At 38.8% G+C, this 72,089-nt stretch overlaps 1 protein-coding gene and 1 pseudogene across 5 annotated transcripts; one reads left to right on the forward strand and one right to left on the reverse strand.

The window, feature by feature from the left end:
• The first annotated feature begins 18,025 nt into the window (after nt 1–18,025).
• LOC127561016 (olfactory receptor 2H1-like) lies at nt 18,026–27,585 on the forward strand (annotated as a pseudogene).
• Nucleotides 27,307–55,298, reverse strand: GABBR1 (gamma-aminobutyric acid type B receptor subunit 1). Of its 5 annotated transcripts, none has more exons than XM_051996075.1 (23): nt 55,100–55,298; nt 54,417–54,495; nt 53,816–54,019; nt 52,518–52,703; nt 51,365–51,385; nt 49,796–49,968; nt 46,637–46,771; nt 45,997–46,167; nt 44,428–44,529; nt 44,139–44,204; nt 43,566–43,757; nt 39,848–40,102; nt 38,823–38,886; nt 37,554–37,631; nt 35,485–35,635; nt 34,768–34,900; nt 33,431–33,547; nt 33,130–33,237; nt 32,519–32,612; nt 31,582–31,709; nt 30,262–30,390; nt 29,600–29,743; nt 27,307–29,187 (listed from the first exon to the last, which is right to left on the reverse strand). In XM_051996075.1, exons 2-23 carry the CDS (start codon nt 54,493–54,495, stop codon nt 29,014–29,016), a joined length of 2,904 nt encoding a protein of 967 aa, XP_051852035.1. In that variant the 5' UTR covers nt 55,100–55,298; the 3' UTR covers nt 27,307–29,013. The 5 variants fall into 5 exon arrangements, with proteins under 5 accessions (XP_051852035.1, XP_051852034.1, XP_051852033.1 ...); XM_051996074.1 differs by having other exon boundaries at nt 54,417–54,609; XM_051996073.1 differs by having other exon boundaries at nt 54,417–54,612.
• Between the last annotated feature and the right edge of the window lie 16,791 nt (nt 55,299–72,089).

Raw genomic sequence — 72,089 nt, forward strand, 5'->3', positions numbered from 1 at the left:
CAGAAGTCCCTAAAAGCTCTTTTCATACCTTTCCTTATATCTGCCACAGAATCCAGACAATGTATTAGAATCATTCTTCTAAAATGATTATTGATATTATGTGGATAACAAAGCAGAATACTAATATTGATTATCTCTCCCTCTCATTATATTGCTAATCAATCCTTTTTTCCTGCCATGTGTGTTATATACTTGTATAAACAGAGAGATAGCGAGGTATATATATATGTATATATATATGTATATATATATATATGTATATACACATATATGTATATATAAAATGATATTTTATTGAGCTTTTACCAGAAAAAGAGCTATAATTATCTTTGTAAAAATAAATCTTTTTCCTCTTTCTTTGATTTCTTCATGGCATAGATTTAGTAGTAGGATCTAGATGAAAGAGAATAGAAAATTTAGTAGTTTGAGGGCATAGATAGAAATTATTTTCCAGATTGGCTAGGTAGACCAGTTTACAATTACATCAACAGGATATTAATCACCTGTGGCTTCTTTCCTCAATATGATATCTGTGAGGTAGAATCTGTCTTGTATTAATTTGCATTTTTCTAAATATTAGTGATTTAAAGCATTCTCATACAGCTATTGAGAATTTCTTCCTCTGAATATTGTCTATTCATATCCTTTAACCATTTTTCAATTGGAGATTCAGATTTATTGTCATAAATTTGAACCTGTTCCCTACATATTTTAGAAATAGAACTTTCATGAGAAATTTGTTTCAAAAGAAAAATGTTTTGCCATTTGTCAAAGTCTTTCTTAATTTGGGCTATAATTAATTTTGTTTGTACAAAACTTTTTAATTTTATGTAATCATGATGGCCTATCTTGCCTTAGGATCCTCTATCACTTAATTGGCCATGAACTCTCCTATCTATTGGTCTAAAAGGTAATTTATTTCTTCTTCCTCAATTTTGTTTATGCTGTCACATTTCGCATGTCATTTACTCATCTGGATCTTATATTGGTAGAGTGTAAGATGTTGGCCTATACCTCATTTCTGCCAGAAATTTTCTGGTTTTCCTTATTGTTTTTGTCAGATACCAGATTTTTGTCCTAGTATTTCCTTTCCTTCTTAGATATATTATTAATTCTGTTAAGATTTGGGGGTGGGGGTGTCTTCCAAGTGAATTTTGTAATTGTTTTTCTCTAACTCTACAAAAAACAATCGTTTAACAGATTTAAATAAGCCACTTAATTTAGGACAGTAATCTTGATTAAATTGGTTTGGTCAACCCATGAACAATTGATATTTCTCTAAATATTTAGATGCATCTTTATTTGTGTAAAGAGTATTTTGTAGAGCATCATATGTAATGGGGATAAACTGGAACTATTCCCAGTAAGATCAAGGATGAAACAAGGTTGCCCACTATCACCATTACTATTAAATATTGTATTGAAAATGCTAGCTTTGGCAATAAGAGAAGTAAAAGAGACTAAAGGAATTAGAATATATAATGAGGACACCAAATTATCACCCTTTGCAGATGATATGATGGTATATTTAGAGAACGCTAGAGAATCAACTAAAAAACTATTAGAAATAACTCACAACTTTAGCAAAGTTGCAAGATACAAAATAAATCCACATAAATCATCAGCATTTTTACAAATCACTAACAAAATCCAACAGCAAAAGATACAAAGAGAAATTCCATTTAAAATAACTATTGATAGTATAAAATATTTGGGAATCTATCTGCCAAGGGAAGGTCAGGAACTATATGAGCAAAACTATATAACACTTTTCACACAAATGAAGTCAGATCTAAGCAATTGGATAAATATCAAGTGCTCTTGGATAGGTCAAACAAATATAATAAAGATGACAATACTACCTAAACTAATCTACTTATTTAGTGCTATACCAATCAAACTCCCAAGAAACTATTTTACTCACCTAGAAAAAAATAACAATAAAATTCATCTGGAAGAACAAAAGATCAAGAATTTCAAGGGAACTAATGAAGAAAAAAAGTGAATGAAGGTGGCCTAGCTGTACCAGATCTAAAACTACATTATAAAGCAGCAGTCATCAAAACCATTTGGTACTGGCTAAGAAATAGACTAGTCAATCAGTTCGCAGGACTATCTAGTCAATGACTATAATAATCTAGTATTTGACAAACCCAAAAACCCCAGCTTTGGGGATAAGAATTCATTATTTGACAAAAACTGCTGGGAAAATTGAAAACTAGTATGGCAGAAACTAGGCATTGACTACACCTAACACTGTATTCCATGATAAGGTCAAAATGAGTTCATATCATGTTCATGATATAAAGAATGATATTATAAATAAATTAGAAGAATATAGGATAGTTTATTTGTCAGATCTGTGGAAAGGAAGGAATTTGTGACCAAAAAAGAACTAGAGATCATTATTGATCATAAAATAGATAATTTTGATTATATCAAGTTTAAAAGTTTTTGTACAAACAAAACTATTGCAGACAAGATTGGAATGGAAGTAATAAACCTGGAAAAACATTCTTACATTCAAAGGTTCTGATAAAAGCCCTATTTCTAAAATATTTAATAAAAATTTATAAGAATTCAAGCCATTCTCTAATTGATAAATGGTCAAAGGATATGAACAGACAATTATCAGATGAAGAAATTGAAACTATTTCTAGTCATATGAAAAGATGCTCCAAATTACTATTGATCAGAAAAATGCAAATTAACACAATTCTGAGATACCACTACACACCTGTCAAATTAGCTAACATGACAGGAAAAGATAATAGTGGATGTTGGAGGGAATGTGGGAAAACTGGGACACTAATACATTGTTGGTGGAACTGTGAATGGATCCAAGCATTCTGGAGAGCAATTTTGAACTATGCTCAGAAAGTTATCAAGCTGTATATACCCTTTGATCAAGCAGTATTTCTATTTTAAGATCCTGAAGAGATCTTAAAGGAGGGAAAGGGATTTACATATGCAAAAAATGTTTATGGCAGCCCTTTTTGTAGTGGCTAGAAACTGGAAACTGAAAGGATACCCATCAACTGGAGAATGGCTGAATAAATTATGGTATGTAAATGTTATGGAATAGTATTTTTGTGTAAGAAATCATCCAACAGGATGATTTCAGAGATGCCTAGAGAGATTTACATGAACTGATGCTAAGTGAAATGAGCAGAACCAGGAGATGCACAACAACAACAAGACTATATGATGATCCACTCTGATGGACGTGGCTCTCTTCAACAATGAAATGATTCAAACAAGTTCCAATTGTTCAGTCATGAAAAGAGCCATATACATCCAGAGAGAGGACTGTGGGTAACATTTTCACTCTTTCTGTTGATGTTTGCTTGCATTTTGTTTTTTCCTCGGGTTTTTTTTTTCCTTCTTGATCTGATTTTTCTTGTGCAGCAAGATAACTATAAATATGTACACATATATTGGATTTAGCATATATTTCAACATATTTAACATGTATTGGACTACCTGTTATCTAGAAGAGAGGGTGGAGTTGGAGGGAAGAAATTGAAACAGAAAGTTTTGCAAGTGTCAGTGTTGAAAATTACCCATGCATATGTTTTCTAAATAAAAAGCTTTAATAAAATTAAAGAAAAAAAAAAAAGAAATCCAGTTTGTTTAGCTCCCCATGCCTATACCCCTTTGCATGAAGGCAAAGAAATATTCAAGTTTCCTTTAAAGCCATTTTTGAGATGAAAAAGCAAAAAGCCTTGAGGAATTCTGAGCCTCTGACCCTGATTCAGCCCACAGCATGGTATTTAGATTGAAATGAACTGAAAAAAAAAAAATTAAAAAGGATGCTTTCCCTGATGTCTGCTGTCTGTTCACTGTCTGACCACATCTCTTACCACATTTGATCTCAGTCCATTATAAAATAAGGGGAGTGAACTCAGTAGTCTGCTGGCTATAACAGTGACATGGCAACTGCTGCCATTAACCAACCTAACATCTTGCTTTGACCTTGAACACTGTACTCTCCTGCTGTATGCATATCTCTCATCATAATTTGACAGCCAAATCCTTGAAGCTCGGAAGAGGGAAGGGAGGGAGGCAATTATAAACAAAGTGAGAGCATAAATGATTGCAAATATGGGAGGATTCTCAAAAAGAGTCAAGGCAAGAAGAAACAGGTACCAAGTAGGAAAAGGAGAAAATAAAGGAGGCAATTCATTAAATAAAAAAGGACTAGGTCCTCCTCCCCACCCCCACCCCCAGAAAAAATAAGTTTTTCTGGACAAAAACACACCAAGTTTTAAAAATGTAAGTCATACAAGTAACTGGGGTGATATATATTATCTCCCTCAAGAATCAAAAAGCCATCTAGGGAGGTTAGAGACACAGAAAAGTTATTCAACTTTTGACACCTGTATTCAGTCACCCTAAAAAGATTAATTTTTTCTATCAACCCAATAGAAAACCTTCAGAGTTTCAGACCTTAGTCCATTCATACCTCCTTTTTATAGATGTGTTATAGTCCAGAAAAACTTTTGTTGTTTCAAAGGAGAGAAGATTGAGTCTTTTCCTATTCAACAAACCACCCACTGCTTCTAAAGAAATACAAACACAATTCTTACATGACTACAAAGTGGCTTATCCTAGCCAGATTTAATAATTTTTTTCAATTTTTTAACACTTTTATTTAAAGTTTTGAGTTCTAAATTCTATCTCCCCCCTCCCTAAGATGGTAAGCAATCAAATATAGGTTATATATGTACAATGATGGAAAACATTTCCATATTAGTCATTTGTACAAGAAGACTCAAATAAAAAAATTAAAGAGTGTAAAATAGCATGCTTCAATCTATATTCAATCATCAGTTCTTTTTCTGGAGACAGGAAGTATTCTTCATCATTAATCTTTTTCTTCTTTTAGTGTCATAGGTAGCATTTCTAGTATAATATTAAATTATACAGGTGTTAATGGGCATCCTTGTTTCACACCAATCTTATTGGGAAAGCTTCCAGCTCATCCCCATTATACATAATGTTTGATAATGGTTTTAGAGAATTTTATTTATTTATTTATTATATTAAAGAAATATCATTTTAATGTAAACTCCATTTATTCCTATATTCTCTAGTGTTTTTATAGGAAAGGCTTTTATGCATCTATTAAGTTTTATCATATGATTTCTGTTGGCGTTGTTAATAATAAGTGACCATTATACTGATAGTTTCCTAATATTGAATCAACCCTGAATTCCTGATACTCATTCCACTTGGGCATGGTGTATAATATTTGTGATATATTACTATAATCTCTTTGATAGTATTTTATTTTAAAGTTTTGCATTAATGTGTATTAGGGAAATTGTCTATAATTTTCTTTCTCTTTTTTGGCTTTTCCTGGTTTAAGTTTTGGGACCATATTTATATTGTAAAAAGAATTTGATAGGTCTTCTCTTTTATCTATTTTCCCAAATACTTTATATAGTATTAGGATTAATTGTTCTTAAGATGTTTGGTAGAATTTGCTTATGAATCCATCTGGTCCAGGGGATTCCTTCTTTGAAAATCTGCTGATGAGTCATTCAATTTAATTTTTTTTAACTTTTTCTTCTGTTAATCTGGGTAATATATATTTTATAGATACTCATCCATTTCATTTAGATTGTCAAATTTATTGGGATATAACTGGACAATTGTCTTAATTTCCTCTTAACTGATGGTGAATTTACATCTTTCATTTTTAATACTATTAAAATTTGGTTTTCTTCTTTTCTTTTTTAAATAAAATTAACCAATAGTTTATCTGTTTTATTTATTTTGTCATAGTTTTATTTATTAATTCAATGGTTTTCTTATTTTCAATTTTAATAATCTCTTTTTTTTTATTTTCCCCAATTTTCCAATTGGGGATTTTTAATTTGTTCTTCTTCTAGGTTTTTTTTTTAATTGCATGCAATGAATGAATTCATTGATCTACTTTTTCTCTATTTTATTGATGTAAACAATTAGAGATATTGTTTCCCCTAAGTACCATGTTGGTATCCCATAAATTATGTTATCTCATTGTGGGCTTTTTATCTTTTCTTCTTTTTAAAAAGGTGTTGTTCTGTTCGGTTCTCAAATATGTATTGTATCTAGGATATACTGCAACGTATTTAACATATATAGGACTGCTTGCCATCTTGGGGGGGGGGTAAAGGGAGGGAAGGGAAAAAACAAAACATAAGCGAGTGCAAGGGATGATGTTGTAAAAAATTACCCTGGCATGGATTCTGTCAATACAAAGTTATTATTAAATAAAATAAAATTTAAATTAAAAAAAAAGGTGTTGTTAAGAAAAAGAGAGATTGACATGTCTGTAAACCATTTGTTATAAATGCTGTCAGTTTCTGTTGATTATTTCTATGATTTGTTCTTTGTTCCACTTGTTTTTTATGATTAGATTTTTTAACTTTCACTTAACTTTTTATCTCTCTCCCTTGTTCATTACTTGTACATTTTTGTCCATTTTTACTGCATTATGCTCTGAAGATGATACATTTGTGCTGTGAGGTTTTATGTCCTAATAAATGGTCAGTTTTTGTGTGGATAGCATGTACTGATGAGAAAAAGATATATTCCTTTCTATTCCCATTCAGTTTTCTCCAGAGATCTATTTTATCTGACTTTTCCAAAATTTTATTTACTTCCTTAACATCTTTCTTGTTTGTTTTTTCTTGGTTAGATTTATCTAGTTCTAACAGGGGAAAATTGAGATCCCTCACTAGCATAGCTTTATTATCTATTTCTGCCTATAACTCATAGGGAAGGAGAGAAGGAAGAAAGGAGGGAAGGAAGGAGGGTGGGAAAGAAGGAAGGAAGGAGGAAGGGAAAGAAGGAAGGGAGGGAGAAGAGAAGAAAGGGAGGGAGGAAGAGAAGGAAGAAAGGGAGGGAGGAAAAGAAGGAAGGAAGGAAGGAAGAAGAAAGAATGAATTACTATTGCAGAAATGAAAATACCTCTGAGATACTACATCATACTTATCAGAAATGACAAATGGTATAAAGGATGAAAGAAATTAGATTCACTAATGCACTTCTGGAGGAGATATGACCTAGTCCACCCATTCTGAAGAATAATTTCGAACTGTGCCCAAATGGCTATAAAAATGAATATCCTTTGACTTGGCAATATCTTACTGGGTCTATACCCCAAAGCAATCAAAGGAAAGGAAAAAGGACCTATATGTACAAAAATATTTATAATAGCTTTTTTCCATAGTGACAAACAATTGGAAATTTAAAGGATGTCCATCAATTGGAAAATGTTCAAATAAGTTGTGTTAATATATTTGTGATAGAAAATTATTGTGCTATTAGAAGCAACTGGGAAACCATAAGAAATGACAGACAACATAAAAACCTGTGAAGACATATAAATCAATGCAAAGTGAAATGAGTAGAATCAGGAGAACATCATACACAATAACAGCAATATTACCAGAATATTGTGAGTCTTATTGTGACAATTTTAGCTATTCTGATCAATGCAATGATCCAAGACCTTCCAAAAGATTCATGATGAAATATGCCATCCACCTGCAGAAGAAATACTGATGAATCTTGAGTGCAAATTGAAGTATACTTTTCTCATTTTCTTAATTTTTCCTTCTGTGATATAGTTAATGTGTAAATATGTTTTGCATAATTTCACATGTATAATTGCTAGGGTGTGGGACTCTGCCAAAAAGGAGTTCAGAGGCCACCTTGATCTTTGATGCATAATAAGTTTTCTTCCATATTGCAGAAATGCCCTTGTTGAGCAAGGAGCAGTGATGTGCTACATGGGAAAGAGGACAGTCTAAGAGTCACAGTGTAAGTTGCTTGTAAACAGGGATACCTTGAGGGCCTCTCACCTGTGAGCGAGTTGCTAGATTGCTGGATTGGCTCTCCTCCCATTGGCAGATGCCATGCATTCACAAAGCCCACGATCTGCTTCTCGAATGGTGATTGGGGTTACCTACTGTTCAGGTGCTGATCATGCTTGCAAAAATGTATGTCAACAAGGCTGTAAGGCATAATAAACTGGAGTTCTTTTCACACTCTATGAGTCTCCATTTCATTCATCTCACTTCTGAGATCAAAGGGCTCTTATCCTTTCAGCTCTCAATCAGGATGGTCTCAACAACTGGCGCCTGAGACCAAGGAATTGTAAAAGAAAGGTGCCAGAGCGATCACTGCAGGTCAAGCACTGCTACATGGTCAAGACAACCTCAAGTCGACTCCAGAGCCCACTGAGCTGCACTGTGTCTGGATCAGGCAGAGAGTGGTGGAGATGATAAGTAACTCAACGGGGCAGAAAGTAGGCACCCAACTCCCTTCAAACAGAAAAGCATATGTGAGGACTATATATAAATATATAGAAGAGGAGGGGAGCATAGTTCTATTAGGAGACATTAGGAAATTCCTGGATATTGCTTACGAAGTTTCTCCATGGTTACCCAAGGAAAGCTGTTATAATTGTGAGAGATGGATTGTTTTTGGTTATGATAAGCAAGGTGCAGGAGAAATACAAAAAAGCCATTTTACTATATATGATCTCATTAAACAAAGTCTAAAATCAGAACCAGAAAAAGAGGTCAGGAAATTTACAGTTGGAGCAGACAGACCCATCTTTTTTTAGCCTTAGAAGTCCCTTTCCTGAACCTGAGGAGGATGATATTGAATGCTCCCTCCCTGCTCCCATCCTCCAGCTTCCCCCTGCCCTACCCTTGTGATTATCTGTATTTACAACTTTTCAAAGGTTCTGCTAATGTAAAATCTAAGAATAAAATAAGAATTGAGGAAATGCAGAATCATACATACAAAACAAAGACAACAGTGACCTCTAGTGGACAAAAAGCCAAAGGCACTCAGTCTCCAAAATTTGACTACCACTGACCAGGTCAGCAATGAACTAAGAAATAGTCTATTCAGAATCAGACAGATTGGATGTGGTAGTTTTCTGAGGCAGACTCGAAAACCAAAAGATTTAGGATTTTCTGACATGGTTAGAACAGAAGCCCGCCTAAAATCAAGGGACCACAAAATTATCATATCATTTTCCTTCCTCAAGCAAAGGGATGCAGGTCACAGTGGGATTCAGACTGGGAGGGGAAGTGTGCAATTTGAAGATGGTAGCAGCAATATCTAGGGATGTTGAGTGTCCAAGTCAGTCAGTCCTTGATACTCAGATTGAATGGCTAGTTGGAAGTTCATAGCTTGGAGCCTGGAGGAAACAAACCTCACAAGTAGGTTAAAAATGCAGGGGCCAAATATGAGTTAAAAAAAAGAATAATTAAAAGTGGAGTTAGTATAGAGGTTAATAGAGATGAGATTTCCATGAATGTCTTGCATCCAGCCAGCTTTCTCTAAGATTCTCTCAGTACTGAAGCTCAACCTTCCCAGTTGTACATACAGCAGGAGGTTTTGACAAGGGCACAAACACTTCTGCTAGAGGCAAGAAGATAATTCAAGACCAAGTATTATCTTAAACCATGTTAGCAAACGAGTCCAGAGATTTTTGGATCTCCCGGAGAGAGTGTGCAGTTTCATTGGCCAGCTGGTTGATTGTGACAGTCAGGTTGGAGAGGATATTCTCATGTTCTAAGTATCCCAGGGAACATTGTTGTGCCCTTCCTTAAATACACGTTCTCAAAATCCCTACTTTTGTCTCCTTGAAGGGGTGGGGGTAGTGTTCAAAGCAGTGGCATTATACACAGTGAAAGGAGCATGCAAATGACCTAAAGTGCAAGTACCATAGTGTTTAAGAGGGGTTAAGCATCAGGTAGAGATCCCTTAGGTGCACAAATGGTACCTGAAATCAAATTTTGTAGTAGTTTAATATCAATAGGATGTTAGTTCTCAGGAGGTTATGAAGAAACTTCAAGGAAGATGATGTGGAAGCATTATGAGTGAGTTTGCCAGGATATTCCTGGAATGGATACCCTACAATTATTTCTCGGAATAGTCCATGGTCACAGGTACAACTAGCCCTTGACCCACCTGTACAACTAATACAGGTTGCCAAGGTGAAATTGTGGCAGATGTAGGAGGAGTTACACTCACTTGAACCAACAGTATTGGTGGTACAAGTCAGTGTCCCAATATCTGGGATGTAACTATGACCATGATGGGTCATGGTGACATCTACTGTTTCTGTAATATAGGTGTTGAGATACGTAGGTATGAGATCCTTTCCAGCAAGAAAACATGGGATAGTCAGGTTCCCCTAGGGGATAGCTAGTACAAATGGAGTGGCATCCAGGGTGGAGATGGCAACATTGGGGAATGGGATCTCTGCAAAAAGTGCTTTAAGTCGCACCTGTGGGCTGCCTCAGGGATGCTGAGGGCACACCCAACAATCCTGATTGCCCCCACTGCCCACAGAGTTCCCTAGCCTGACTAAGAAGTTATCTCCCCACTGGTGGGGTTCCACAGAGGAATACCAAGAAATCTACAGAGAAAATATTAGGAGTAAAGTTCTCATCCTCAGAGTGGAAAGTTACAAGAAGACTAGACTGAGAGAGAAAAGGACCAGTTTCACCCTTCTTTCTCTAGAGAGTTTTCAGGGGTGATGTGGAAGAGTAGCGTCAGGTCCTCTATGGGTTCACAGGAATATTCAGAAACATTTGAGGCAGAAGTAACAGAAGCAGCACTTTTAATCCTAGAAACATGAGTCCACCTGGGGAACCTTCCAGTTTGACTGATGTCAGAGTAGTCAGAATGACTTTATACGGTCCTTTCCACTTTATATCCAGAGGGTCAGCACCTTGAGCCTTCCAAGAGTTCAAGTATATCATGTCCCCGGGATTTATAGGGGAGACAATCTGAGTCTGAGTATCTGTAAGTTTAGGGAGATGTTCATTTGCATATAAAGAGCTTTCTGGACCTCACCAAGCTGTGTGGCAAACTGGGTGACCAGATGCTGTTCTGGATCTACAAGAATGTCAAAGGTAAAGAAGGGCCGCCCATACAGAAGGTCAAAGGGCTCAGCTTAATATTCTCCCGAGGTGCAAAGTGGACTCTAAGAAGCCCTAATGGGAGATTCTTCACCCAGTCCTCTCATAGAGTCTCCAGTCCTTTAATAAGGACTCACTTGAGGGTGTGATTCCTTTTCTCCACCTTCCCAGAAGCCTGAGGACGCCAGGCAGAGTGGAGGGGGTAAGTGATTTTGAGTGCCTCAGTCACATTTTGAGTTATTTGAGAAGTGAAGGTCAGGCCATTGTCACTCTGCAAGGAGTTAGGTAGACCAAAGAGAATTTTAGCAAAAACTTTGATACCTCCTGAGCTTTTTCAGTCCTGCAGGGAAAAGCTTCTACCCAATTAGTAAAGGTGTCAACAAAGACCAAAAGCAATTTGAAACCCCCTGCAAGAGGGGGCATGTAAAGTCTATTTGCCAATCTTCCCATGGGTATGTACCCTTCTCTGAACAGGGAGTGGGGGGAGGTTTAACAGCTCCTTTCAGCATTTACTTGGCCACAAACTGGGCAGACCTGGCAGACCTGTCTAACTGTTTCTCCCAGCTTGTGACCAGTAAAAATATGTTTCATAAGGGACTTAAGAACATTTCTTCCCAAGTGGGTAGCTTGGTGTAGGTCAAGAACAAGTTTCTACCAACTTGCCTCTGGGATTAAAACTTGGCCTGAGGGTGTTTGAAACCAGCCAGAAGGAGAAAGGGTATATTCCCTTTCTTCTGCCATGTTTTGTGAGTTATATAACGGGATGTAAAAATCAGAGGTCTGGGGAATTAAAGGTTCCATGGTCAGGGACAAAGAGGTAACAGCACAGGCAGCTGAATCTGTGAACCTGTTCCCCTTGACCTGAAGTGAATCTCCCTTCTGGTGTCCTTTACAAAATATGACAGAAACCTCTCTAGATTGGTGGACAGCTTGCAATAATTGTAGAATTTCCCTTCATATTTAATAGGAGAATTTTTTGCCGTCCAGAGTCCCCTTTTTTTCCATGTAGCATGCAAAATATGAAAAAACATATTTGGAGTCAGTATAGATATTCACTCTCATTCGCTTTCCCAGGACTAAAGCTCTAGTTAGGGTAATGAATTCAGCCTTCTGAGCAGAAGTTCCAGGGGGCAGTGGCTTAGCTTCCAGAGTGCTATTGAGGGTCACTACAGAATAGCCTGCTTTTCTTTCCCCATTTTCTTTTTCTTTTCTTTTTCCCTGACGCCATTAGGGTTAAGTGATTTGTCCAAGTTAAATGCCTGAGACCAAATTTGAAGTCAGGTTCTCCTGACTTCAGGACTAGTGCTCTATCTTCTGTGCTATCTTCTTTCCCCATTTTCAAGAAAACTGGATCCATCTGTAAACCATTCACCATCTGGGTTGTCAAGAGAAATGTCCCTCAAGTCAGGTTGATGGGAGTAGACAGAATCTAAAGTTTCCTCACATTATGAATGATGTCACACAACTGAGTGTTGTCAGGGAGCAGAGTGGCAGGATTAAGCGTACAACACACCGGGAGAGTCAGATCAGGGGTTGTCTAGCAGGAGAGCTTGAAATCTAGTAAGCCTCCCACTAGCAAGTCACTGATAGATAGCCTTGGGTTTCCAAAATGCTCTGAACTTGGTGGTAAACTCTGAACCTCCAATGGCTGACATAGGGTGAGTTTTGAGGCTTCTTCAATTAAAAGGGCCATAGCAGCCACTACTCTAAGGCAAGGGGCCATTTTAAGGACAATGAGCCCAGTTTCTTTGAGAAGTAGGCAACCAGTCTGGGATCAGGTCCAAGAACCTAAGTTAGAGCTAGGGCATGGGGCAGAGGTCAATTTAGCTTTCAGGGTCTTAAAAGCTTTGCCCAGATCAAGGCCCCAGCCAAGAAGAAGTGTGTCAGAGCTTTGAATAGGATCATAGAAGGGCTTGGCAATAATCCCAAAATTAGGTATACAGATTCTGTAGAAACCAACTATGCCCTGGAAAAATGTGTAGTTGTTTCTTTGGGTTAGGTTCAGGGAGAGAGAAAATTGTCTGCTTTCTCTCCTCTATGAGAGAACAGGAGGTGGGAATTAATTCATGGTCCCAATATTTGACAGACTGGCAGGTAATGTGGGCTTTGAATAAGGAAACCCTGTACCCCCTAGAGGCCAGAAAATTAAGAGTTTTTATGGCTGTTTGAAAGGAAGCCTCTCGAGTTGGTCTGCAGATCAAAATATCATCCATGTATTAGATGATTCTGCTGTTAAACAACTTCAAATCCCTTAAATCTTTAGTCAGTGCCTGTCCGAATATGTGTGGGCTATCTCAGAAGCCCTGGGGCAAAACTGTCCAAGTTAATTGGTGGGGCTGTTCCCTGGCTTTGCCCATTTGAAGACAAAAAGAAATTATGAGTCTTTGTGCAATGATATACAAAAGAAAGCATCTTAAAGACCTAGAGTGGAAAACCATTTTGTGTCTCCTGAGAGCTGAATGAGAATAGTATAGGGATTGAGCACAATGTGAATTGGAATAACTGCCTCATGACTCTGAGGTCATGTACCATATTGTAGAGGGCTGAAAGTCTTGAGTCGATACACTGAGGTCAGGATAGCTGAGCGCTTGAGGCTAATTACTGATTGGACAATACTCTAGGGGCATATGCTCGATGATTGGTGTATACAGAGAATTGTAGGAGGGACTAGGGGGTGGAGTAAGACTAGCCAAAGGCACTTTGGTGTTAGACGAGGGAGAAGGCGGTAGCAGAGATTCTGCTTCCATCCTGTTCACTTCTACCCCTAAAGACCAAGAATAAAGACTAAGGACTTTTGCTAATCCTGATTCCAGCTGATTCTAAGTTATCCAGGATGTTAGCGCAGTCTTCACACTTATGAAACTCCCCATTTGGTTTTCTAACAGGGAGAATTGGAGTATTGCAGGGAGACTCGAAAGGAACTAAAAGCTTGCGCTTAAGAAATTTCTCAATCAGGGGCTCTCCCTTTCCTCTGGCTTTATTGGGTATTGGCATTTATAGGGGAATACACTGGGGTCAAGCAATTGTATTAAAGCTGGGGTGTCATGAGTAGCTCACCCAGGGAATCCTTGGTTCCAGACAGAGGAATTTATTTCCTCCCAGATTTCAGAGGGAATATGAGAGGGCTCTGAGAGAAGCACAAAAAGTTCACCCAGAAGTCTGAAAAGGGAAAATTGGGCCCCCAATTTCACCATTAAATCATGCCCAATAAGGGAGCAGGGCAGGAGGAAATAATAAGAAAGGAGTGTTTATAAAACAAGTCACCAAACTGCAGGGCAGAGGGAAGGTCTCAAAACAATTCTTAAGTTTCCCTTCAATCCTATTATCCTATGGGGGGAGGAAGAATGAGATCAGAGTGCCAGAGCAAAACAGAAAATGAGGCTCCGCAGCAAAAAGGAATTCAATGATCTTACCTGCCACATCCAAAATTACCTTGGGTTAGGTCACTGTGATGGAGTAAAAGGGAGCCTGGCCAAATCCCAGTCTCATCACTCTAGATTCTAAGGAGATCAGAGGGCAGGGCATTGGGCGGTGGCAGCAGCTCTACCCCTCCTTGTGCAGTCTCTCCTCCAGTGCCCCTCCTGATTACACCTGGGGCAAGGGCGGGAGGTGGGGGAGGGGGAGAGGGGTTTCCTCAAAGGACAGTTGTGAGCCCAGTGGCCCTAACTATGACATCTGAAGCACAGATCCCCATGGTTCCCAGATATGCCAGCAGTTAAAATTTGAGCCTTCCCCCAGGAAAGATCACATTGGAGGGCAATGGCCTTAAACCCCTCAATACATTTAGTGGGGTCCTCAGAATAACAACCAAGTTTTTCCTTAATCTGGGAAAGGTCTGACATTGAAAAAGGCACTTAGGGGCAGCTAGGTGGCGCAGTGGATAGAGCTCCAGCCCTAAAGTCAGGAGGACCTGAGTTCAAATCTGATCTCAGACACTTAATACTTCCTGGCTATGTGACCTTGGGCAAGTCACTTAATCCCCATTGCTTCAGGGGAAAAAAAGGCAACTTAAGGTGTGTCCCTCCCTGGAGTCTGCTACTTCTTTTAGTGGGAAAGCTTAGAAGGGGTGGCTGAATTGGGATCCTGAGGAAGAGAAAAAGGGGTCCTACTCCTCGTATTAGGACTAAGCAGTGGGGGCTAGGAAGTCTCAGAAGCTGGTTCAGAAAGTGAGGGGGACTGAGCTGAAGAAATATTGTTGGACATAAGGTCCTGATTTTGATAAGGGGGTAGTTCTGGCAGGGATTCACGGGGCTCCTGATAAGAACTGCATGTGGAGTTGGAGAGCAGAGGAGGAATCCTGTATCCCTGGAGGAATGAAAAGGAGGGAGTCATCTAGGAGGTCAGTATCTCTTTTCAATTCCCCTCCAGTAAATTTTTACCAGCCTCTGTAGAGGGTCACAGACAGTGGGGAAACTCTGGGTGAGGTACAAAACCCTTCAGCCCCGAGGGAACCTGCTAACAATGTCTGGTTCTGCTCCCCTTCTCCCCTAAGGGCTCTCGGTCTTCTGAGAAGTCAGGAGGCAGTGACAAGCAGAGTGATACCAGACAGAAAAGTGATACTAGGTGGCAAACTGCATATAATAGCAAGTTGTTATGTGGTCTCACGTGTGCAGTATATGCTTAGCGCATGCCCAGTGTTGTTTTTGTTACATGAGGGTATAAAAAGGAGAAAGTCCTTGCTCCATTTTTCCACCATCCTTAGGAGTCCTGCCTCATCATTTCTCCACTAGGACGGTATATTTTAATCACCCCAGCATGGGGGCTCCAGAAAGCAGGGTACATTTTGTCACCCCAACTTGGGGGCTCTAGAAAACAGGACACAACAAGCAGCATTCTGCAGTGCTATCTTAATTTAGGATATTGAGAAAGGCCATAAAGGCTTGGACATAGGGAACTTGTTCACTTGTCTTGTCTATGGCAAAACAAGTGAAGCTGTTGGATAGTACCATAGTTAACTGATCCATTAATGGGTCATTTTTCCTGGTTCCCCAAGATATATTGAGGCCAGGCAGTATTGCAGAAGAAAATAGTTTCTTGGTTTTCAGATCTTTCAGGCCAAATTTGTCTGTTTTTAAAGAGAAAAACAAAGACAGTCTAAGGGAGAATTCTTAGGGATAGAGATAGAGGTGGATTGTCCCATCTTTGCCACAAATCTTAGATTTTCCTACTTCTATAGCGCCCTGTTCTCTTCAGGCAGCCCAGAGAGGATGATAGGTGACAGATGTTCCCTGGTTAAGGGTACTTCTGCCGAGAAGTGTAAGAATTTCCAAGTCTAAATGTCCCAAGCATCTGCTGAGTGTGAAGCTGACAGTCCCACAAGCCTTCCGAGGTGCCTTTGTTGTTCTAGCTATAGAATAGGGACAAAAAGGAGCTGATCTTAACAAGGAGAATGTAAAATTCGGGGGGATCCCCATATGGGCCACCAAATGTTGAGGGATAAGACACCCTAACATTTAGGGGTCCCCAAGTTGGTGTAGCAGGTGTGGTGAAAGAATTTGTAGACCCAGTCTCCAAGTTAAGTGGCAAAGGATTTATTGATGCTGAGAGCAGTGGGCTAGATTCTAGTCTGGAGTTTCTCCGAAAGGATTTATTGACACTGAGAACAATGAGCTAGATTCTAGACTGGAATAGCAGAATGCTGAGGGACAGAGAACATATTTATCCAGCTTTTGTGGCCCAAGGATAGGGCTAGAGAGTCTATCACTGGCATGTTAGTTCTATGGACCAAGGGTAGGGTTAGAGAGTCTATCATTGGCATGGGATATGACCCAAGGATAAGGCTAGGGAGTAGTGTTCAGATTGACTGGAGTCTCCAAATGGGTCTCCGAAATTTGATTCTCACTGACCACATCATTCATGAGGCAGCAATGAACTAAGAAATAATCTATTCAGAATCAGACAGAATGGGCATGGGAGTTTCCTGAGACTGACTCCAAAACCAAAAAATATACTTAAAACAGAAGCCCCCCTAAAATCAGAGGAAACAAAATCATATCATATCACAACTACCCAAGAAATCTACCATTACTTAAAATTTTGCCAAACCCTAACCCTTTGTTTTTACACCCAGACCAAGGAGATTTTGCTGAGTAAGAACTCCCTACCAAGATAAACTCCTGACTTTTTATGGTCTTACTGGTTTTACTTAAAGCATAGTCCCTAATGCCTATAAAACTGTAGTTTATAGCAATTTCCCCTTATTCTCTTTTCTTCTTGTCTTGATGAGTTAATTGGAGCTAGGCACTGGACTGAAAGACTCTTTGGACATCTAGATTTCTGTCACTGACTGACAGTGAGTAGAAAATTTGATACCTAGTTGTTCTGAGGATAAGTTTGGCAGTTAGCAAAAAGGAATTTTTGTCTCCTGTTTGTAGAATAAACAACATCTCTGTGTGAGATGATTTGAGGAGAATTGCACAGAGGTAGGAAAAAAAAGAGAAGAGAGATAAAATGAATCATATAAGACAGTGCACACTCAAGTACTATAGATAAGGTCTTCCTTGAAAGAGGCAGAAAAACAAGGGCAAAGAGAAGTCACAGAGACAAAGAGATAGCCTAAAGAGAGACAGAGAAAAACAGGTCAGAATAGAAAGACTATGAGAAATAAAGAAAAGAAAAAAAGTGAGGTAAGTATGCAAAGAGGTAATGATCTCTTTACTAGCCAGCTAGATAATGAAGATTCCTTCAACCATTAAATGAAAAGACAGATACCAAAAAAAAAAAAAAAAAAAAGTTTGCTAGATCCCACAAGGAAAGGACCTTCAAACACATAATGGATGGCCATTAAGCAATCCTAACTAGAAGCAAGACCATGAACAAAAATTGTGGTATATGAATATTATGGAATATTATTGTTCTGTAAGAAATGACCAGCAGGATGAAGACAGAGAGGCTTGGAGAGACTTACATGAACTGATGCTGAGTGAAATGAGCAGAACCAGATCATTATATACTTCAACAACGATACTGTATGAGGATGTATTCTTTTTTTTTAATAACTTTTTATTGATGGAAGCCATGCCAGGGTAATTTTTTACAGCATTATCCCTTGCACTCACTTCTGTTCCGATTTTTCCCCTCCCTCCCTTCACCCCCTCCCCCAGATGGCAAGCAGTCCTTTACATGTTGAATAGGTTGCAAGATATCCTAAATACAATATATCTGTGCAGAACCAAACAATTCTCTTGTTGCACAGGGAGAATTGAATTCAGAAGGTATAAATAACCCAGGAAGAAAAATAAAAATGCAAGCAGTTTATATTCATTTCCCAGTGTTCTTTCTTTGGGTGTAGCTGCTTCTGTCAATCATTGATCAATTGAAACTGAGTTAGTTCTCTTTGTCGAAGAAATCTACTTCCATCAGAAAACATCCTCATGTTAATCTGACCAATGGCCTGAGGTTTGACCTAAGCAGCCTTTCTTCTGCTTCTGCCATATTTCAACTCTTTCCTTCTTTATTCCAAAGACCAAGGCCTCCTTCCCAATAACTTTCTGATTCATGTGACTTTAATCTTCATGAACCTGTACTCTTCATTGAATTTATTTGTATGTGTGTATTTGTGTGTTTTATCTTTCATTTTCTGTAGAGGACTGCAAATAGTGGGGAAACTCTGGATAAAGTATAAGCCCAGAGGAAACTTGCTGACAATGTCTGGTTTGGCTCTCCATTTCCCTTTGGTGTTTTCACCTCCTTTCCTGAGAAGTCAGGGAGGGCATGACCATCTGTGTTCTGCTTTTGAAGCAAGGGACACTTTCAGCAGGGTGCTTATTAATTATAAGCTTGCTCAGTGTGATTGATGGGATAATGGTTCTCTAGTTCACACATAGTGTGCTGTAAAGATGTATATCATACTGAGGTATTTAGGGCTAAGAAGACTGGAAATGAGACTCTCCATCCTTGACCATCCTCCTGGTGGCTCTCCTGCCTACTCCACTAAGATCAAGGCTGATCCTGAGATCCTCCAGAGAGCTAGTCCGGACGCTACATTTTGGCCCCCGAACAGAGACCTCCAGAAGGACACTACATTTTGGTCCATTGTGAAGGACTGTGCCTGGGTGTAGAGGCAGGTCAGTTCTCCAAGAGCCTCCATAGGAGTTGCAAAGCAGCCTAACACAGATGTTCTTTGTGGACTGAGAATGAAATAAATTGGAGGCAAGAGGGAAGAAGAGCGAGGTCAGAGAATGCAACTGCCTCTCAGGCTCCTTGTATCATCATCATCATCATCCTCTCACATGAAGAGAGCCATTGTCTGAGTTAGACCTCCAGCAGCCGCTGGCAGGTGGCTCCCATATCACAACAATTTTCTTTCCAATTTTTCCCATTATTATGTTTGTTCTGTCTCTCCAACTAGATCAAAGACTTTTCAAGTGCATAAATTATATCTCCCATTTCTTTTTTCTGGGTCATCTCATAGGGTTTGTATGTTGTATAAAAGATACTTTCTGATAGTTAGGTTCCTAAGAGAGGAAAATTCTATTTCTCAGGCTCAGAGCAGAATGACCAAATCTAGCCATTTGCCTTAAGTTTGTAAGAAGAAAAGGGTAAAAGTGTGTGGATGCATTCCTGCTCCTAGAAAAACAAATGCCAACCATATATCCTATACTATGTGTATGCATATTCCTGGTCATGGACTACATTTTGTTAAACAAAGGAATTTTTTTACCATTATAATTTTGGGGGAATATCCCAATCATTTAAAAAAAAAAAAAAGCAGAACATAGAAGAGTGGGAGAGAAGGGACACAGTCTGTGTTCTCTCCATTATTCAATTAATTAATCAGGACATCATGGGTTTTCTTACATTTACAACTTTCTTATCAAAAGCGTAGAAGATGGTGATGGTAGTTAACAGAGCTGAAGGAAACATTGTGTCTATGAGGGGATGTCACTGGAGAGAGAAGTGAATGAAGTTGGATCATTAGATAAGAAAAGGGAGGGAAAAAATACCTTCCCTGCTATGTTTTGACAAGTTCACAAGTACAAACAACAAAAATTTTAAAAGCTTGTGAAATATCTCATCTCTCTTTCTTTCTCCTCATTCTTCAGAGCCCAGGTCAAAGGTAAGGCCATGAATAATAAAAGTTCCCCAGGAGATTTTATTCTCTTGGACTTCTCTGACCACTCGAGGTTAGAGAAAGTCCTTGTTGTGTTGGTACTGACTTGCTACTTTCTGACTTCGGTTGGCAATACATTCTTCATTTTATTAATCTATCCTGGATTCCAAACTTCACACTCTCATGTACTTCTTTTTTTCCAACCTCTTCTTCCTGAATCTCTGCTTCACCACAAGATGTGTTCTCAAGTTACTGTCCAACCTTTGAGGTCCAGAGAACATCAGCTTTACTGGTTGTGCAATTCAGCTATTTGTGTTCCTAGCCCTAAGGACCACTGAGTATATCCTGCTGCTTGACCTTTGACCAATATGTGGCAACATTATGTACTCCTGCCTTAGTCAGAGACACGCAGCTATAGCCTGGATCTTTGGACTGTGGCCCAGACACCATCCAGTTTTGATTTACCATTCTGCTCCCAACGAAGAGTTGATGATTTTATATATAAAGTTCCAGCTCTTATCCATCTTACCTCACAGATGGCTGTGGCCAGTGTCCCCATCCTGGTTGTGCCACTGACACTCATTTTGATTTCCTATGGTATTATTGTGCAGGCTGTGCTAAGGATTAATTCAGGAGTAGAATGGAAAAAAAAGCTTTGGGGACTTGCTCCTCCCACCTCCTGGAGGTCCCCTTCTACAATTCTGTCATCACTGTCTACCTTCAGCCCAAGAATCCTTATGCCTAGGACCAAGGAATATTTTTTGGTCTTTTCTGTGCTGTGGGGACTCCTGCACTAAAATGCCTCATATGTACCCTCAGAAACAAGGAAGTGAAGGGAGCACTTAGAAGACTTTTGGGGAAGATCAAGCAACTAGGGGAAAGCTGAAACATACTACAAAATACTGAGATGTTTCTAAAGTTTCCATTGTTTTTCAATTGTATCTGGAATCCACAATTAACTGCCTTACCCAGCCACCAATTCAACACATAACCTCAGAGTGAGGAAGGGCTGTTTGAGATGAGAATTTGTTATATAGAAGACATATATGTCTAACTTCCTTTTGTTTTTCTCCTTTATCCTATATCCATCTTTATCTTCCTCTGGCTTCACTTGAATTTTTATTCTATATAACATTCCCTGATTTTGCTAGCTCTGTCTTAACTGGTCATCTCTTGTCATTTCTTTTATTTCCAACCACCATCTCTTTCTTTGTCATCCCTTGAATCTTCTTTGGCCTATGTGATCCTAAGCAAGTCACCCACTCTCTATCTGCAAAATGAAGGAAATGACCTCTGAGGTAACTTCAGACTTGAAATCTGTGATTCAGGGGTGTGTGTGTGTGTGTATATATATATATTGCTTTTTTATTATTTTTCCTTTTACTTTTTTCTCCACTCCTTTTTTTCTCCTTAATGGATTTTTTTAACAGATTCAAAGGCAATGTCTGGGCATGGATAGAATTTGACTAATATCTGATCAAAAATACCCAACAAACTATCTCTCCAGGCTTTTATTTTTGCTTACCTATGTTTTTTATTATTATTTTTTTAAATTCTGAATTCTTTCCCTCCCACTTACTCCTTTCCAAGTCATTGAGAAAGCCAAAAAACAAAACAAAAACTTACAAAATATGTATAGCCAAGCAACATAAATTCCTGCATTAGCCATGTCCAAGAAAAGGAAATATGATTCAATATGCATTCTGACGCCATTAGTTCTCTACATGAAGTTGCATCATAAGTCCTTTAGAATTGATTCTATTATATTGATTAGAGTGGCTGAGTCTTTCAAAATTATTTGTCTTTGCCATATTATTGTCATTGTATACATTTTTAACCTGGTTCTACTCATTTCACTTTACATCAGTTTCTATGTCTTTGCAAATCTTTCTGAAACTAAACCCCTCACTATTTCTTACACCACTATAGTACTCTTATCACATTCATAAGTTGTTTAGCCATTACTCAATTTATGAGCACCCCTCAATCTCCAATTTCTTGGACATTGGAGACATTGGACATAACAAAAAGAGCTACTACAAATATTTCTGAACATAGTAGATACTTCTCTTTTTTTATCTTTTTGGTAAAAACCTTATCTCATAGACTTCAAATAAAAGAAATGCCATTTATTGTTTGAAGATGTTAATACTGAAAAAGATCTTAAAGATCATCTAGTTCAAGCCCCTTATTTCACAGAGGAGGAAAATGACTCTTAGAGAAAGAAAAAACTGATTGCCTTTAGTGATTGTTCAAGGTTTTATAGCAGATAAAGAACTGGCTTTTAAAGTTGAAAAGAGCTGAATCCAAATCTTTCCTTAAACACTAGTTTTGTAACATTGGATAAATCACTGACCTCTCTCAGCCTAAGTTTTCTCATCTTTGAAATAATGGGAGTTGAACTCAGTGACCTCTTAGACCTATTCTAGCTCTAAATCTATGATCTTAAGTAGCAGTACCATAATTCAAAAGCAACTTGCTTTCAGGTCCATTACTCTTCCAATGTATAATAGCTAGCATTTATATAGCATTTAAGATTTGTATACATTATCTCATTTAATCCTCATAATAACAATGGGGTTGGTGATGCTATTATAATCCACATTTTGCAGCTGAAAAAAAAAAAAAAGCTGAAGCTAAGAAAATTTAAGTGACTTGCCCAAGATCACACAACTAATACCTAGGCAAGATCTGCAATGACTTCTTCCCGACTATAAGCCCAACACTATCTAGGAACTGTCTAGCTAGCTGCCTGAACTTCAGAAATGTTCACTACCCTGCTTATGCTCATACAAGAAGTCAGGAAGTCTAAAGTCTAGGTCTCTTACCTTTTAATATAACACTTCCTATTACAGCTGCCTACTTTCATACAATAATCAAATTCCCAACTATTATATAGCATAGGGTTGGATTAAGGATAAGGAGTACTTGCCATCTGCTTTGTGAAAATCTTTCAGAATACTTTAGGGGCTACAGGTGCAAATGTCAAGGGCTTAATCCAATTTATAAAAAGTCAACTGCTTAGTAAGTGAGAAACCACTGGGACAGTTTCCCCTAACCATACTTTATTAGGTAGCCTGATAATAGGGATTCTTTTGCTGATGGTCATGTAAGGTATGGTATCAGGAATTCCTACTAATTCCAGGACTTTCTCAGCATGATTCATCTTCCCAATTATCAGAAAAAATATCAAAGGATCCTTACCACTTGGAGCTTTCATTTACTTTTTTTGTTGTTGCTGTTCTTAATTTCCTTCTTTGGAGGTACAAAAATTGCCCTTTCTAATGTAGTTCATTGAGACTACTGAGACTACTAAAAAGATCTTTGGCCTGAAAAAATTTGCTGTCTCAATGGTGAGAACATTGTGATCTGGCTTGTCGGAGATAACTTGTTTTTGTTGATCAATTTTTCATGACTCATTTGGGATTTTCTTGGGAAAGATAACAAAGTGGTTTGCCATTTCCTTCTCCAGCTCATTTTACAGATGAAAAAACTGAAGCAGAGTTAGGTGACTTACCCAGGGTCACGCAGCTAGAAAGTAGCTAGAAGGCCACAAATCAGCCTCTATGACTATTCTTAGGCCTAATTTACTACACCTATTTTGCTTTATTTCTTTTCTGTGCCTTTTAGCACTGCTTTAGGCTTCTTTATTATTTTGATTTCTTTTTCAGTTGGTCAACTAGAATTTATTAAGTTCCTTACTTGTGCCTAGGCACTGTGCTAAGCATCAAGTATACAAAGAAAGGGAAAAAATACTCCTGATCTCAAGGAACTCATAGTCTATAATTGGGAAGATAACATGCAAACACCTATGTACAAATAAAATACATACAGGATGAATTGATGATAAGAATTATTTCTTTTTTTTTCTGTATATGCCTACTACAAGTCCTGATATGCTTAATAAATCTTACTGAATCATTGGATGACAAGAGGATCCAATCTAGACATACTTGAATCTTGAAGAATAAATTTAATAATGTAATGTCTTGCACTTAGGTTCAAAAAATTAACTTCACAAGCACCAGATGAAAGAGACATGTTTAGATAGTAGTTTGTGTGGAAAAAATCTCTTGGTGTTTTGTTATACTTGAAAGCTTAAGTCAATAATGTAATATGCTATCTTGAGGTATTTTAAGAAAAGCATAGCTCACTACAACCAGTGATAATCCCACAATATTTCGTCATGGTCAGATGACATCTATAGTATTCTTCTGTATCAGTTTAGGAAGGGTGTTAGTGATTAGGCCCAAAAACCTCCATTTAAAGGAGATCAGGGTAGTGAAGGACCTTGATTCTACCACAAGAGTTTCAATTGCAGAAACTAGGAATATTTAGCCTCAAGAAGATTGCAGAGGGCAGGGAGGAAGGAGCAGGGACATGATAGCCATGCTCAGAAAGAGCACTCACTCTGGAGAGCACCTATGTTCAAATCCCATCTCTAATATTACTTGAGTAACCTCTCATGACCTCAGTTATCTCATCTTCAATGACCCTAAGTGTCTGAAGATCTGTCATATGGAAGAGGGATTAAATCAGAGAAAGCAGAATATGAGAGACTTTTGGGGATGGAGCCAAGATGGCAGAGTAAAGTCAGGGATCTGTTCAAGCTCCCCCAGTTTCCCTTGAAAACCATATGAAACCAAATCTCTGAATAGAGTCTGATGGAACAAAACCACTCTTCAGCCCAAGGCAGACTGGAAAAACTTCAAGAAAAGTCAATCTCACTAGGGTGAAAGGGATGTTCAGCCCTGCTCAGCTAAACTCTGGGAAAGCTGATAAGAGGGTCTTAATCACAGCAAATCAGCCACTAAGACCATCAGTCCTGGCTCAGTAGAGGCACTTTTCAGTCTAAGCTCAGAAGGCAAATTCTGGGAAACCAAGCTGTTTCCTGAAAAGAGCAGCCAAAACTCCCCCCTGCAAACACAAGAGGCCCCTGTGCTCAAAGCCAAGGTTCAGAGCTATACAGGAAGCTTGGGACAGCACCACCTTTACCCCAGTATCAGAGTTCAACATAAAAGTTAAAAAATATATAAAAATAACAAAAAGTAAAAAGTAAAAAAAAGCAAATACCTAAAGGAAGGGGAAAAAAACAGCAAAAAACAGAAAAGAACCTTGACCACAGAAAGCTATGGTGACAGGGCAGACTAAAACCCAAACTCAGATGAGCACAGAATGTCCACAGAAGAAATCTCAAATAGTGATATGCATTGGTCAGCCAAAAGATCCAAAGCCCAAAGAGGCTTTTTTTGGAAGTGCTCATAAAAGACTTTTAAAAGCAAATAGAAGAGGTAGAAGAAAAAATGAGAAAGAATATGAGAGGTATATATGAGAGAGTCAACAGCTTGGAATAGAAAAGAAAAAAATTGTCTAAAGAAAACGCCTTAAACAGTAGAATTAGCCAAATGGAAAAAAGAGACACATAAGTTAACTGAAGAAAATCACTCATTAAAAATTAAAACAGAGCAAATGGAAGCTAATGACTTTATGAGACAGCAAGAATCAGCCAAACAAAATAAAAAGAATGAAAAAATGGAAGAAAATGTGAAATACCTCATTAGAAAAACAGCCAAATTGGAAAAGAGATCCAGAAGAGACAATTTAAAAATTATTGGCCTACCTGAAAGGTCATGACCAAAAAAAAGAGCCTGCATAACATTCTTCAAGAAATCATTAAAGAAAACTGCCCCAATATTCTAGAAATAGAGGGGGAAATATTGATTGAAAGAATCCATCAATCACCTTCCAAAAGTGATCCCACAAGGAAAACCCCAAGGAACATTGTTGTGAAACTCAAAAACTACTATCTCAAGGGAAAAATACTACAAGCTGCCAGACAAAAGCAATTCAAATATCAAAGAGCAACAATCAGGATTACCAGGATCTGGTAGCTTCTATAATAAAGGATTGGAGGGCCTGGAATGCCATATTCCAGAAGGCAATCCAAAACTACCCAGTGAGATTCACCAGCATCTTTCAGGGGAGGCAATGGAGCTTCAATGAAGTAAGAGACTTTCAGTCATTTCTACTGAAAAAAACAGAACAGAAAATTTAATCTACAAACACAGGACTCAAGAGAAACATAGTAAAGTAAACGGAGGAAATATATATTATTTAAAGGAAAGCGGAATGAGGAGAACTGGGTAGAAGTTGCAGAAATCCCTTTGTACTTGATATCAGGAAAAACTTCCTAATAATTAGAACTATCTTCAAGTAGAATAGACTCCCCTGGGGAAAAGTGAGATTACCCATTGGAAATATTTAGGAAGGGCATGGATGGAGATGGGTTTCCCTTAGGGGAAAGAGTTGCAATAGAGAGATTGTAAAGTCCTTTCCAATTTGAAGGTTCCATGATTCTGTAACTTTTTCCCAGAGTGAAGGGTGGGGAGGAGAAAAGTCTTTCTAACTATTATTCTGAAATCAATATATTATCATTTCACCAGATTCTATTTCTCAACTAGGTTCTCCATTGCCACCACTCATGTTAAGGAAAACTCCGATTTTCTGCTTTGTGAGCTCAGCTACTGAAAAAACTTCACCTTCAAACTTTTAATTTTTGCATAAAGACAGTAATAAACCTTTCTCTTTCTGTGCCCTAACAGGGATTATCCAAGGCCATGATTATTTTCTTCCTTCTCACCTACTCCCTTGAAATTATATCAGATGGAATTCAGTATGTTTCAACTCTCTGTGTTCCTTCTGTCTCAATAACAATATGGAGAATTAGGAATCATTATTTCTCTTAGCTTTAATAAGATGTTGGGGTCAAGCACTTCTATGTTAAGACACGTGTTCAGGGAGAGGCAATAAATCTTAAGATTTGGAACAAGAAAAGTTAGAGTCAAGAGATATTTCCTTACAAAAATAAGTGCCTGGGAGCTCACAGGATACAAAAATTTAAGCAGCATAGTATTATCTTTTGGTCATTAAATAATAAAAGATTTTATTTCACTGCTCTCATTTTTTTGTTCAAAGAATTTTACTGCTGAAGGATCCCTTATAATACCATTTCATTCATCCTCCATAGATGTTCTTATTGTATCTTAAATGTAGAGGAGACTTCTCAAACTCTGATGGAAACATGTTTCAGGATATGAAGACTAGAAATAGGAATATTAAGAAGTTTTTCCTCCCTTCAATGACTCTAAACATCAGCTAATTACCTTCCTCTTCCCCCAAAACAAACAAAAATCCTTCTCTTTTTGTCTCTTCATTGACTTATAAATTTAAGTAATTCCTTCAGTCTTCTCCAAGCACTTCTCCAAAGAAGTGTTTGATCCTTTTTCAATAATAGAAGAAGGAAGAAATGCTATGTCACATTGATCTCTGGTTTATTGAAGGCCTAGAAAAATTTTCCCCAAAAGATACCACAATATGAGGAAATATCCATACCCATACATCCATCTGTTCATCCTAGTTGTTGAAGGTACCTTTCCTTCAGGTCAAGACTGCTTGCCAGCTAGCCACTAGAAGTAGTTCAATTGTATCCCCCCCTTTGCCTCAATTCTCAATTCTTCCCAAAACCTAAGGGATTTGTGTCAGAAGGGAAGGATCATAGGAAGAAATATGGATAGAGTGCTAAGTGGTTGTGACTAGAGGAAAAAGAGTATTATGTGAGGGGAGAAAAATTATGATTATAGGAGGAGTATAGATGTGGACAAGAGAAAGCAAGTGAGCATAGGAGAGAAAATCTATCAACATGGCAAGGAATGTGTAGGAAGGGCATGGGTTTATATTGAACATGTGGCTATAAAAGTGCAAAGAAGACAGAGGTAACAGCATTTTTAGGGAAAGCACTGGTTATAGCACTTGCTATATGTATATGTAAGGAGTATATGTAAAAACACACATAACCATAAGCATATACAAGAGCACACATGCTAAACAAAGGGATAAGACTGAATCTGTGATTTTATTGGTAGAGGGGATGACTCTGAGGTGAGGAAACTCTATCATTACAGATTGGCACCTTTTCTGCAACTTATGGTCTTAGAGGGTTGATGAGAGCACTGAGAGCTTAAGTTCACCCAGTGTCATATAGCTTGTACATATCAGAAATAGGACTTTAAACTAGGTCTCTTGGTTTCAAGGTCAGCGCCCAAATATTTCTCTGATTTGCTGGACATCTCTAACTACAAATTTTCTTTTAATTGCTCATGTCACTCTGACCTTTCTTGTGTATTTATAATACTCTAACATATTAAAACTGATTATTAATATATTTAATCTCTACTAGACTGTAAGCTCCACAAGAACAGGGACTAGGTAGTTTTTCATCTTTTCCTGTATATATTAAACTCTTAAAATACATTTCTTGAATTAAAACCAAGTATGTTTGAGAGCAAAGATATTGTGGAGAGAGCGAAAAAAATGAGAATGCAATGGTGAGCAAGAGTCACAGGCAAAGGGCAAATAAATCTAGACAAGAAAAAGGAGGAAGTGAGCAAAGTAAAAAGAACAAATGGGAGAGCCTGAATGTATGTGGAGGAAGCAGAAAAAAGAGTGAGAGAGTACAAAGGTGCCATATATACGAATGGTCCAACACTGATTAAAAAAAAAAAATGCTAGAAAAAGCACATGTTTATAGAGTATAAAAAGGTACATGGAATGTGGGAGGAAGGGTCCAGAGGACACAATAGATATGAACTAGATTAGCTAAGTGATGCGAGTTAGATGTGAATCACAAGAAAACGAGACATGGCAGTGTTATCACTTATGTACATGTGCATCAAAAAATGACAAAGAGCAATTAGAGCTGAGGTAATAAAGCTGTGACATGAAGATGTGTAGGTAAGTGGGAAAAGGCTTGTTTCCCAAAGTACTAGAAATCCAAGCCATCCTAGGAGAGATGGATTAGGGGGGCAAAAAAAAACCATTCCTGTCCTCTGGAAATGAGGGCTTCTCCCTGTTTCTTCCCAAAGTTCTTGAAATTTTTCTCTACTTCCCTCCCTCCACCCCACCCTGCTCTCCCCTTCCGAATAAAAACCCTTATTTATTTTCCTTCCCCTCACTCCCACTCCCTCACTTATAGAGCAAATGGACCCGGCTTCCATCACAGCTGAGCCGGTCAGGTGGCTCAGAAGTACCACAAGGAAGACCCCCTGAAGGGTCTGGGGGTGTTGGAGGATGACGCCGTGAACGGAGCTGCTGCCGAGACTGGAGTTGGTGGCGAAGTTCAGAGACACGTTCTTCTTTCTAGTGGTAGAGGCAGAAGGGAAAGAGATGACAAGGAATAGAGAAGATTTAAACTTTAAATCTTTACTTAAAACTTACTTTACTTTACTTTACTAAAACTTAAATCATTACTGGAAAAAAAAATTTGGAGCACAAAGCCTCCAAATTTGGAAAGAGGAAAGGGGAAGATATAAGGGGGAAAAAAAGGAAGAAACTGAGAAAAGGGAAGAGAGAAGATACCAGGAGAATGGCAAGAAATAAAGAGTTATAAGGGATTGAATGAAAGGGAGAAAGATAAGATCTGAAAGTTTTCAACACATATAATATAATAATATAAAATAAATATGAAAAAATAATATAAAAGTCCCTTCTTCCCAAAACTACCTGTCCCTCCGAATCACAAGCTGACCTTCCCTTATACTCCTCCACTCACCTCAGCAATGATCTTTTCTAACTCCCGATTTTCTTTCTCTAGAAGTCGTGATTTCTCTTCCTCATTGTTATTAGTAGATGAACCTGTTTTCATAGTGTCTTGGGCTTCAGATTGCCACTCTCCTCTGGTGATCAGCCTCCGCATCTGAGGGTAGTTGGTACAGAAAGGAAGAACAACACACTCAGCTAAGTCTAATAGCAAAGTTGGGTAAAGAGAAAGCAAGGAGTAAAATTAAGGAGACAGAAATAGCAGCAGCACAGGGACAAGGATGAGAAGGAGGAAGGGTAGAATCAAGGAGTCCAGAAAGTAAGGGGAGAAGGAAAGGGAATTCCTGGATTATGGGAAGGAATAGAATAAAGGGGGAATAAGAGGATTAAGGAAAAGAGAAACAAGCAAACAAAAAAAGATCAGGATGGAGTTGGAAAATAAGGATAAATACACATTAAGTAAGGGCAATTTATTAAGAAAAACAGCTCCTGGGGCAGCTAGGTGGTAAAGTGGATAGAGCATCAGCCTTGAAGTCAGAAGCACAGGAGTTTAAATCTGGCCTCAGACACTTAACACTTGGCTGTGTGACCCTGGGCAAGTCACTTAACCCCAATTGCCTCAGGGGGAAAAAAAAAAAGTAAGAAAAACAGCTCCCTCCTATTTCAAAGCCTCACCTTGGGCACAAAAAGCACAACTAGTGTAATGTAGGAGGAAAATACAATGGCAAGAGAAGCAAAGGCAAAAGCAGCATCCTGTTGACTAGATAGGATCATAGTGACTGGGGCAGTGATGAGACATAGGACCTGAAAAACACAAAGACATTCATGAGTCCAATAAGATGTAGGACAAATTTTCTCCCTCTATAATTCTTATAATGCCAGTTTGAGGAGCTGTTGAGGGAGTATGTTGATGCTGGCTATCTCATTAGAAATAGCCTGTCAGGCATTGATTTGGATTGTAACCAGTGATTTAGAGACGAGCTTCCAAAAAACGTATCCCACGAATCATTTCCCCAGTTCTAACTAATCGCCTTCTCCCTTCTGCTTCTCATATCAGTGCTATGAGTTGAGCCAACAGATAGGGACAGAATTAGTCTACATACATTTGGTATGCCCTATCTGCCTCAGAAATGGAAAAACACTTAATTTCATTCAATAATCACTTATTAAGTGACTATTGAGAACAAAGTACTATGAAGAGGCAGCATCAAATCCATCTCTATTAGACACACTTTTAATCTTAGCCAGAACCAGAGCCATAATAAGGATGAGGAGAGTGGGCCCTCTCCCAGCATGCTCAGAATGGGAGGTATGTTCCAGCTTGTGTCTCCCATTTCAATCCATCTCCCAGTGCAAGGCCATCCACCTCAGTCTCCTAGAGGTGACATCATTTTACTCTCATCTCTCCTCTGTAATGCTTCTTAAGTGGGGGAAGGGAGGGATGGAAGGGCTGTGGAAAGGCCAGGGACTGTTTTCTATGCCACAGAGGTTCTCTGTAGGACAAGTCAACTCCTTTCCCAGTTAACTGCACCTACAGAGGACTGTGCCACCCCCTCCCATTTCCACCCTCCCCTCCTTTCCCCACTTCCCTATCTACTCTAAATCAATTTGCTCTAGAATCACAAATTCTTGTTTAAGGCTGTGACCTTATTTTATCAGATCTCCATTTCTGAATCCTAAGATTATCTACCCATAAGTAGTAGTGAGACTAGTGACTTTGCACAGCCCACCCTCATAAATCTGATTCACTCCCCTGCCATGGCATCCTCTCCCTGATGTAATGGTCCTCTTCAAGAACAAAGGACAAGGGGCAGCTAGATAGTGTAATGGATAGAGCACCAGCCCTGAAGACAGGAGGACCAGAGTTCAAATCTGACTTCAGACACTTAACACTTCCTAGCTATGTGACCATGGGCAAGTCACTTAGCCCCATTTGCCTCAGCAAAAAAAAAAAAAAAAAGACAACAATAATCCATATGTAGACATATGGCTCACCGCCACATTGTAGATTGCCATTCCAACAGCACGGTGATCATTGATTTTCTCAGTGGAGACACTCTTGGTCTCATAGGCAAGGAAAATCCCAAGAAGCAGCAACAGTCCCTTATACCCATAAAAGATACCTAGGGATTAAAAAGATCACATGGAAAACATTCATCTTCACTCCCCCACCACATCTATTCCTTCTCTAGTCCCTCCTAATTCCCCAATCCTTCATCAGACACCAATTTTTTTCAATAGCTCCATTAAAGCAAAGTGAAAAACGACCTTTCTAACCTCTCCAGGAGATATGCCTGTTTGATCCTCCCTCCCTCCTATACTGACCCTACCTCCCACTCATCTTCTCTAAACTTTTTTCCTATGCTATCCTTTGACTTATTATAAGGTGATACTTCTGGTCTCTTTTCAGAAGATTTGTGCTCCAAATTTCTTTCTCAGTAATGATGAAGGACTATACTGAACAGTACACACTGGCTTACCAGGATCACCTACTCTGGCAGCCAACAACAAATATGGTGTATGTTTAAAAGGACTTTCCAGGGCTAAGAATGTAAACTGTGGCTACAGACAGAACACAGCAAACTAACTGAACCAAAGGAGAACGAAGCCTATGACTTGCCCAATCAAAGATGGTATAGTTTTCAATAAAGTATTCCTAACTTATTCCTCTGTCACTACAGAAGTGTGACTTTTAATCTATCTTAGAGTCTCAGTTCCTTACAGGCAGAGACAAATTTACTTCCATTCTTTGAAAGGTCTTTATTATATAGGAGATATTTTTTAGGGGGGAGGTAAGTAATCCATGTTGTGTATCTTTGCCTCACATGAATCCCACCCATTCTCCCCAACTCCCTTTTATTGTTTGTTTCTATCCTCCTCCCTTCTGTTTTCAAGACTACTTTCATCTCCAAGTCCCCCATGCCCCACCCACCGAGCCAAGTATTCATCTTCTTGGAGCTGCAGTGCTCCAGCTGGGGTAGAATGGAGATATCAATATCTTGTTTTGGTTCCTCCTTGGTGAAAGACTATAGGAAAAAATGGGACCATAGGTAGAAAAAGTGCCACTTCTCACATTCTACTTCTTGTCTAGGATACAGTCTCCAACTTCTCCCCTTTGCTTGAATAAGTTATCCTCAAAAACAATACCTCCCACTCAATAACATCCTCAGTTCCCAGTCTATGTATATGAGCTTCCCTTCCTGAATCCCAACCCCAAAATCTTAGCTCCCCTCTTTTGAGAGAATCAGTTCTTAAAATGTACCCTATCTGATTGCTATCAACATAATACCTTAAGTCTTTTGCTTGCTTTTATTCCCCAAAGTTATCAAATTTACCAAATTAATCATACAGTTATTAAACTATATAATTAATAAGAGTTTAATAATAAGAGCTCCTTCTTAGATGAAAAAGTTCTTTTTGATGTCTAGTAGGATGTAGAGAGTTATCTTTATTCGGGTCTTCTAAACTAATTTCTAATAAGAGCAATGCCTTTATGATTGTCCTCAGCCGCTTCAATTCCAACTCCATAGCTTTTAAGTATACCTCAATTGTTCGATGTAAGGGATCCACAATCTGCCAAATAGCCAATGTAAAAACATCCAGTCCCACCAGCAGCCCCACGGTAGCATAAAGTTTCCAGGATTCTAGTGTCTGGGTCAAAGAGGATATAATATGGTAATTACTAATAAAGAGAGCACTTCACACCCACAACCCCCACCCAGGATCCAGCCATTCTCCACCTTTATTACTGTCAAAAGTCTATCAATGGTTCCTGAAAAAGATCAGGGGATTGGGGTGGGGGAAGTCTGGCTTGGCAGAGGGTTAGGAGAACAAGTCAGCTCACCTTCCGTCTTTCCTTTTTCTCTTCCTTTTTTGTGAATACTGTGTGGACCCACCAAATCTTAGTGAACATGGAGCCATAGCCCAGACTGAAGCCCAGGCCTAAAAGCCAGAGTCGGGCCTAAGGGAAAAAAAAAATGTATACATGCATTTTGGGAAGTGGAGAAAAGAAAAGGAGGAATTCAAGGCAAACAAAAAAAATAGGAAATAAGGGAGAAATTTGAACAGAGGAGTTGAAGATGCTGGAACAGTAGAGCACAGGAGATAAGAAAAGGAAGAAGATTGAAAGTACACACAAAGATATAAGGATTCAAACAAGATGGAGAAAAGGAGATAGGAGAGAGTGAAGAGTGCCAAGAAAATGGATATGGATTAGTTATGATAAAGTACTCCTCAATCAGCATGTAAGGAATGTTACATGTCACACTTACATGACTGGTATGTCTTGGCAAGTAGGCTTTCCCCAGAGTACTGAATCTTGCTCCATACATATTACTCTTGAGGTCCTGAGACCTAAGAGGGGTCTTAAGGCCCTTCCTTATATGTCCTTAAACTTTCTCACCCCTTCTCTTTCAATACAACAACTTCCATCTTTCTGAACCCAATGTGGGGCTCTTTCTTGTCATTTTTCATTTCTTATCCTGAACCCCTATACCAGGGGTCCTCAAACTATGGCCCGCGGGCCAGATGCAGCAGCTGAGGACATTTATCCCCCTTAATGAGGGCTATGAAGTTTCTTTATTTAAAGGCCCATAAAACAAAGTTTTTGTTTTTACTATAGTCCGGCCCTCCAACAGCCTGAGGGACAGTGAACTGGCCCCCTATTTTAAAAGTTTGAGGACCCCTGCCCTACACCATGGATATACCCTAGCTAGTTTCTTGGTCATGCACAGTTTTTCCTTCCCTTTACTTCATCCCCTACCTGCAAGGTGATAGTGATTTTGGAATCCTTTTCATTTTTTTAATGTAAAAAATTTCATCCATGTAGGGAGCTGCCAAGCTGGTTATTACACCTGAACCAATGTGAATTGGCACCTGCTTTGCATTATAATTGCAGAGTTATCTGGGGCACTGAGGGAAATGGACCTGGAATCCCACAGCCAAAAGTAGGACTTGAAACCAAATCATCCTGATTCTAAGGCCATTTCTTTGTCACTATGCCATTCCCTGAAATTTAGTACCAAATGGAAAAGTTGGTCAGATTGTCAGACAGAAATAAGCATGGGACATTACCAAATGAAGGAAATTAATATAAAGGACAAATAAGGGGGAAGAAGAAAAAAAGAAAAAATAAAAGAAAGGTGATGATAAAAAACAGCTTCAAGGATAAAAACACCTTACCTGACAAACAAAGGGGAAGTGGCCTGGCCTAATGTGGTGGCCATCCAGCCCAAGTGGGAAGACAGCAGCTAGTGCCAAGCCACAGCCAACAGCAGTCAGATTGTTCAAGTTTGGTTGTGAATTCTGGATATACCTAGGATAGAGGGGGAAGGGGAAGATCAATTACCTATCTGTGGATAGATTCAACCTTTCCCACGCAACACCATACCACAGACCTAAACCCATGCACAAAGTCCTGGGATCACAAGAAAGCAGGTTTTAAAAAGCTTGAGAGAAATCAAGTTAAGGGAAGATTAGTCTTTGGATATAGATAGAAATTTCTCTCCCGCACAAAAGTGGGGCTACAGAGAGTCTATCAGTATCACAAGTGTTAATGAGTTTAAATTTTGCTTAGGACCTATTAGTGCCCTAATGTGATCACAAGGGGCATTTCCCGCCCCCCCCCCCAAGATATATGACTTGAAGGATAAAAAGGAATTTATATTTTATATCCCTGCTTTTATTTCCAAAACATACTGGGAAATCAGTGAGTCAACACTGGGCAAACATTTTTGGGGTATGTGTCATTATGATGAGGCAAAGCTTTGCTCCTATCATGATATCCATTTATGAGTAGACTGATGGGTAAAGGCCATAGTGATCATTTGAAAGGACAAAAAAAAAAAAACAAAAAAACAAAAAAACAAACCCCACAACAACAGAAAAAGAGAAACTGACCGAACATGAGAGTTGTAGATATTAAAGGACAAACAAACGATGGCCAGCACAATGCCCAAACTGGATAGTACTGAGACGGAGATAAAGAGCTTCTGAGATAGAAAGCGGAATGTCTGGATGACCAGGGTTTGGTCAGCTGGGGGATTTCCTCCTAATTCGAGGAAGGAAAATGAAATAAAAAAGAAAAATTAGGAGACAATCTTAAAAGGTGAGAGATCTGAAGCAAATGACTCTGATTATAAGATCTAGATGTTACAGTAGGAACAAATACTGCTATCAGACAGGACAGGATGTTGAGTTTCATCATCAAAGTATGTTGTAAAGTTTCCACTTCTTTTGCAAAGGGAAGTGTAGTACAGTGAAAGGAGAAGGGTACAGCCATGATCAGGCAAAAGGATGGAAAGAAGTTTCTTCTAGACAAATCAAAAAGTCATCAACTGAGAGAATTATAGAATCTCAGAACTGGAAAAAATCTTGAACATATTATCAAGTCCGACATCTACTTTTAGAAAGAATATCTAATCCAACAATATTCAGAACATCTACAAATTCCTTAAGGGTATCACAAAATTCTCCCAAAGTTCTCCAAAGTTATTACCTCTAATTTAAATTATATATGTGTGTATAAGTATACCCCTTCTCTTTTTAAATATTGTGTACATATACTATAAATGATATACACCCATATATGCATACATGTTAAATGCACACAATACTAAGAAAGGGAGAGGGTTTGTGCCAAATATCAGGTGCCAAACATCAGGTGCCAAAACATCAATCAAAAAAAAAAAAAAATGTGGAGTATCAATAGCCTAAACAGTTAGGATAGATGCTTGGCTAGCTTCTTATCTTTTTCTTAAACATCTTCAGGACTGAGACTATACATTTACCTCAGTTGACCAGGTTAAAGATTTTCCTTTCTGAAATCCTTTTTTTAATCCACTCATTTTCTCTATTTTAATTTAAACTGATTTCCAAATAAATGAAGAGTACTGTGTAACATTCTTCCCATTTAAAACTCTTTATTGCTTGCAGACAAAGATTAGGTCACTCCTTAGCCTTCTTTTCTATAGGACAAACAACACTTCAGTTTGCTTCCTGAATTTTCATCTCTAATTCAGGGGTTTAGATTGCCTGAAATATTTCCACGATGACACCAGAAGATAGAATTGTAGAAGAATAAAATATTAGACCTAGAAGGAGTCTTAGATAGTGTCTAAATCAATCACTTTATTTTACAAATATGGAAAATGAAACACTGAAAAGTTAAATATTTTGCCTAAGGTCCCACCTCCAGTTAGTGTGTAACGGGCTGAAACTCTGAATAGGTGCACTTGAATCAGACAACCAAGCACTTAAGGCTAATTACCTACTGGACAATAACTCTATTAACATGTTTGGAATTTCTCTTCTCACAGTTAATGCTGGGGTTAAGAGAATTGTAGGGAAGGATTAGAGGGTAGAGTGAAAGAGGCAGAGAACTTCACTTGGCCTCAGGAGGAGGAGGAGAAAAGTATGGAGATTCATGAAGATTCTGAACTCTAGAATCAAGGAAGGATCCTTGGCAAAACTCCCAGCAGTTTTGTCCATCTCCTTCACTTCTCCCCCTAAAAACCAAGGACTTTTGCTTATCCTGACTCTGGCTGATTCTGAGGCCTCCAGGGAGCTAGCCTGAACTTCATACTAGTGGAAGAAGGAAGAATATCAGAAGAACACAGGATCTCTTATGCTCATAGTTTTTCTATTATATCAGAACCTTCAGAACCTTCAATGTGAAAATCATTTCCTTCCTTCAACCACCAAATGTGGTGGTCTCCAACCCTCTTCCGTATACTTACTGCTAAGATCTGTGATTCTCTTATTATTCCATGAATTACTTCAATAGTTATTCACCAACTAAGAATTTTTTTCAATTCCCTGATCCCAGGGCCTGTGACATACAGCTGCTACATTTCAGCCACAGCCCTTCCCCACCTCTGCAAACATGAAAGCCCTATTTGATTTTTCCCTTCTCAGAAGGGGAAGGGATACAGGAAATAAAGTCACAGAAGTTAACAGATTTCATTTACCGATCCATTTGTCAGCACCCAGCCAGTGCAGGTCATCCTTGGTGCTGTCATAGTAGCCAATCTGCATATATTTTCCGCCTAGGAGGAAGAAAAAAAGAGGGCAAGACGACTTTAGAAAACAGAACTTGAATCCCCTTTTTCTTCCCATTTCCTGAAAAGTCATACTGCACTGTCTTTGATTTCTTTCTGATCCTAGGGATGTCAAGTTTAGAACTGAAAAGATCTTGGAAGTGGTCATTTCATTTATCCCCATATAAGTAGTACCTAAGTCTAAGTCTAAGTTTAAGTAAGACACCTAACTCAGCTCAGGCAGATAAGAATCTCTCCTAACTTTAAAACTCCTTAGAGAAGGGTTACTCCATAACTTTTCTTAGTTACCTATTTCCCTATCATTCTCTATTCTAGGCAGCTTCCATGAGCACTAACTACCTTATATCCCTTTCATTATAGTTAAATATCTCATCCTGGACACAAAAAGAAGGGAATGGGATAGGGGAAAAGGAGCTTTTCAAAGAAGCCCAAGAAATAATTCTCTTTACCAAGGAATGGAGAAGCCCAATTAATTCAAAGAACCATATTTGGCCATACAAGAAAACTCACATTAAGAAAACCCAATACAATATTGATTCATACATTTATAGAAATGTTAAACTTAAAAAGCAGGATGGTTGTTGACATCCCCCCAAAAAATCTGATAAATTCATTGACATTTAAGTCAATGTTGTTTGAAATAATTAGACTCCTTTATAAATTTAAAACATATGCTTCCAGATTAAAACTCCTTGATTAGAAGAGCTTGGTGAAAGTGAGGTTGGGGAAAATTTAATATAGGAGACTTGGCATTTTAAAGTCTATCAGGAATGAGGTTAAAGGATCTCTGAAATGATATTATAAGTTATTGGAAAAATAGGATTTAATTCCATTTACAAACAATAGTTTTTAGGAACATAGCTATTAAATCTTAAAGTGAGATATATATATATGTAAACTTAGAGGGAGGGGAGAGAGAAGAGAGGAGGGGAAGGGAGGGGAAGGGAGGGGAAGGGAAAGAAGGGGGGAGGGAGGAGGGAGGGTGGAGTTTTAGGATTGTCACTTTCTTCAATGTGATAAATACAGAAGATAAGCCAGGGCATAGGGAAAAAGGAAATAAAATAACCTTCCAACTTTTCTCAGTGTTCCATTTTGACAGCTCTCCCCATTGGTGTCTTCCTCTCCACTCAGGATCCCTCCCCACATCCCAGTTCTCCTCTCCACAAACCTTGCCCTCACCCTGCAGCTGTTCAATGAGAGTCCGTGCCATCCTAGAACCACTAGCATCAAATACCACATGGCCCTAAAGGGAGGAAATAGGGATGGGTGGAGGGAAGTGGAGAGGGATGGATAAAAGGAGGACAGAAGAAAAAAAAAAAAGCAAATCAGGGACACTTTCGTTTCTTGTGTTTTCAATAAATTCTATTTATGGTATTTCTTACATGTAGGACACACTCCAGTTGTCAGTACCCTAGATTTTAAAACATCATTCCTCTAAAGAGATTGAAACATCTGTGACAGTAAATCACCTCCAAACTATAAAGAGCACTAGATTGAGTTAAGAGATCTGTGGAATAGTTCTACCTTTGCCTTTAGCTAGCTGTATGACCCTGGGCTAGTCATAAATTTCTATGAACTTCAATTTCTTCATCTATAAAATGAAGAAGTTTGTGTAGATGCTCTCTAAATTCTCTTCCAGCAATAAAAATTCTATGGTATTAAGGAGATTTTTGAAAATCAGATGGCAATCTGATAAGAGGTCCAAAGGAAATGGAATACTCTTTCTTTTATAACAATAAAATATAAATAGAGCTTTAAGGTTTGTGAAGGGCTTTATAAATACATTTTCATTTCATTCTCATATATTTTCATTTTATCCTCACAATTCTGGGAAATATGATTATCCTTTATGAGGAAACTGAGAAAGGCAGGTTAAATAACTTATCAAAAGTCTCATAAGTAGTAAGTTTTTGATACAACATTTTCATTCAGGTCTTCCCTACTCCAGGACCAGCATTCTATCCACTGCACCATCTAATTACCTTTATATTAGGTATTTCTGTAACTTTTTAAGGGAATGAAAAATAGACAAATGACAAAAATTAGATTAAGGGCAAAGGAAGGTTGGTTCATACTGTCTAAAGAAATTCAAAGAAATCTATTCTGAATAACAGCCAAGTGTGGAGGAGGAAAGATATTTTAAAGGGCAAAAGTCTGTTGAGAAAAAAATCCTAATGGAAAGTGAAGGATGGGACAAGACTCACAGAAACTCCTTCAAAGGATGAAGAGTTCATTGCCCGGTAGATCTGATCTGTAATAGTTTGGTTGTTATAGTTGAAGTCCTCCAGTCGCACCCCACCACTCGAATGGATACCACTGCCCCCTGATGTCTTGTTCAATGCTAAAGCCAAAGCCCAGATAGCATCATAGGCCAGTGGTGCCTCCTGAAAACCACCAGTCTCCTCAGCTTTCTTGCTCCCCAATCGCTGGGTCAGTTTTTGTACAAACTCCTGCGATGTCTAATGAAGGAAGGAGTAGAGAAGGAATTAATATGCCAGGTTTCAAATGGTATATCCAATTCCCATGATTCCTGCTTCATCCCCCTTTTAATTCATTTGCTTATTCACTTAATGTATGAACAAGGATCTAGAGTCTAGAACTGGAAAGAAACTCAGAAGCTATGTAATTTAAACCCCATCATTTTACAGATAAGGAAACTGAGTTCCAGGCAGGCTAAGGTGACACAGGAAAGATTTGAATCCAAGTCCTTTGACCTCAGAATCCTTGCTCTTTCCATCATACTATGCTTCCTTCTTGTCATATATTTGTATTGGACTATATCCATTTGCCTGTCATACCTTATAAGACAAATGCATAGAACAAGGACACTAGGTTTTTAATTTGGTTTCATTAGCTCCTAGCACAGAACTACATATAAACAAATTAATTCCAATCCAAAGAGTTTGGATTACTGAGGATCAGGAAAAGGTAAAAAATACATGTGGACAGGGGAAAAGGAGATAGGCAGAAATTCAAAAAAGTTTCTTCTATATTAATATACAAAGTTCCCTCAGACCTCATTGGTTTAAGGCCTAGAAATAGAGTAAAAAGAGAACTGGACTTAAGAGTCAGAGGACATGAATTTAAATTCTTGTTTTGTTACCTACTTCTGAAATGAAGGTGCTGCTCTGCTATGATTTCCAAGATCCTTTCCAGTTTTTAAGTCCTATACATACCTCACCTCAGGTTTAGTTTTTTATTACCAACCACCTATAGAACATCTCTACTTGAATGTCTTATCACTTAAAACTCAGAATGACCAAAATTGAACTAGTCATTCCCGCCAAAAAAACTAGCTCTCCCTTACAAGTTCTCTATTTCCACCATTTTCCCAAACACACTAGCTTGAAAACCTTAGACTCAATGTCACATCTTTGTTCTCTATAACCAGTAACCAAATCCTATCAATTATCCCTTTGACATCTCACTCGCATTTGTTTTTTATTCCCACTGTGTGTGTGTTTCTTCTATTCTATGCCTGATATCCATCTCTGAAATGGCTTCTTTTTTTCCATTCTCTCCCATTACAATCTATCTTAAACACTATATGAGATTGCCTTGAGAAGAAGACATCAGCATCCACAAGTGATGACTCAATGCCCAGCTCCACTGAACTCTCAAATCTTTTTTCCCACTTTCCTACCTTAAATCTGCTCCAGTTCGACTGATTTCTGAGTTGAGATAAACATTGCCAGCCACTCCTCTCTAGTTTAATTTGCCTAGCCTTTTAACAACTGTGGAAAAGTTCCTTTTGCCAAGATAAGGACACAATTTTCTAAAATAACTTTTTCTAAGGAATTAATAGAAAACAATAAGCAAAACAAAATGTATTAAAATGAACAAGTCCACAAAGTACAGATTTCTGTTCCTACCACCTACCCGAGATCAGCTTGGCTGGCACAACTCACAGGAACCCAGCTTTTTCCTCTTTTCTTCACCTCGTCCTTATTTGGGTTAGATGTGTGAGAATGAATGCTAGACCAAAATTCAGAAATTTTTGGCTCAAATAGACTTAGCTTGGCACTGCTGCTAAAGCTGGTGGGATTCACAATCCCATCAAAAACCAGCTGCTAGGCCTGATAGAATTCATAGTCCCTCCCAGAACCTAAAATAAGGTCTAAGAAAATTCTCAGTATCTCTTAGAATTTGCTTCCTAGTCTTGTTTCTGGCCCTGGTGATCCCTACATTTCACAGTATAGTCACTCTGGGCCCCTGCCAAAAGATCTCCTACATTACTTGGAAGATTTCCCCCCCCTAGAATTCAAACCATCTTACACTGACCTTCCCCCATTTTCCTGTCCTATTCAGTATGCCTAAAGCCTCCTCACTAGGCAGTTAAGGCCAATTATACCCTTTGGTAAAGTTAAATACTTTAGTTTCTATTCTAAGCAAGCAAACAAGTCTAGTGTTACAACTAGAAATCTGGTCTTGATGGTGAATGTCATTTTTGATAGAGCCTATCTACATACCCCAATTACCTCAAACATGCAAAAATAAATTCCCTATTATTTCCTATTTCAAAGCTTGATCAACTTTTTTTAAAGAGATCTTTAAATTAAATTAAATTAAATTTTCTGAGAGCACTTGTAGCTGGCAATTCATTTGCAAAGCAGGGATGACTGACAGGTCCTGAACTTAATGAATAAGAAAGTTTTTCCTGGTTCAGTTTACTGGTTCTATCCAAAATTTCCCTTTATTCCAAAATCCCTTTAATTTGCAATTTTCAGATCTCACCATCTGAGGATTAGAAGCTTTCCAAATTCAATCAACACTCTGAGGGTAAGAGGTAAAAAATAAAGAATTGGGGACAGTTATGTCTATTCATTCCTTTCTTGATGGAATTATTTTCTGTAACTAACTTTCTCTCAGGGTGGTTTTTGGAGTCAGAAGACCTGGGTTCAAACTTTGCCTCTGTTACTACCTTTGTGATCTCGAGCAAACTTCTCAAGCCTCAAAGATTTGTCACCTACAAAATGAAAGGATTGGACTAGATGGTTCCTGAGCTTCCTTCCAATTCTAAATGTATAAATTGTCATCCACTTCTCTAAATATCTTCCTTTAAAACCAGGTCAAACCTCCTTATATCAAATCAATAAAGGCTTCTCCAACTTCTTCAACCCATATAAATTCTTCTCCTTCTCTGAATTCCCATAGCTTTAGTTGTAACATTCATATAGGCATTTTTATGGTATCATGAACTGTTACCATAAAGGTTTCATACAGTTCACTGTGTTTCCCTAAATACTGTTTATTTCTAAAGGGCAAGGATCCTGCTTTCTGAGCTCTCAGTAAATGTTTACTGTACATTAAGAATATATAAAACAGATAAATTCAAAGGTTTTTATTTTATCAAAGGAGGAAAAAACATTCACCAACTAACTCCCTTAGTTATTTTAAATGTTTATTTACAACCCATTAACTACTTAGGATAAAAATTTTAAGAAAACATTAGGAACCAGGCTAAATGAATAGCAATCAAAAAGAAGGATAAAACATCTAAGTAATATAAGTCCCTGGGAAAATAAAATCTGATTTATACTCAACTTTTCAGGAACAGAATGACTGCCAAGCAAGGTACAGCTGTACATCCAAGGAACTAAATTATTAACTCCACTGCCCTCCCTTTACAAGTCTCCAACTTCCCTTCATCTCCATGGTGACAATCACCCCCTACCTTTAGTAGCACACTGAGCATACTAAGAACTTGATTCCCTACCTCCATCCGTTTCCAGAACAATGACAACAGAGGCAGACCCTACAATACCATTTAAGCATAACCAGAACAGGAAAATTTTTCTAACCCTGACTGCCGAGTTCCAGTTACAACAACATTCTGTTAGTTATAACACGCCTGCACCCAGATCCCAGATCCCTGACCCACTTTACATACCTACTAACTATCCAAACCCAAATACTTCTCACCATGTTAGAGATACCACGAGTGTTCTCAGGATTTAGCATAACGATCTCAGTAGTGACATGTCCCTCTACTGCTTCTGCCATCTCCTGCTCAGTGCAGTTGATAGCTGGGTCTGGGGTTCTGAACCAGTTATCAGCATACCAGCCAATGAGGAACCAGACATATTTCTTCCCAAAGAGACGCTCCTTGTAAACCTGAGTATAGAGAAGAGGGATGGCTAAGATTGGTTCTAACCTCAGATCATCCTCTTGAGAATATGAGGAAAAGAGGCAAAACATGACATGCATGTTTCAGCAGTGGGGGAAAAAAACAGGGAAAGTTCATAAATTTCCTCTCAGACATTCATCCTTAAAGCCCTCTACTAATTCATAGGACCCCATAGAAAACTGAAATGGAATACAATGGTATTTGAAGAAAGTAATGCTAAGAAAACTAGAAGATATGAATACCAAGTACAAAGGTATGTTATCATAATAATGCTGGGACTAAAGAGTACAAAAATGATAACATAAGAAATCAAGGTTTTTATGTATATTCCCTGTCCACCCTCCCTTTTCAGAGTTCTTCAGCTCCACCTCACAGAAAACTTTACGAGCTTCAGTTTCATAGAAAAGTCCCACGATGATGCGGGCATCCTGGCGCTGCAGAAGGAAGAAAGGCAGAGATCCTGAAAGACATCTGTAAGTCTCGAACACAGTAATACATATAAAGTAAGTGTCTAAATGATCCTAACTGAATTAGTGAGATGTCCCTTTTGGAACTTCTAGGACTTGTATTTCTTGTTGCCCAGGCTGACTTTCCTTACTACCTCAGTTCTTGTTATCTTCACCAAGTCTCAGACCCCAATTTATTATTCTATCATACCTTAAGGTTCTTGACCGGTACTGCTGGATCAGAAAAGAAGCTCTGGCGGAAAGTGATCTCAATTCCTGCTTCCTTCACTCGTTCCTCTAGATCATCCAATGTCTAATAGAAAGGGCAACAAACAAACTTTTGTATACTCTCCCCTGTAAAAGTTCTTTTGCCCTAAGGTAGAGTCATATGAGGTAGGAAAGGAAAAAGAGATTGTGATTAAGAGGGATTGCATTCATACATACAGAGTATCTATGTACAGAGTTCAGGGCAGTTTCCCTACTTACTCACTCCCCTATGTAGTTAATATCTTTGATGAAAACCAGTGAGAAGAGGGGAATGCAAAAAGAACATGTTCAGCATACACACACACACACACACACACACACACGCACACACACACACACGCACACACGCACACACGCACTCAAAGAAAGAATGGATTTGTCTCCCATTTGTCATGATAGAAGCCATGAGGCCTCAATATCAAGCTCAAATTCTAGATGAGGTTTGATGAAGTAATTAGTTTAGATTTGTCCAGTAATCACAAAGATCAGATCATTTCAAAGTTATCCCAGTAAAATAATATCTGGTGCCCTCTGTAGCATCTATCTGCTATCTTTTAACGAGGTAAATAAACTTTCCTTAACTAATTATGCTTAAGAAAGAAAACAAGAGACTTAAGAAAAAGAACAGATATTGAATCCAGGGGTATTCCTATGTGGTAGGAAGGATTAAAGGGGTCAAAAAGATTAGGAATTGCCAGTGGAACTTTTATAACAAAACTGATAAGATTCTTAAATCAATAGAGTGTTAAGAACAGGACTAGAAGTAATTGGAAAGTTCACAAAAGTTAGGGGCGAACCATATAAGGTTTCCATTATAGAGTGTGACACATATAATTAGTGGACAAGGAGAAACAAAAGTAAACAGGAACAAGAAAATCAGAGTTGTATCCAGAGTAACAGAAAGCAATTAATACTAAATAGGAAGCAGACCCAGGCCAGGTCCCAAAGAATAAGGTCAGAGATTTAAATACAGACTGATGGTATTTCTCTACTTCAGGTATACAGCTATGTATTTCTCTTTCCACTCACCCTCCATCATCTTTCCTTCAATTAATTCTCTCAACATTGTCAGTATCTTTCTCTACGCATCTATTTCACCCAATATGTGTGATCAGCCATGTATCTTTGTCTACCTGTCTTTTCTGTTTGCTCATTCCTTTTCCCCTTTCACAATCACACATATACCTGCTTCTCCTTTCTAACCATTTGCACTTTTGTTACTGTGTTCCTCTCCTAATTTGAGTTTTGGGATGAAACTCCAAAAGTTCTGAACAATTTTTCATCTTCTGATCTACAAGGTGAAAGTATCAAGAGAATTACAGAACCCTACTGGAAAGGTCAGCTGTTGCACCTAAGAATGATTTCTCTTTTTATGAACTTAACACAGTACTTGGCACATAGCTTAATTAAAATGTTTTTCCATTCATTCATTTACAATTCAGAAATGACCTCCATTATATTCCTCCCTACTATGGTTTAAATAGCTTCACCCCCCAATCTCTATCTCCCTCACCGAAGTGAAAACTTCAGTAGTCTGCTGAATGGTGGCAATCTTCTTCCAGCCCCACTTTTCAAAGAGTTTCACCCGGGTAGGATTATGGAGTGTGGCTGATGGATGAGTTCGAAAGAAAGTAGGAAAACGCTGCCGGTTTGATAGGGCTGGTGAGCTTGAACCATAAGAAAGCTGAAAGAGATAAGAGTAGTACAATAAGACTTATTCAACATGGAGTCCAGATTATTAAGTCAATCAATCCCTCTCCTTTTCTCCTTCCCCATTACTCATACAAACAAGATTTTTTCTGTACCAAGATAATTTCATGAAAAGAGATACTATTGACTCCTTCAGTCATTTCCCCAGATTTAACTAAATCATCCTGCCAGATTTAACTAGTTTAGAGAAACTAGTTATGCCCCAACACTGTCTACATTTCAAACAACTATAACTGATTGAACATTTCTGGGATACCAAAGTGAGAGATTTGTTGATCTGGTCTTCAGTAGTCTTTGAACCTGTAGCCATTTTCTTAACAATGTTCTCAAAAATAGCAAAATCTCAAGCATTCATTTCACAATTCAAGAGTATGTCCCCTTTCCCCAATAGAACTATCCTTATAGATTAGATTTCTTAGATGAATACCCACACCCTAACTCACCACAATGAGGTTCCACATCCTGGCAGCTTCTGCTACAAGGGTAGAGACAGAGCTGCAGCCTGGCAAGAGGATGATTTTGATGGGATCGTTGTAAAGTAGCTCATATAGGTACTTGGTGGCTTGTCCAGGATCACACTGCACAGTAAGAATAGGAAATAATGGAGCAATCTTACTTCAGATTCTTTTGTTCACATTGGCTTTCAATTTAAGACACTAGTATCCCCTATCCCTGCTCTGAGATTCCTTCCTTCTGTCCCTCTTCCATATCCAAATGTACTTGCCTATCATACAGTTTCCTACACTATTCAAATAGCATCCTCTCATGCCATTTCCCACTCCCCTTAAGCATGACACTATTTTCCTTTTTGTCCTTTTCTGCTGATTCCCAGATACTCTCCTCCCTCCTTCCTTAGACCTTGATATCTCAAGGATTCTCAAGGTAATAGAAAGGCATTAATAAGAATACAAATAAAATCACCATAAGCCCTTACCCCACTTTAAATTTTGTCTTCCACACTCCATATTTTTTCTTTATCTCTTTTCAGCACTGGTAAGAGATAAGAAAAAAGGACAGGAGGAGGGACACTGTGGGAATCTCAGCTATCCATCTCCCCCTACTGTGTCTTGACATTTTGACTGATACTTTAGAAAAGAGAAACAATTGGGGGATGGGGGAATCAGGAGTCTAAAAAGGAACAAGTGAACAAGAAATAAGGAGTACAGAAGAGAAAAGAAAGATACTTTGGGATCTGTAAGAGGAAATAGATGGTAGAACATAGGGTATAGAAGAAAGAAGATAAAGGGAGGAGGGTGAATAAAGAGAAGGAAAAGGAGTTAAATGGAGCAAGTATGAGCTACAGGTCTCAGTACATGTTCTCTTCACACTGAAGCCTGACCTTTTAAAAGCTGCAGAAACTCAATGGGGAGCAGAGGCATAAAGGAGATAGGAAACATAAGGGGCCTGGAAATGGTGAAACATAGAAGCAGGTAGAAAGGAAATAAAAGTGACTCCCTGGAGATACCACCTTCCCCACTAAGATTTGACATTTGATTTGGGCCACTATGGAAAATCAGGAAATGAGGAGGAAGTTAGCACAAAATGAAAAACAATATTCAATTGAAACTTAACACCACCCACCCATCCCTTATCAAGGTCAGTGTCTCAACAATATTCAGATGTGTTGGGATTTTTCCCTTATTCCCTCACTTTCTAGAATCTTCTTTCGGACTCTTCACTCTCTGGGGATCCCATCTCTAAGATTTCCATCTCTTATCTCAGTTCCTTTCCTTACCTCTCCCTAGTGCCAAATTCTGAACTTCCCTCTATTTCAATACTCACCTAATTTTTTATCCAAAATAGAAGTTGTCATGAGCAGTAAGCTACGTTTTAGTGAAACAGTATATATGAAAGTCCTTTTTGAAAAATAAAGCACTATATAATATTACCATTTTCTGTGAGTGGGCACTAACACACACACATTTTCTCTCCCTCCCCCCCTTTCAAATTTTTGACCTTTTCCTACATTTCCTTTTTCTCTTCCACACCTATCTGCATTTGGTTCATTATGGAATAAGAGACATATATTACCACTTCTCCCCTCCTACATATTCTACATCTTCTCTCTTATTCTCCTTCCCTCTCCCTTCCATTTCTATTTTTTTTCCTCCAGTTTCAGCTCCCATATCCCCCCATCTGCTTCCTCAATACCTCAAGGGAATCACCTGTCATAGTGCATAAAGCTGAGCTCATACTCAAGTCTCTCTCATTTCCCTGTGATCTTGTCTCAGAAGGGATCTTCTTGTTTTGCAACCCTCAACATGACTCTTTCCTGTATCCACTTATTTCCCTTTCTCTTACAAACAGAATTGTTTTGCATCTCATGCTCAGTATGACTTCTTAAATGAAATCCTGGCATCCTCCTTCTTACCTATCCTCCAATTCTCCCTGTACTTTTTTATTTCTTTCATGCTCTTCCCTCAACCTGGGGATTATCTGACCTTCTTAGATATTAGTCAAGAGCCAGTTAATTTTGCCATTCTTTTACTTCCCCCACCTTGGTATTTCCCCTCACTCAAGTTACCCTGAAAACTCATATCTCTGGCCTTATTTTGCTACTCTAAAGAATCAGCATAAGGTTAGTCTTATATGATATCACTAAGTTAATGCCATACCTTGCATACCACTTTACTCCTCTATCCCAAAGTTTTTCATACATTTCCAATACACTCTTTGTATCTAAAGTTAATTGTCGTGGAATATGTCTGATCCATTAAAATGGCCCTGAATTTCTCCCCAGATCTTTTTATCACATGCCCCACATTGCTAGGGAGAGATTTTTTTGCTACTTGAAAAGATAAACTTGTTCCCAGCTCTCTTTAAACACCATCTCTCTCTTAACCACCATTTCACTGCTATGAAAAATAATCATGATCACTAGTTCCTCATAATGATCAAGGTTTCTTCTCATTCCTGTACCTATCCCTATAACCTCCTTTTACCACCCCCCTCACTTACACAGGGGATACCTTGGAGTTAATGGTAATGGGCTCGAGCCTAGATACTGCTCTGCAATTACTTCCATTCCTATCTTGTCCCCACATCCATCCTATTTCCCCATATTTCCTCCCCTAAACCCCCCAGGAAGGGATATCTATCTTGCTGTCACTGAGTTTCTAACTCAGGGTGTCCCTGAGTCTCCCCCACCCCAATCTTGTTCTGAATCCTGTTCTAGCCCTTATACCTTATTTCTTTTCATAACCTAAATCTCTCCAACCCCCACCTCAGGTTCCTACATCATAACAATTACCTTGATATTGTGTAAGCTCAGCTTGTACCCCTAAACCTATTTTCCCCTCTAAGGCTCTTCTCCCCTCTCCCTTCTTCATATACCATTTCCTCTCCCATATCCCACACTCCCTGCATGAGAAAATCCAGATTATTTTGTTAGGTAGATTACCTTGAACCCGTAGCTCCTCAAAATGATTCCTAAATCTTTATCTTCCAAAACTCCAAACCCCCACAAGAAAGAGGGGGCTGGGCTCTGCCTCGTGATTCTAGAGACTCAGCTTAAATCCCAAATATATCCATCTCCCTAGCCTCAGCAGTAACCGCCGCCCAAACGCCACTGTCCCCTGAACCCCCATCCCGGGGGGGTCTACCTTGCTGTCGTGGTGGATAAGCTTGAGTTCGTAGTCGGGAAGGATGTCCCTGCGGCTGTTCACGTCCTCCAGCGCCATCTCCACCGCCGGCTGGCAGGCCTGGCCCCCAGGCCAGCCCCCGCTCATAGGGAACAGCGCCCCGATATAGACGGAGCGCCGGCCTGAGGAGGGGGCTGAGGGAGCCCGGAGATGCGGGTGAGGGTGCGGGAGCTCTGGCTGCGGAGGAGAGTGAGGGGCCCACACCGGGGGCACCCCAACAACCAGCAGCATCCCCACCAGCAGCGGCCAACCCACCCTAAGAGAGGGAGACCCCGGACCCATGGCCAGCGGAGGGAGCTATTGGGGAAAGGAGTGGGGAACCTCAGGGAGACACTTTTTAGGGGGGGCTACGGTGGGGTAATCGAGACTGAGGAGACGCCTCCATCCCGAATTTGGGGGAAAAAGGGGGGATGGGGAAACTCGAAAGGTCTAATCTCCCTAAGTCCCCGCCGCTGCCGCTGCCGCTGCCGCTGCTGCTGCGCTGCCGCTGCTGCGAACTCTCCTATAGCTGACTGACTGAAGGAAGGAGGAAGCTATGGGGAGCGGAGAGGAGGGGGCAAGAGGCGGGGAGGGGGCGGGCTCTGACGTCACGGGCGGCGGCAAGGCCGCAGGGGGCGCGAGGGGCGGCGATTGAAAGGGAAGATGTGGGGCGGGAAAGGGAAGAGGAGCTCTCTGGTCGAGAAGCTAGGAGCTGCGGCGTGCTGAGAGGGGAGAGGGAAGAGAGAAGGTGGGGAAAGTGAGGGAAGGGAGCACGTGAGAGAAGGTAAGGAAAGGACGTAGTGGAGCGCTAGGTGGGGGGAGGGAAGATGGATGGACTGCCGGATTGGGGGGGGGGGGGGGAGAGGGAGGATGGGTGAAGAGTTGAAGAAAATGAGAAAGGGAAGAGAGAGAGAAAGGAGAATAGAGTGGGAGGCCAAGAACATGGAATGGAGAAGGGTTTAGGGGGAGATGAATGAAAAGGAAATTGGGAGATGAATAGAAAAGGGAGTTAAGAAAAATTGGAGGGTTAAGAAATGATGGGAGTGTTGGGAGGGGGGTGGCCGCAAAGAAATGGGACCTTGGGGAAAGGACTCGGTGCAGTTGAAGGAAAGTGATGGCCAAGCTATAAAGGAATTTTGGCAGTAATATTTAGGATTAGTAGTAGAAATTGATAAAGACAGGAATGAGTAAGAATAAGGCAAAGGTCACTTGAGTTAGGAGAGCATTTCAGTGAGGGAAGAGGCAAAGTTTGGGGAAAAGGTAGAGGTTAAGAAAATGAACTGAGGAATGTTCTACAGCCAGTATCCAGACATTTAGCTGAATATGATCAGATAGGAGAAGTTAGGGGGAGGCAGGGAATCTGGAAGTGGGGAATGGGAGAGGAAATGGGAGTGGACACCATGGCCCAAAGGAAGAACTGGCAGAGGGAATAGGAATCAGGTAGAATGAGAGAGGGCTAAGAAAGCAGAAAGAGGAAGGGACCTCCCAGTCCAGGGCAGAAAAAGGGAAGAGATGGTGCATTAAATGGACTTTAATGTTTGCTGGTCTCACCTGTGTATATGGTTCTCTTCACTGGCAGCAGGAAAGATGAGGGTGCAGAGAAGAGTTATCACTGATGCCCAGCTTTCCCAGGCCCGATCCCCATCACCCCAAACACACACCTGTGCAAGTCAAGCACTTGGGAGAGGAGAACACTTGAGTTTCTGGGAGGGGAGGGTGTCTGGGGATAAGAGCAAGTTGGGGCTGGAAGTCAGAATTTGTATTTTCTCAGTTTGGGGAACAAAAGCCAAAAGCTAAGGTTGAGATTGCTGTGTCAAGAAATAATGGGCATCATGGAGGCTTGGGGCAATGAGAAGAGCCAGGGATTAAAGGGCAAGACCAGGATCTTGAGGGAGAAAAACAGTCTATAAAGTTAGGAATGCTGGGGCAAAGAAACATAATGCCTGGGTACTGAAAACCAAAGGTTTAGGAACTGGCTTCTCCAGGGCAGAGTAAAGTTTTGGTAGAGTGGGGGGAAACCATATGAGGTTTGAGTGGAGGGTGATGGAGGATCAAGTACCAGAATCTCTTTAAGAGAAAGGCTAAAGGAGATCTAAGGACTGAAAAGCTTCAGTCGCTAAAATAAGTTTACTTTAAAATCCTTGTCCTCCTACATTGGCTCCTAAATGTTATATTCCCTTTTTCCCCGCCTCCCCTCCCAACCCAACCTCCCCATTCTAAATTTTGGAAACATTTTCTTTAAAGAAACCTGAATATTTCAGGGAGGCATATAGGAAATTTGGTGGCTAAACTAAGAAGATGGAGTCCAGGGAACAGGGGGAAAGAGCCTTAAAGTAAAATAAAGTAAAGTAAAGAGAAATTCCTAGAGAAACAATAAGACTACAGAGAAAACAGAATATTTATAAGAGTGAAGTGACAGATTGAGAAAGGGAAAAGTTGAGGGTCAAAGATGAAGAGGGGGAAAAAAGAAAAAGATTATAGCTATAAAAAGAATCTAGACATGGAAAAGAATGAGAGAAGCAAAGTTGTTAGAGGAGTAAAGGTTGGGTTTTTAAAAGAGGGAATAAAATATTATTTCAGCCTCTCCCTGTCAGTAATTCATTTCCCCCAACATCTGTATCTTCCTCCCTACCCATCCCTTCCCAACCATACTTAGAACCTATCCTCTAAAAACTGTATACAACCAAGAGCTTGTTCCCCTCACCCTGGCAGGAGGGCTTCGGGGTGTCCCACTGTCCCCTGGCACAGATGCTTCGGGAACTGCCCACTAGATGGAAACCAGGGTCACATCGAAAATCCACCCAGGCACCATCTAATGCTGGACGGTTCCCTCCCCTGAGGAAAGCTGTTCCATTATCCAGTGTCAGATAAGACTTGGAACAGGCACGTACTGTAAAGAAACAGGGAAAGAAAAAGAAAAAGATACAAGTATATACAATATGCATATTATATATATGGATATGTATACACATATATACACACACATATGAACACATATATACATATATTGTGAGTTTTGTCTTTTGATACATATAATCATGTATCTCTTTTGATATATGTATCAAAGAAGAAAGCACTTTCATTTCAATGCTTTCAGTGGAGGAAAGACTCTGGATTGGGGATCTGGAGACATGGACAAAATACTTTCCAAGTAAATAGGGGAAATAAAAGGCAAGATCCCAAGAGAGAAAGAATCTATAGGCACACCAGAGAGAGGCCCTTTTTAAATATTAATTTGTTAAACAAGCATTTTAATTGCTGTTATGTGTGCTTAACTATTTTGGGTCCTGATGATAATGGGGGAAAATAAGATATATTCTTACTCTCAAGAAGTTTAGTTAATTAAAATAGTTGAAACTTAGTTGTGCATACTGATTAAATAGTAAATTCTAGATAATGCAACAATAATTTCTCTTTTTATATGTAGTAGATAAATCTCAAAGTTTATGTAATATAATATTAAAATTAAGTTCATAGGATAATAACTTTTGAGCCAGAAGTAATCTTAGGAGTCATCTATCTAATGCCTTCATTTTACAGATAAGGAAACTGATGACCTAATCATCTTAAGATAATTGCCCTAAGTAACACAGCTAGCAAGTGGCAGAGCCAGGACTTTGACCCAATTCCTCTAACTAAGCTAGGACTCTTTCTATTTCACCATGATGCAGTAAACAAAAGTGGCTACATTGGGAGACAGGACTATCCAAAAGTGTAATAGGATGGGATGGATAAATTATGGATTTATTTTTGTAAGGTGCCACCATTAATAATGAAAAGTAAAACAAAAATTCAATTAGCCATAATCATAATGGACTATGTGGAGAGTATGGAAAGAATGCTGGAGACTGTTGACTGCCTTATATTTCTAACAGTATATCGCACAGCTCTATATTTATTTTTATATCATTTAAAATACATACTTGCAGGATTGCAATGCCAAGGAGTTTGGGGAGAGTAGAAAGGGGGAAGGAAAAGGAAGGGCATTGCAAGTTTACTCACCACACCGACTTGGCATGTCCATATCTGTCCAAGAACCATTGGAGAGACACTTTCGAACTTTGGGACCCACAACCTCACGATCCCCCCGGCACACATACTCAATCTCATAGTCAACGGGCAGGAAGTTGATTGCCCGAACCTGATCCCGGGTCAGGCCCCTGTAGCGGATCCCCCCTTCCCATGGTGGGTGTATGATTTGGCAGCCTGTTAGAAGTGTAGGGGAAAGGGAAAAGGTAATCAATTTTAAGGAAACAATGAAGAGAGAGGGGATCAATGGGAAATGTCACGAGGGAAGGGAGGGATGGGACTGGTGTTAGAGTTTTGGAAGAGGGGCCATAGGGAACATGGGAACAGAAAAACTCAGACTATGATTCTGGAGGATAACGAGAAGCCAATAGGATCAGGGGAAGAATTAGGGAGTTGTTCAAGTAGGGGAGGGAAAGAAATGAAGCATAGTTAGAAAGAATAAAATGGATTGTCTGGGCTTAATTAAAATGAATAAAGAGTTGGGCTGGATTGAAAGTGAATGTGAGAGCATGGAAACAGGAAAATGCAAGTGGAAGTTGTCAGTTATCTGGAGAGATTTTACAGAAAAGTGCACCTTCTGAGGTTGTGTTGGAGTTCTGGGCCCCATCAGAACCCAAGGGAAGAAGGAAATGCAGTAGCAGCAGCAGCAGCATCTGGATAAGAGGCACCTTAGTTAGGATAGAATTGAACCTCACTGGAATCCGATCGGACAGGGTGCGGCTCTGTCTTTCATTTTCCTCCTAGATCTTACAGTGTTTCCCTGGTTGCTGCTTGGTTCAGCATCAAGACGTGTGGACAGCGCCCGTGGAGTAGGCAGAAGCGGAGCACCGCGCCAAAGTCGGGATGAGGAAGAGAAGAGACATTATGTCCCTTCCCTCTTTCTCCTTTTCTAGGAACCCCATATCCTTTTGGGACTCTATCTTACCATCATCATCTCCATGCCCTTTTGTCCCCCTCCTCGGGACCTCGGGGTCCCCCTCCATTTCTTATTCCCATCTGCTATAAGGCATCTCCTCCTCTTTTTCATCTTTTTTCTCCGCACCATTTGTCCCCTACCTCATTTTTCACCTTCCTTATTACCCACTTTCTAGTCCTATCAACACCTCTGGCCTTCTGTATTTCCTCATATTTCTGCTTCCCTTCCCCATTCCTCTGTTCCTTTTTCCTTTTCCCTTTTTCCTCCATCTCCTCCCATGTCCTTTCCTCTATTCAGTCTCTCTTCCTGCCCTCCTCCCTCCAGGCCCTTGGCTCTCTTACCTCAGTGCTTTGGCCCAGCTCACCCGGCTCTTTCCCTGGCCCAGCTCCCCGCCTCTCCCCGGGCCTCAGGGTTCCAGGCCGGGCCGCTCCTCCTTCCCCCCACTCCTTTCTCCTCCTCCTCTTCTTTTCCCTTCTGCCTCCAGGTACACAGCGACAGGCCGAGCAAGGGTCTTTTCCCTCCTCTCTCTTCTGTTCAACCAACCCCCCCACCCTCCCCCCAGTCTTCCCTTTCCTCGGACAGCGGCTGTAGCGGGAGCCCAGAGCCGGGAAGAGAGTAGGCGGCGCCGGAGACCCGGGAACCTTCGGGCGGAGGGAAGAGGGAGGGTGGAACGGAGGACTGGGAGGGGGACGGCGAGAGGGCACCGCCCACAACCGGAGCCCCGGGAACCGCCCCGGATCCCAGCCTCGCCCTGGACCGCCCACCGCGATGTGAGACAAGCTGAGAGAAATCGACTTGTGAGTGTAGAACTGAGAAAATGGGGGGAAATACTCGAACACAGGGAATAAGAAGGAGAGAAACCGAGCTCAAGCCAAAGAAGAAAATTAGGCCGAGGTATTGAGATAAATGAGTGACTAGGACTGTAAGCAGAGAGTACGGGAAAGAGAGATGGATACAAATAGAAGCAGAGTTGCTCTGGAGGACACTAAGTCTGGGAATAGAATAGGAGAATGGGGGATGAAGGATAGAGATAGTAGGAGTGAAGGAAGTGGGTTGAAGATATAAAAGCAGAAATTAAGTAACTTAGAGAAGGAGAGATCCGAGACAAAAAGAGAGGTATAGGAACAGATGAATAAAGGAAGAAGTATCATGGGGATAGATGGACGAAACCAAGCCTGAGATAATAAGTACCAGATTTGGAGTCAGAAAGCCTAAATTCAAGTGGGACCTTCCAGAATGTGTATTCTATTACACATACACAGGGCAGGAGACAGAAAGAGATTCAGTACTTGAAGCAAAGGTGAGGGAGAAGTGGGAGAAATGGGTAAAATGTTTGAGTAAATGGAGGCAGAACTCATACCAAGTAGGAAAGAGATTGCAAGCTTCATGTGAGTAGGAACCATATCTTATACTTCTTTTTTATGTAGCTCCAACAGTCTTTAACAAAGTTCTAGATACTAAATAAAACTGAACCGATATTTGGCAAGAATGCAAATTGGAGAAAGAAACCAGGAAAAATTCACCCAAAATGCATCTATTAAGCTTCTGTTATGTTCAAAACACTGTGTAGAGCTTTGAAATAATTTTTTAAAGTTTAGGTAAAGCATAGCCCCTATCCCAAGAAACTTTATAATTTAGTTGGAAAGAGAGGCATAACAATACACAAATAATCTAAATTCAATGTGGCTCATTGACTACTAAGAAGTGGCCAAACCAAACCATCATGAGTCTTCATCGATGTTTTTACTTGTAAGGCAATCAAGAAGAACACAGTTCAAAAAAAATGATATTTAATGAAATGGCATAGCAAATGACAAGACAAAGAAAAGATCCCCATTTGAATACATGAAATACATATTTCCCATATTCCCCACAAGTTACCATACTACTATTAAGCAAAATTTACATTTAGAAAACACATAACCAAGAAAACATGCATGAAGGATATATGTGTGTATACTTATATATGGAAGACATGTCCAGGGTAATTTACATCTTGAAACACTTCTAATGTTATGTACTGATTTCAAACTAAGTGTCTACTGGTTTTGTGGTTACCAATCTGCTATCCTCTACCATCAGAGCCATCTGTTGGGCTTTGTGTTCCCAACTATTAGTGACCAGATCTCTAACTCATAACAAGCTTATAAATCTTTTAATTAAGATAGCCTAGGGGGTTTGGGGAAAGGAGTTATTCAGATATATTTTCAGTCAAGTTTGACTCTTCATGACTCTATTTGGGGTTTTCTTGGCAAAGATACCGAAGTGGCTTGCCATTTCCTTCTCCAGTTCATTTCACAGATGAGGAAACTGAGGCAAACAGGGCTCCTGAGGCAAAAAGGGTTCAGTAATTTGTCCAGGGTCACACAACTAGTGTCTGAGGCCAGATTTGAACCCAGGTCTTCCTAAGTCCAGGCCTGACATTCTACTCATTGTACTACCAAGCTGCTCTAATTCCTTGTATATTTGTGTGATAGGCAGCAGTTAATGGAGTACAGCCTCAAGACCTCAGATATGTGACCATCTTGAAAAGAGTATAGGAACTTTTCTATCTGCTATCCTAGAGCTACTCAGATATGATTGAAGGACTCTACAATCCACCACCATCCAGACTTATTCAGTGTATCTTTATAGATAATGAAGTTCCAGAGGAGCTATGTTCATTGTGTATTGTTGTACTTCAATTAAAAAAAAAAAACTTATTGATTTGAATATTTTGGCCCTAAGTGCTCCATTTTCAGCAGATTAAGATATCAAAAAAAGATCCCAGGTAATTCCTGAACAAGTATTGATTGCAGGAATGAGTGCCTCTCACCATATAGTTCTGGGCCACAGATCACAGAAGTGAGCATTGACACTGGCTGTTACTGAATCCAAAATGACTTTTGGAAAGCACATGGTAGCTGTGTGGGTCCGACCCTAGGAGCAGAATGCAGCATCCCAGATTAAAAAAAAAAAAAAGGAGCTATTAATTCAATCATTCTGAACCTGCAGAGCCTCCCAATATACCAATAGTGGTTGGATGTAGTGATAAGGTATTGAAACTCCCAACCAGATACAAGCCAATGCACCCAAATATATAGATTTAAATCTGTATATAGATTTATTTTTCCTCCTGTGTGTCTTCTCTGTCCTTTCACCTTTTCCTCCTCACCAATAGAATATATAGATTTAAAATACTGAAAACAATTTTATTAAAAGATAATGATAATGAGATAACATATCAAAAATTTTGAGATGTCCCCAAAGCAGTCTTTGGAAGAAATTCTCTCTCTCTCTCTCTCTCTCTCTCTCTCTCTCTCTCTCTCTCTCTCTCTCTCACATACACACACACACACACACACACACACACACACACACACACTTTCATCAATAAAAGAAACACAAACATTATACAAATCAATTTTTTAAAAATAAAGACAAAACTGAATTTCTAGTATCAAAAAATGAAAAAGTTAATTCACAACTGTTGTAATGCGGGAGCCACCTGACAGTGGCTGCTGAAGATCCAACCCAGAGCTGCAGAATGGATCTCCTCATGTGAGAGGATGATACAAGGAAACTGAGAGGTAGTTGCTATTCTCTGACCTCTCTGACTGAGAGGCCATTTGCATTGTCTGATCTCTCTCCTCTTCTCTGTGCCTCCAATTTATTTCATTCCCAGTCCACAACACCTATGTTAGCAAAGGCTGCCCTGCAACTCCTTCAGATACTATAATTCACAGCTATGGAGGCTCTTGGAGAATTCTCCTGCTCCTTAGCACACAACCAATGAAGAAATAAATTACTAAGAACTATTTTGTCCATTATTTATCCAACTATTTTATATAAATAAAATTTCCAGATTAACAGAATAAGAAATAGCAGTCTTAAATTACTCAATCTTAGTGGGGAGTGGGAATTGAATAAGCCATAAATGAACTCCCAAGGAAAAAAAAATCCCATGCCAAATTAATTTACAAAAAAAAAAAAAATAGGAAAACAAGAAGTTCTATACCAAAGTCCTTCTATAACACAAATAATATTTTGATATCAGAAGAACCTGAAAAGACTTAAACTGACACAAAGTGAAATGAGCAGAAATAGAACAATTTGTACAGGAACAACAGTAAAGTAAAGGCAAATAACTTGGAAAGATTTAAGAATTCTGATCAACAAAATGATCAACCACATTCCAGGGCTTTGGAATGAAACATACTACTTCTTGCTTGAAAAGTGATAGTCTAGAATACTTTCGGGAGCCAAGATGGCGGAGAAGGCACACACAATTCTCTAAGCTCCTCTCATTCCCCTCATAACCAACTATTTAATCTAGCCTCAAAAATAGCTCTTCACTGCTTAAATTCATGAAGATTAGAAGCACTACAATTTACCAGCTAAAGTCAATCTGGAAGATTGCCAGGAAAGGTTTGTCCTGAGGGGCTAGAAACAGATTAGCACAGGCAGGGAGAGGCTAGTGTCCTGAGCAGACCAGGGGCAGGGATGATCTCTGTGGCTAGAGAAGTTATAGAGACTATTCTGCTATAGGCTAACAGCTCTGCCTTGACTACAAAGCAGTAAACTGGAAGAGAGATTAAAGCCTGAAACAGAGGGTACTCTAAAAAACGCCAGAACCTAAGGAGATCTGGCTGTAACCCTTCAACCCTGGAAGTGGCTCAGGCAGACTTTAACACAGCCCTGCAGCCACATCCTGCAGTTCGGGGCTTTTGCGGGGGCAGTTACAAATCTGCATGGCAGCAGGGCACAGCCTGGGCAGCCTCTAATCAGCACAGTGGGGGGCTCGGCCTGGGGCAATAGAACTTCCCCGTAGATTGTGCTTCCAGGGAAGACACTTCCAGTCCCTGCAAATCCATTCACTGCTCAACTGCTAACACCCACAGTCCCAGGGTGGGATTTGGCTTGGGAAGTGAAACTCTCACAGCTCAGCGTCTAGCCCCAGGGCAGTCGTTATCTCACACAGTTGGGGGGGGGGGAGGGGGAGGTTTCTTTGCCCAGCACTTTCCCAGCTCCACCCTGCAGGCCTGAGTTACTCCCGGGTGGGGAACTCTTTCCCAGAGCACTCCAGTACCTCACTGCTTTTTGTCCATACACCTTTCACTGCTCTGCAGAGGAAGCTGGTAACCTCCTGGCTCTGAAGGCAGACCTTACAAGCTTTAACAAAATGAGTAAAAAAATCAAAAGAACGATTGGTAGTTTTTATACAGAAAGAGAACAGCTTTTCAACCCTGAAAAGACTAATAGTAGGCAGTCTCCAGACAATTGTTGGTCTCCAATACAAAAGGCTCTCCTAGAAGAGACTATTAAAAACCTTAAAGAGAACTAGAAGAAAAATGGGGAAAGGAAAGAGAAGCTATGCAAGAGAGCAACAACTTCCTAAAATGTGAATTGGAAAAGATAAAAAACTCCCAAGAAGTGCAGGGAAACAGAATTTGCAAATTGGAAAAAGAAAATAACTCACTAAAAAAAAAATTAGTGAAATGGAAAAAAAATTCCATAGAGCAAAACAACTCAATTGGACATACACAAAAAGAAGTAAAAAAAGCTAATGAAGAAAATAACTCGCTAAAAATCAGAATTGAACAAATAGAAATGACTGATTCATTGAGACATCAGGAATCAGTCAAGCAAAGCCAAAAAAAATGAAAGATTGGAAAAAATGTCAAATATTTACTTGGAAAAACAACAGACCTGGAAAATAGATCTAGGAAAGCTAACCTGAGGATCATTGGACTACCCGAAAATTATGATGAAAAAAAGAGCCTAACACCCAAAGAAAGAACACTGGGAGATGAATATAAACTGCTTACGTTTTTGTTTTTCTTCCCGGATTATTTATACCTTCTGAATTCAATTCTCCCTGTGCAACAAGAAAACTGTTCGGTTCTGCACATGTATATTGTATCCAGGATACTGTAACCTATTCAACATGTAAAGGATTGCTTGCCATCTGGGGGAGGGGGTGGAGGGAGGGAAGGGAAAAATCGGAACAGAAGTGAATGCAAGGGATAATGTTGTAATAAATTCCCCTGCCATGAGTTCTATCAATAAAAAATTATTTAAAAAAAAAAAAAGAGCCTAGATACGTTACAGAAAATCATCAAAGAGAACTGCCCAGAAGTAACAGAACCGGAAGGGAAAATAGGCATTGAAAGAATTCATCGAACACCTTCTGAAAAAGATCCTAAAATAAAGACTCCGAGGAATATTGCGGCCAAACTTCAGAATTTTCAGACTAAAGAAAAAATTTTACAAGCAGCCAGGAAAAAACAGTTCAAATACAGAGATGCCACAATAAGGGTCATGCAAGATCTGGCTGCCTCAACATTAAAGGATCGAAGGGCCTGGAATCAGATTTTCCGAAAGGCAAAAGAGCTTGGAATGCAGCCAAGAATAAACTACCCCACTAAGCTGAGTATTTTTTTCCATGGAAGAAGATGGACATTTAATGAAATAGAGGAATTCCATCTGTTTCTAAGGAAAAAAACAGACTTAAACAAAAAATTTTATCTCCAACAACAGGACTCAAGAGAAGTAGAAAAAGGTAAAAGGAACTCTTGAGAACTGTATTTCTGTTGTGGATATACATAAAAACCATATGTATAATTTGATATTATACCGATATAACATATATACCGATATAACATAAAAAAAGGAAGTGGAAATGGAAAGGGGATAGTGTCAGAAAAAGGGAAGAGGGAAAATAAAAAGAGGGAAACTACATGTGACGATGAGGCAAAGAAAACCTATCATATATGAGGGAACTTAGAGAGGGAGAGGAACATTGTGTGAATCCTACTCTCATCAGAGTTGGCTCAAAGAGGAAATAATTGACATATTTATTTTACAGAGATTCTTCTTTCACTTCATTAAAAAGTGGGAGAAGAAAAGGGAGAAGGAAAAAGAGTAATAGGGGAAGGGTACAAGAAAGGGGAAGGGATTCAAAGGGAGGAGGAAGGGATACTAAAGAGGGAGAGCTGCATGACGTAAGTGAGAATAATAAGTTTAATACTAGGGAAGAAGGGAAGGAGGGCAAAAAAGAAAAAGAAAAGTATAATCTGGGGATATTAGGATAGCAGGAAATACAGAATTAGTCATTTTAACTGTAAATGTGAATGGGATGAACTCTCCCATAAAGAGGAGGCAGATAGCAGACTGGATCAAAAGTCAGAACCCTACAATATGTTGTTTACAGGAAATACATTTAAAACAGGGAGATGCATAGAGAGTAAAGGTAAAAGGCTGGAGCAGAATCTATTATGCTTCAGGTGAAGTCAAAAAAGCAGTGGTAGCCATCCTTATCTCAGATCAAACAAAAGCAAAGATTGGGTTAATTAAAAGAGATAAGGAAGGAAACTATATCTTGCTAAAGGGTACTATAGACAATGAAGCAATATCAGTATTAAACATATATGCACCAAGTGGTATAGCATCTAACTTCCTAAAGGAGAAGTTAAAAGAGTTGCAAGAAGAAATAGACAGCAAAACTATAATAGTGGGAGATCTCAATCTTGCACTCTCAGATTTAGATAAATCAAATCATAAAACAAACAAGAAAGAAATTAAAGAGGTAAATAGAATATTAGAAAAATTAGGTATGATAGATCTCTGGAGAAAACTGAATGGTGACAGAAAGGAGTATACTTTCTTCTCAGCAATTCATAGAACCTACACAAAAATTGACCATATATTAGGACATAAAGACCTCAAAATTAAATGCAGGAAGGCAGAAATAGTAAATGCTTTCTTTTCAGATCACAATGCAATAAAAACTACATTCAACAAAAAGTTAGGTGTAAGTAGACCAAAAAGTAATTGGAAACTAAATAATCTTATCTTAAAGAATGATTGGGTGAAACAACAAATTATAGACACAATTAATAATTTCACTCAAGATAATGGCAATGGTGAGACATCATACCAAAATTTATGGGATGCAGCCAAAGTGGTAATAAGGGGAAATTTTATATCCTTAGAGGCTTATTTGAATAAAATAGAGAAAGAGAAGATCAATGAATTGGGCCTGCAACTTAAAAAGCTAGAAAAAGACCAAATTAAAAACCCCCAATCAATTACTAAACTTGAAATTCTAAAATTAAAAGGAGAAATTAATAATATAGAAAGTAAAAAAACTATTGAATTAATAAATAAAACTAAGAGTTGGTTTTATGAAAAAACCAATAAAATTGATAAACCTTTGATAAATCTGATTAGAAAAAGGAGAGAGGGAAATCAAATTAGTAGTCTTAAAAATGAAAAGGGAGAACTTTCCACTGATGAAGAGGAAATTAAAGAAATAATAAGGGGTTACTTTGCCCAAATTTATGCCAATAAATTTGATAACCTAAGTGAAATAGATGACTACCTCCAAAAATATAGGCTTCCCAGATTATCAGAAGAGGAAGTAAATTGCTTAAATAGTCCCATTTCAGAAAAAGAAATAGAACAAGCTCTCAATCAATTCCCTAAAAAAAAAATCCCCCGGACCAGATGGATTCACATGTGAATTCTACCAAACATTCAAAAAACAATTAGCCCCAATGCTTTATAAACTATTTGAAAAAATAAGGATTGAAGGAGTCCTACCAAACTCCTTTTACGACATAGACATGGTACTGATACCTAAACCAGGTAGGTTGAAAGCAGAGAAAGAAAATTATAGACCAATCTCCCTAATGAATATTGATGCTAAAATCTTAAATAAGATATTAGCAAAAAGACTACAGAAAATCATCCCCAGAATAATACACCACAATCAAGTAGGATTTATACCAGGAATGCAGGGCTGGTTCAATATTAGGAAAACTATCAGTATAATTGGCCATATTAATAATCAAATTAACAAAAACCATATGATCATCTCAATAGATGCAGAAAAAGCATTTGATAAAATCCAACATCCATTCCTATTAAAAACTCTTGAGAGTATAGGAATAAATGGACTTTTCCTTAAAATAATCAGTAGCATCTATTTAAAACCAGCAGTAAGCATCATCTGTAACAGGGACAAACTGCAACCATTCCCAATAAGATCAGGAGTGAAACAAGGTTGCCACTATCACCATTACTATTTAATATTGTATTAGAAATGCTGGCTTTGGCAATAAGAATTGAGAAAGAGATTAAAGGAATAAGAATAGGCAATGAGGAAGCCAAATTATCCCTCTTTGCTGATGATATGATGGTATACTTAGAGAACCCCAGAGACTTTACTAAAAAGTTATTAGAAACAATCCACACCTTCAGCAAAGTTGCAGGATACAAAATAAACCCACATAAGTCATCAGCATTCTTATATATCACTAACAAAATCCAACAGCAAGAGACACAAAGAGAAATTCCATTTAAAGTAACTACTGATTGTATAAAATATTTAGGAATCTATCTGCCAAGGGAAAATCAGAAACTCTATGAACAAAACTACAAAACACTTTCCACACAAATTAAGTCTGATCTAACCAACTGGAAAAATATAAAATGCTCTTGGATTGGGTGAACAAATATAATAAAGATGCAATACTACCTAAACTAATCTATTTATTTAGCGCTATACCAATCAGACTCCCAAAAAACTACTTTGATGACCTAAAAAAAATAACAACAAAGTTCATATGGAAAAACAAAAGATCAAGAATTTCAAGGGAATTAGTGAAAAAAAATCAAGTGAAGGTGGCCTAGCTGTACCAGATCTAAAATTATATTATAAAGCAACAATTACTAAAACCATTTGGTATTGGCTAAGAAATAGACCAGTTGATCAATGGCATAGGTTAGGTTCAAAGGACAAAACAGCCAATAACTTTAATAATATAGTGTTTGACAAACCCAAAGACTCCAGTTTCTGGGATAAGAATGCATTATTTGACAAAAATTGCTGGGAAAATTGGAAATCAGTATGGCAGAAACTAGGCATTGACCCACACTTAACACTGAACACCAAGATAAGGTCAAAATGGGTTCATGACCTAGGCATAAAGAATGAGATTATAAATAAATTGGAAGAGCTTAGGATAATTTACCTCTCAGACCTGTGGAAGAGAGAGGAATTTGTGACCAAAGAAGAACTAAAGATCACTATTGACCACAAAATAGAAAATTTTGATTATATGAAATTAAAAATTTTTTGTACAAACAAAGCAAATGCAGACAAGATTAGAAAGGAAACAATAAAACTGGGAAAACATTTTTACAGTCAAAGGTTCTGATAAAGGCCTCATTTCCAAAATATATAGAGAATTGACTCTAATTTATAAGAAATCAAACCATTCTCCAATTGATAAATGGTCAAAGGATATGAACAGACAATTCTCAGACGAAGAAATTGAAACTATTTATAGACATATGAAAATATGCTCCAAATCATTATTAATCAGAGAAATGCAAATTAAGACAACTCTGAGATACCACTACACACCTGTCAGATTGGCTAGAATGACAGGGAAAGATAATGGGGAATGTTGGAGGGGATGTGGGAAAACAGGGACACTGATAACATTGTTGGTGGAATTGTGAACACATCCAGCCATTCTGGAGAGCAATTTGGAACTATGCTAAAAAAGTTATCAGACTGTGCATACCCTTTGATCCAGCAGTGTTTCTACTGGGCTTATACCCCAAAGAGATACTAAAGAAGGGAAAGGGCCGTATGTGCCAAAATGTTTGTGGCAGCCCTGTTTGTAATGGCTAGAAGCTGGAAAATGAATGGATGCCCATCAACTGGAGAATGGTTGGGTAAATTGTGGTATATGAACGTTATGGAATATTATTGTTCTGTAAGAAATGACCAACAAGATGAATATAGAGAGGATTGGCGAGACTTACATGAACTGATGCTAAGTGAAATGAGCAGAACCAGGAGATCATTATATACCTCAACAACGATACTGTTTGAGGATGTATTCTGATGGAAATGGATTTCTTTGACACAGAGAAGATCTAACTCAGTTTCAATTGATCAGTGATGGCCAGAAGCAGCTATACCCAAAGAAAGAACACTGGGAAATGAATGTTTGCATTTTTGTTTTTCTTCCCAGGTTTATACCTTCTGAATCCAATTCTCCCTGTGCAACAAGAAAACTGTTTGGTTCTGCACACATATATTGTATCTAGGATATACTGTAATCTATTTAACATGTAAAAGACTGCTTGCTATCTGGGGGAGGGGGTGGAGGGAGGGAGGGGAAAAATCGGAACAGAAGTGAGTGCAAGGGGTAATGCTGTAAAAAATTACCCTGGCATGGGTTCTGTCAATAAAAAGTTATTTTAAAAAACACTATTAAAAAAAAGTGATAGTCTTAGGTACAGATAGAGAAATAACAATAATGGGGATTTGTTTTGCTTAACTATACATTTGCAACAGGGTTATTTTCTTGCTTTCTCAATGGAGACTGAGGGGAAAAGGTAAGAGAAACAAAAAAAAAAAAAAGATTTCTTAAAAATAAAATTAAATTAAGATATATGTGGTATAGGCACTAGGAGATATAGATCAAATTATAACATACATAGCCTTTATAATCTTTGTGAACCTGTATTCTAACTTGTACTTATAGGGATAAATCAGAACAAGGCTAACTTATCTATCTCTGTCAGGTCATAAAATACAATATTACTAAGGGGAAGTAGGGTTCTTTAATAACATCAATATAGTTCTATAGTTCTCTGCCCTGAAATTAATCACCAATGATGAGTGGAATTGTGAATCTATTTGGGGGAAAATGTGGAGTATGAAAAATTGCCTTGAAATTTTGAGGGTACTATTGAGACTAATATTAATTTGTAGTGTCATTATTATTTTCTCCAGTTTCATTTAATCCCACAGGAATATGAGAGAAGATAGTAGATGATGAGAACAATCCACAGTAGCATCTAGCTAGATCAAGATCAGTTATATGACAAGGGCAAAAAGGATTGGAAAGCAGATAAGTGTCCAATTAAATTGGTTCACCAAGGTACTGTTTTTAATCCATTTTACTTCTTCAGTAATTCCATAACTTTTAGACCATTTACAAACTTTAATTTTCCTATTGCTTCTCTAAGATCCTTCATTATCTAACAAGTTGATACATTATGAAACAAACTGAATTGTATCAACACTGATATTCCTAATATAAATAAAACCAGAAGGTTAAAAAATGTTACATTTAAATGGAAAAGCAAATATTTTAGTTTCTCCTTCCTCAGGCAAATAAAGGAATTGGTGCAGTTTGTTTTATTGTGTACTTGAAGACAAGAAGATACATTGTTTTTACAGAATACCTGATCATCTCAGCTTTTAGCACTCACAATAAACATAAGCAAAAAAGTCATCAAAAGACATTTTTAGGAGCTGAGTGAGGGCAAATAGGAAAAGTGATAGGAATGAAATACTGGTGAGGAGGAAAAGGGTGAAGGGACAGAGAAGACAAACAGAAAAATAGGATGGACACAGTCAATAACCATAACTGTGAATGTGAATGGGATAAATCACCCATAGAGTGGAAGCAGATAGCTAGGTGTCTCAAAAACCATAATACTATAATATGTTATTTATGAAAAATACATTTGAAGTAGAGAAACATACATGGAGTAAAGATAAGAGACTGCAACAAAATCTATTATGCTTCACCTGAAGTAGAAAGAAGCTTCTTTTAATTACTTATTTTTGCTCTTAATTTGTCTGAAGTTGACTTTAAACAAATTAAAAGCAAAAATAAGTAATTAAAAAAGATAAGAAAGGAAACTACATCTTGCTAAAAGGTACCCTAGACAATGAAACGTGATCAATACTAAAAATATATGAACCAAGTGTTATAACATTCAAATTCTTTTTTATTGAAGCCTTTTATTTTCAAAATATGCAAAAATAATTTTTCATCATTGACTCTTGCAAAACTTTGTGTTCCAATTTTCCCTCTCTTCCCCCCATCCCTCTCCCCCTCCCCTAGATGGCAAGTCATCTAATATATGTTTGGGGTTTTTTGGTTTGTTTGTTTGGCTGGTTGGTTTTTGCTGAGGCAATTGGGATTAAGTGACTTGTCCAGGATCACACAGCTAGGAAGTGTTAAATATCTGAGACCAGATTTGAACTTAAGTCCTCCTGACTTCAGGGCTGGTGCTCTATCCGCTGTACCCCTAATATATGTTAAACATGGTAAAAATATAACATCCAAATTCTTAAAGAAGAAGCTAAGTAAATTACAGAAAGAAATAGAGAACAAAGTTATTCTAGTGAGGGACCTCAATTGTCCTCTTTCAGAACTCATCAAATCAACCAAAAGATAAGAAACCAAGTTGATGAATAGAGTCTTAGAAAAGTCAAAAATGACAGAATTTTGCAAAAAACTGAATGCAAAAGAAAGAAATATACCATTTTCTCAACTGTACATGACATTGACACAAAAACTATATTAGAGCATTAAAAATTAAATATAATTGGGGAGGATCATAATACAATAAAAATTACATTTAACAAAAAGCAGTGGGAAAATAGGTTAAAAATGAATTGGAAGGCAGCAACTAGATCGCACAATGAATAGAGCATTAGCTCTGAAGTCAGGAGGACCTGACTTCAAGTCCAGCCTCAGACACTTCACAGGTAATAGCTGTGTGACCCTGGATAAGTCACTTAACCCCAATTGCCTTATACACACAAAATTAATTGAAAGCTAAATCATTTAATCATAAAGATAAGTGTGTCAAAGAATAAATCATAGAAACAATAATTTCATTAAAAAGAATGACAACAATGAAACAACATCCAAAAACGTATGGGATACAGCCAAAGAACTATTTAGGAGAAAATCTATTTCTCTAATTTAGGAGAAATTCTTGCATCAACAAAATATAAAAAGAATAGATTGATGTATTGGGTATGCAATTAAAATTTCCTTAGTGGAAAATATGTCCAATTGAGGATCAAACTAGAAATCCTGAAAATCAAAGGTAAGAATAATAAGATTGAAACTAAGAAAACTATAGCATTAATAAATGAAAGTAGGAGAAAAGAAACAATAAGTTGTTATTGCTTAATTTGAGTTTTAAAATGAGAAAAGAATGCCAAATATCCAGTATCAAAAATTATAAGGGTCAGGGGAGGGACCTCACATAGTATAAGAGGAAGTAAAGAGGCCTTGATGTCTGAGACACCCAGATATGATCTCTGCAACCAGCACTAACTACCTTGTGAGCAGAAGCTCTGGTCGCATTGAGAATGCATCATCCATGGGAGATCCTTCCCTTATAGGCTATGTGTGTGACTTCATAGACCCTATATAAGCAGTGGGATCCAAAAAGTAGATGGAGTTCAATAGGAGGATGTGAACACATGAAATAAAGCCTTGTGCATACAAGCTGCTGTGTCTAGGCGCTCTGTTGGATATGAGAACCACTTTTTGGAGAGACAGTGGCCAGAAATGTATGAGGACCTATGATTGGGTAAGATTTCTGAAAGCTTGGGACTAGGCAAGACTGATAACCAGTAATCTCTGGGTGGGAGGTTACAAGTGGTGCCCAGTGTGGGGCAGCGCTTTTAAGATTGTTAGGCCCTGCAAGGGAAGGTCCAATAGTCTATTTTAGAGAGAGGAGAAGGCAGGGAAGTGTAATGGATCTGAGTCTACGTTTACCTGTGATCACATCAGGAGATGAACTAGATGATTAAGCAGCTAGGGAAAAAAAAGTATGAGAACTACAGGCTGAGGAAAAGAAGAAACAAAAGATCACTTTACAACAGCTAGAATAAGCAGTGCAAAAGTTACAGGTCAAGTTAGAGAAGAAATGAAAAGTTACTTTACAGAAGCTAGAACAGAAAAAAACAAGAGTTCAGTCTATTGGCTGAGACAGAGAAGGAACAAAAAGTTACTTTACAACATTTAATAATGGGAGAACCAAGTGAATATAATGGGTTAAAGAATCCCACAAATTTTAAAACTAGAAAAGATTTTAACTGGAGCAGCCAAACAAGAAAGTATCAGAAGAAAAGCAAGCAGAGAGTTGATGACCATAGCCCAGGAGAATATAGCTTGTGGAGCATAGCTAAAGAAATCTTTTTTTAGTATTTTACTGATTTATCATGCCTGCTACAGCTCTAGGTTATGCAGGGCATAGCCATTTGGTAGAGAAAAGAGATAAGTACTTTTGTTTCCATGATGAGTTGGGCAGAAAAGGAATTAGGTGTGTTAAATACTTACCTGATGAGAAAGGGTGTGGTCCTTTTCACATTCAAAATTCAGTTCCAGATTCCAATTCTGCTTACAATCCAGCATGCACGTTTAGTGTATTCCTTATCTCCTGACCCTTCTCCCTTAACTCTGCCTTCCTGGGTGGGAAGAGGAGGAGGAAGAGTGGAGGGGTGATGATGTCATTAGCACCGCCCATAAAGCAATTCTGCCCATTTCCTATGACCTTATTACAAGAAGCAGGGCTAAGCTTCAAGGCACCAAGCAGAAGGCATTTGTGGCTTGATGGCAGCTACTATATTCAGAGAGTTTTTAAAAGTTCAGTACTTCAACCTGATCAGTCAGTCTTTAAGCAAGCCTGTGGGTGAAGGGGATTGAAGTTAGGGAGAGTAAAGTTGTATGCCACTGGGACTACTGAGAGGTCCCCTGGAGAGTTGAAAGCTGGCTTTGTTCAGCTTATAGATCCTTTGCCTCCACACACAGTCACCTTGACCATTTCACCCTCTGAGAGTGCTTACAAAGTGGTGTCTATCCATATACTGATTTGGGAAACTGAGGAATGTATAGCTATTGATTCAGTCATTAATATAGGTAGACAATGTGTGATCTATGACCCAGGAGGAGAGTAGCATAAGGTTTATTGATTCATATTTCTGGAAAGCAATTTGGTGATATTTGACTCCCAAAACAGAATTCAGGAATATTCTGGACTGCAGCTCTACAGCTGAACGTCCTATGCTCACTATTTATGTGACTGGCATACCATTGAAAGAGTTGGTAGACACAAGTGCAGATCATACAGTCATTAGAGGTGCCAGTTACCCAGTCATTGGCCAAAGATTGGCAAACACCTATATGTCTGGCATAAGAGGATCAATAGTAACTGAAACTAGTACTACTCCTTTGAGATGGGAATTTGAAGATAAGACAGGAGTTTTTATTTCTTTTGTAGTTTTAAAAAATATCCATCAATCTGTGGGGAAGACATCTTATAAAGTGAAAAAATTCAGGCCTTATTCGATATAGTATAGGAGCAACTTGATGAAGGACATTTACAAGCTTTTCTAAGTCATTAGAATTCCCCTGTATTTGCTATAAAAAACAAATCTGGAAAATGAAAGATGTTGATTGATTTGAGAAAAATAAATCAACAGATAGAAACAGTAGGAGCTCTTTAGTTTGGGCTTCCATTTCCTCAATTGCCTAGGGAATGGCCTCTTTGGATTAAGGGTTGTTTCTATTCTATCCCTCTAGATAAGGAAGATATGAAAAAATTTGCTTTTTCAGTGTCCAGCATTAATTTAGCTGAACCTTATAAAAAATTTGAATGGACAATTTTGCCACAAGGAATGAAAAATAGCCTTACTATGTGTCAAATGTATGTGGCTGCTGCTCTTACTTCTGTAAGAAAAGCATTTCAAAAATTATGTTGTTACCACCATTAATATGACATTTTAAAAGGAAGACAGTGCTTCCATCTCACCATACCAGCTTACAAAAGAAGCTCAAGAGGCTCTAAGAGAGATTGAACTGGCTTTATCCAATGTGGTTGAAAGAGTCACTCAAAAAGCCTTGGAAATATCAGTTTTTGCTACAGAAGAGGCACCCTACCCCACAGTCAAGGAGACAGTGTGATGGAGTGGGTGAACCTCCCAGCACAACCAGACCAAAGCCTTATTCCTTACCCAGTGCTTGTGGCTGGAATCTTCTTAAAGGCCATTAAGAGAGTAGTACAATTATCAGGGATAAGACCTGACAAGATATATACCTTTTGTGCCAATGCACAGATTGATGTGTGTTGTGAAACCATCCCAGAGTGGAAAAGTTTATTGGCCATGGCTCCAAACCTTGCACATGGGTCTCCATTAAAGATAACCCGGTTATTACATAATTGGCAATGAATTTTTTATGTAAATATATCTGATTCAACTCATTCAGTAGATGTGGTACCAAGAATTGCCATAGCCCAAATAAAATTTATAGCTTCTAATATAAGCTCTTTAAAAAACTTCAAGAGCAAATGAGAAAGCATTCAAGTATTACATCTTGCATGCCCACATTCATAGCGAACTTTCAGGTCCTATTTTTTATCATCAGTCTGCTGGAGCTTTAAATTTGCAATTTGGGATAACAAAAGAGGAAGCTAGGAACATAGTAAAAGGCTGTACAGCTTTCCTTCCTT

Source organism: Antechinus flavipes, chromosome 4 (genome assembly GCF_016432865.1).
Source record: "Antechinus flavipes isolate AdamAnt ecotype Samford, QLD, Australia chromosome 4, AdamAnt_v2, whole genome shotgun sequence".
In the NCBI taxonomy this organism is placed as follows: domain Eukaryota; kingdom Metazoa; phylum Chordata; class Mammalia; order Dasyuromorphia; family Dasyuridae; genus Antechinus; species Antechinus flavipes.

Bases quoted from the DNA above. Each gene is read 5' to 3' on its own strand.
- GABBR1 (XM_051996075.1), bottom strand. From the start codon at position 54,495: ATGCTGCTGCTGCTGCTACTGCATTTCCTTCTTCCCTTGGGTTCTGAT. The intron at 49,969-51,364 runs GTGAGACCAGCA...GGGCTCCCTCAG, and splicing joins GAAGAGAACCATATACACAG to CCCCCTCCTCAGGCCGGCGC. The intron at 30,391-31,581 runs GTGAGCCATATG...TGTGTTTTTCAG, and splicing joins TGGCAATCTACAATGTGGCG to GTCCTATGTCTCATCACTGC.